We start from the raw sequence: 72,089 nt of genomic DNA, 5'->3' as shown, positions 1-72,089 counted from the left end.
CGTGCCTCAACTAAGACCCAATGCAGTCAAAGAAATAAATATTTTTTAAACATTCCTCCTTTTTGCCTTCTATTTCCCTTAAGCCATCATGTATTGTGTTTATTTGCTTTGTGCTCCTTATAGTTTAATCTTCTATTCTGAAATTACTTATTCTTTTTTCCCCAATATTTCCCAACATACACGTTATTGCTGAATTTTTCTATTACTTGTTTGTGTTATTTTTTTATTGCCTTGTACCATTTTCTTAATGTCTTTTAGCTTGTTCTAAATAGCTGCCTCAGTAATTTTTTGGTGGTCCAGTGGTTAGGACTCCATGCTCTCACTGCCGAGGGCCTTGGGGTTCAATCTCTGATTGGAGCTCAGAAGTGGTGCAGGCAAAAAAAACCAAAACAAAGCCAAAGCTGGCTATAACTTTGATGTGTTCTATAAGCATGAGTTTCAATCATGCTTTCATTGTCTCTAAGGTTGATATTCTGCCTTCTTATTCTTTTATTTTACAGCACATTGTATGAGACTTGCTTTCTGTACTTTTTTTTTTTTGGCCTTCTTTCCTTTTTTTTTTTTTTTTTCTCTTCTTTGTATGAAATTAGCTTTCCTTAACTTTTGGAAGGAGGCAGAGGTTCAGAGTAGCTTCTCAAATGTCAGAGCTCCCTCTTCTGTTTTTGCATAGTGCTAGATTATGGCAAGTTATTTCTGAGATTTCTTAACTCTATTCCCCTACTTTTACCTGGACATTCTCTTTTCTTACTGATGTAGACCAAATAATGGCTCCCTAAAAAAAGCAATGTCTGAATCCCTGAAACCTAGGAATGTTACCATATGGCAAAAAAAAGGACTTTGCAGAGGTGATTAAGGATTTTGAGATGAGATTATCCAGAGTTCTCCAGGTGGGCCCTTTGACAAGTATCTTCATAAGAGAGAGGCAAAGGAAGATCACACAAATTGAAGAGCAAAAGGATATATGACTACAGAGGCAGAGTTTGGAGTGATGTGGCCACAAGCCAAGGAATGCCAGTAGCCACCAGGAGCTGGAAAAAGCAAGGAACAAATTCTCCCTTAAAGCTTCCAGAGGGAGCATGACTCTGCCAACACCTTGGTCTTGGCCAAGAGATACTGATTTGGAACTTTTGGCTTCCAAAACTGTGAGAGAATAAATTTATGTTGTTTTAAGCCACTGTTTGTGGCGATTTGTTCCAGCAGCAATAGGAAACTAATGCAGAGTTTGGTACTTGAAGTGGGGTGTTGCTATAACAAATATCTAAAAAATGTGGAAGTGGCTTTGGAATAGGGTAGTCGGGTAATATGCAGAGGCTGGAAGAATCTTAAAGAACATGACAGAAAAGCCTAGATTGCCTAAAATACACTTCTGATAAAAACAGAGATGCTGAAAGCACTGCTGGTGAGGGCTCAGAAGTGAGGAATGCTGGCAACCTGGTTGGAGCTGGACGCTGCTGAGACCTTGATTCTGGCCCAGTGATACTGATTTCAGACTACTTGCCTCTAGAACTGTGAGAGAATAAATTACTGTTGCTTTAACCACCAAGTTTGAGGTAATTTGCTTCAGCAGCCTTAGGAAGTGAATACACTTACTCTCCATTGTCCTAACCTGCTCAATTTTTATTTTACCCCCAGAACTTTCTCCTCAGTGTAGAACTTTGTTCTGGAAGAGAGCCCTAGTGGACCGGTGTACAATGAAGGATTAACGCAGCAGGTCTGTGTTGTCCAAACCTTGCACATTCCAAAGAAAGATTTGGCCCTTGCCTAGCTCCTGGTAGACAACCTTAAAGCCATTGGAATAGCCTGTCTGTTAAGAGTATTTTTGTTTGCCTGAATCCATAAGCCATGCCATATAGTTTATTTTAAAGCTGTAATTTATGGTGGAGGTCTTGGGCCATCCAGAATCAGCTTGAACTTTGGAGGGACTTAGTAACTAAGGTCAGCTCTGCCCACATAACCAACTCCAAATAAAAATTCTGACCAAAGTTCAAATGAGCTTTCTTGGTTGGCAGTATGAGCTTCTGTGTGTTACCCCATATCTTGTTGGGAGAATTAAGCACTGGGCTAGATGACTCTGCTGGGAGAAGAGAACTGGAAGCTTGCTCCTGGTCTCTCTGCCCCATGTGATCTTTTCTATTGCTGATTTAAATCTCTATCTTTTTGTTGTAATAAACCTTAACAATGAGTATAACTGCTTTGCTAAATTCTCTGAGTTCTTCTGGCGAATCATTGAATTGGAGGGTAGTCTTGGGGACTCCCAAGCACAGTCAGAGTTCACAGCCCCCTCAGATCTTACTGCAGACCCCTTACATTCACTTGTTACTAGATGAAGTAAAACATCTCTCAGTTTCAGCTGCTGAATTCAAGTTGGCATTCTACCCCTGTTGACTGTTTTGGCATTCTCCTATTCTCAAGTCTGTCAAATGCTCCTATTTCTCCCTGCTTTTTCCTACAAGGATAACTATACTATACAATTCTTGTGGCTATTGATGAGCTGTCTTCACCTTCACATATTTTGAGATTCATGGGTATTTTGACTATTTATTGCTGTGGAAATAAACTGCACCAAAACTTAGTGGCTTAAAATGATAACCATTTTATTGTTCACAATTCTATGGATCAAAAATTTGGGCAGGGCTCAGTGGAGATGGCTCCATTTCTTCCCCATATGGTGTCTGAGGCAACTGGAATGGGGTTGGAGGATCCAAGGTGCTTTCATTACAATTGGGACCTTGGTGCTAGTTGTCAGTTGGACCTCCGTTGTCATGCACATGGACTCATTTTAAAAATGGTATCTCAGAGCTTTGGTCTTCAGAAAGATAGAAAGACTTTTTTTACAGGGTGTCTAGGTTCCCTTCACATTAAAGCAGAAGTTCAAGTCCTCTTAACACTTAGGTTCAGAAGCCCCAGAATGTCACTTCTACTTCATTTTATTGATGAAACAGAAAATAATCCCAGCCCAGACACAAAGAGTGAAAAAATATGCTCCACATGTGAATGGAAGGAGTGGCAAGCCCTAACGGAGATAAAAATATTGTTGGCAGTCATATCTGCAGGAAATCTACCATGCTGGAGATATTGTGTCCCCTAGTTTCATTGAAAATATTGTCTATGGGTTTTGGTGTTGCTATGTGGTTGCTCTGTCTGTTTGCATGTTGGCATGAAGAGAGATTTAAAAACTGCTCTGCTGCCACCATGTTCCCAGCTTCCATTCTCATTTTTTAAAATTATCTCAGGAAAGAATAGAAATTTGGGTGAGGGTCAAATGAAGAAGTAAAAATTTCTAAATGATAACCTTCTCCTGAGAAATGAGGAATAAATGAAAGTGTGTGTGTGTGTGTGTTTTATGGACCAATAGAGAAAATTTGAATCATGTTTATAAGTAATGGAAGGATACTCACCAGCAGAACTGATAAGCAAAATCAAATTTCCAAATTACTAAGAGAGGGAGAAGGAGAATGAATAGACGCTTGACACAGAGACAGCAGATGAAATTGAAAAAGAGTGTCACTAAGAAAGCAGAAAAAGGGAAGCAGTCTGATGGAAGACAAAATCGGCATATTTTCATATGTTCTCCTATACAAAACTGTGAAATGGGTTTAAAAAACAAAAGCTACCCACTGTTTCCTAAACGCACGTTTCACACAGAGGCAAAACTAAACACTAGTAAAGATACATCAGGTAAATGCAAGCATAATAAAGGAGGCCTGATGATACAATTATCAGGTTAAACTCAAAAGCCAAAAGCATTCAACAGATTTATAGAAAGAGACATTGTGTAATAATAAAGCATACATTAGATGAAGATATATTTAATAATGTATATAAATATTTACACTAACACCAATAACACCAGCAAAAATTCATAGAAAAGGCACAAAATTCTAAATTCATAATTTATAGTGGAGGTGATACCTCTTTCGTAATATGATAAATCAAGCTAACAAAAATAATTAAAAGTAGAAAAGATATGAAAATTGTAATCAATAAGCCACATTTAAAAGACATAAAAGAATTTTGAATCTTACAAGCAGACTATATAATCTCTACTCTTATGTCCTTACAACATTAAAAAACATTCAATTGTCTAATTTTGCCTCAGAGAAATGATTGATACATTTTTTTTCAAGTGGGACTTTGGCAGATCACATTCTCTGATAAAAGCCAACAAAAACAGAAATAAATTCAAATGTTACCAAAACATCTTTAATCAGTTGAAAATTAAGAAACACTATCTAAAATAAATTGGGACTAAATGGGTCTATAGAGTCCAGTTCATAGAGAAAGATGGAAGTTTCCCAGTTTATTTTATAAAAGGAGAATAATTTTAATACCAAAGCTGAAATATATTGCTTGAAAAAGAAGATAACTAGAGACAATATTTCATGAATATGGTTAATTTTTCTAAATAAAATATCAACATATCAGATAAATCCAGATATGTCTTGAGAAAATAACACACCATAACCATTAAGATGATTCCAGGAAGGCTAGTATGGTTTAATATTTGTAAATCAATTGACATACTTCATTACACCAACACTTTAGAGAAGCCATGTAACACTATTAATATCAAAAGGTATACGATGCAATTCATGAGTTATTATGTTAATAATAAAACTAAAAAAACAGTAATAGAAGGAAACTACTTAAAATCGACAAATCCAATTTTCCAAAAATTGCCAGAAAACTTTATACTAAATGGTAAAATGGTTAAAATAATTTCCATTAAAAGTGACAACAGGATAAGAATGCTCTCTATCATATCTATTACTCAACATTATTTTGAAGGTTCTATCTCAGCATTGTCTAAAACAACTTTCCACAATGATGAAGTGTTCTATATATAGAGCTGCCTAATACAGTAGCCACAAGCCATGTGCTGCCATTGAGCACTTAAAATGTGGCTAGGTGACTAAGAAACTGAGTTTTATTAATAAATTTTATATAGCTTCAATAAATTTAAATAGTCACATAAACTTAGAGGCTACCATATTGGACAGTTAGTTCAGTGAAAAAAAAAAAAAGAACTAATCACGTCAATTAGCAGATACAAGAGAGACTATTATCTAAATTTGATATGATTATACAATTAGAAACCTAAAAGACTATACTACCAAAAGCTACCAGAATTGGTAGGGAGTTTTGGTGAGGAGCTGAATATAAGATAAAATCATAAAAATAGGTCTTTTCTTACTATACTAGCAGTTAGCAGATAGGATTAGCAAAAACTAGTCTTAACAATGACAATACGAATATTATAAATATCTAAGAATCAATTTGGGCTTCCCAGGTGGTTCAGTGGGTAAAGAATCCACCTGCAACACAGGAGATGTGGGTTTGATCCCTGGGTTGGGACGATCCACTGGAGGAGGGTATTGAAACCCACTCTAGTATTCCTGCCCGGAGAATCCCATGAACAGAGGAGCCAGGCAGGCTAGAGTGCATGGGATTGCAAAGAGTTGGACACAACTGAAGTGACTGACATGTGCACACGCATGTACAAGATCAATTTACCTAAAAAGGTAATGGACTTATAAGAAGAAAACCATAAAACATCATTGCAGCACATAATACAAGACATAATCAAATAAAGACACATCAAATCCTTAGATATAAAGCCTTATTACACTCAGTTCAGTTCAGTCACTCAGTCTTGTGCGCCTCTTTGCGACCCCATGGACCATAGCACGCCAGGCCTCTCTGTCCATCACCAACTCCCGGAGTTGACTCAGACTCACGTCCATTGAGTCAGTGATGCCATCCAACCATCTCATCCTCTGTTGTCTCCTTCTCCTCCTGCCCCCAATCTTTCCCAGCATTAGCATCTTTTCAAATGAGTCAAACTATTGGAGTTTCAGCTTTAGCATCAGCCCTTCCAGTGAATATTCAGGACTGATTTCCTTTAGGATGGACTGGTTGGATCTCCTGGCTGTCCAAGGGACTCTCAAGAGTCTTCTCCAACAACACAGTTCAAAAGCATCAATTCTTTGGCTCTCAGCTTTCTTTATAGTCCAACTCTCACATCCATACATGACGACTGGAAAAACAATAGCTTTGACTAGATGGACCTTTGTTGGCAAAGTAATGTCTCTGCTTTTGAATATGCTGTCTAGGTTGGTCATAACTTTTCTTCCAAGGAGTAAGCGTCTTTTAATTTCGTGGCTGCAGTCACCATCTGCAGTGATTTTGGAGCCCCCCAAAATAAAGTCTGTCACTGTTTCCCCATCTATTTGCCATGAAGTGATGGGACCCGATGCCATGATCTTCGTTTTCTGAATGTTGAATTTTAAGCCAACTTTTTCACTCTCCTCTTTCACTTTCATCAAGAGGCTCTTTAGTTTTTCTTCACTTTCTGCCATAAGGGTGGTGTCATCTGCATATCTGAGATTATTGATATTTCTCCCAGAAGTCTTTATTCCAGCTTGTGCTTCTTCCAGCCCAGCATTTCTCATGATGTACTCCGCCTATAAGTTAAATAAGCAGGGTGACAATATACAGCCCTGACACACTCCTTTCTCAATTTGGAACCAGTCTATTGTTCCATGTCCAGTTCTTACTGTTGCTTCCTGACCTGCATACAGATTTCTCAAGAGGCAGGTCAGGTGGTCTGGTTTTCCCATCTCTTGAAGAATTTTCCACAGTTTGTGGTGATTCACACAGTCAAAGGCTTTGGCATAGTCAAAGCAGAAGTAGATGTTTTTCTGGAACTCTTTTGCTTTTTTGATGATCCAACAGATGTTGGCAATTTGATCTCTGGTTCCTCTGTCTTTCCTAAATCCAGCTTGAACATCTGGAAGTTCATGGTTCACATACTGTTGAAGCCTGACTTGGAGAATTTTGAGCATTTCTTTACTAGCATGTGAGATGAGTGCAATCGTGCGGTAGTTTGAGCATTCTTTGACATTGCCATTCTTTGGGACTGGAATGAAAACTGACCTTTTCCAGTCCTGTGGCCACTCCTGTTTTCCAAATTTGCTGGCATGTTGAATGCAGCACTTTCACAGCATCATCTTTTAGGATTTGAAATAGCTCCACTGGAATTCCATCACCTCCACTAGCTTTGTTCATAGTGATGCTTCCTAAGGCCCAGTTGACTTTGCATTCCAGGATGTCTGGCTCTAGGTGAGTGATCATACTATCGTGATTATCTGGGTCGTGAAGATCTTTTTTGTGCAGTTTTTCTGTGTATTCTTGCCACCTCTTCTTAATATCTTCTACTTCTGTTAGGTCCATACAATTTTTGTCCTTTATTGAGCCCATCTTTGCATGAAGTGTTCCCTTGGTATCTCTAATTTTCTTGAAGATCTCTAATCTTTCCCATTCTATTGTTTTGCTCTATTTCTTTGCACTCACTGATCACTGAGGAAGGCTTTCTTATCTCTCCTTGCTATTCTTTGGAACTCTGCATTCAAATGGGTATATCTTTCCTTTTCTCCTTTTTTTTTTGCTTCTCTTCTTTTCACAGCTATTTGTAAGGCCTCCATAGACAGCCATTTTGCTTTTTTGTATTTCTTTTTCTTGGGGATAGTCTTGATCCCTGCCTCCTGTACAATGTCATGAACTTCTGTCCATAGTTCTTCAGGCACTATGTCTATCAGATCTAATCCCTTGAATTTATTTGTCACTTCCATTGTATAATCATTGGGGATTTGATTTAGGTCGTATCTGAATGGTCTAGTGGTTTTCCCTACTTTCTTCAGTTTAAGTCTGAATTTGGTGATAAGGAGTTCATGATCTGAGCCACAGTCAGCTCCCAGTCTTTCTTTTTGTTGTTGACTGTATAGAGTTTCTTCATCTTTGGCTGCAAAGAATATAATCAATCTGATTTCAGTGTTGGCCATCTGGTGATGTCCATGTGTACAGTCTTCTCTTGTGTTGTTGGAAGAGGGTGTTTGCTATGACCAGTGCATTCTCTTGGCAAAACTCTGTTAGCCTTTGCCCTGCTTCATTTTGTACTCCAAGGCCAAATTTGCCTGTTAACTCTGGGTGTTTCTGGACTTCCTACTTTTGCATTCCAGTCCCTTATAATGAAAGGACATCTTTTTTGGGTGTTAGTTCTAGAAGGTCTTGTAGGTCTTCATAGAACCATTCAACTTCAGCTTCTTCAGCATTACTGGTTGGGGCATAGACTTGGATTACTGTGATAGTGAATGGTTTGCCTTGGAGACGAACAGAGATCATTCTGTCATTTTTGAGATTGCATCCAAGTACTGTATTTTGGACTCTTTTGTTGACTATGATGGCTACTTCATTTCTTCTAAGGGATTCCTGCCCACAGTAGTAGATATAATGGTCATCTGAGTTGAATTCACCCATTCTAGTCCATTTTAGTTTGCTGATTCCTAAAATGTCGACGTTCACTCTTGCTATATCTCCTGTTAACCACTTCCAATTTGCCTTGATTCATGGACCTAACAGTCCAGGTTCCTATGCAGTATTGCTCTTTACAGCATCTGACTTTGCGTCTATCACCAGTCACATCCACAACTCCTTTTTGTTTTTTCTTTGGCTCCATCTCTTCATTCTTTCTGGAGTTATTTCTCCACTGATCTCCAGTAACATATTGGGCACCTACCGACCTGGGGAGTTCATCTTTTGGTGTCCTATCTCTTTGCCTTTTCATATTGTTCATGAGGTTCTCAAGGTAAGAATACTGAAGTGGTTTGCCATTCCCTTCTCCAGTGGACCACATTTTGTCAGAACTCTCCACCATGACCCGTCTGTCTTGGGTGGCCCTACATGGCATGGCTCATAGTTTCATTGAGTTAGACAAGGCTGTGGTCCATGTGATCAGATTGGCTAGTTTTCTGTGATTGTGGTTTCAGTCTGTCTGCCCTCTGATGGAGAAGGATAAGAGGCTTATGGATGCTTCCTGATGGGAGAGACTGACTGAGGGGGAAACTGGGTCTTGTCTGATTGGTGGAGCCATGCTCAGTAAATCTTTAATCCAATTTTCTGTTGATGGATGGAGCTGTGTTCCCTCCTTGTTATTTACCTGGGGCCAAACTGTGGTGGCCCCTAAGACTTCCCTGGTGGCTCTGATGGTAAAGTGTCTGCCTATAATTTGGGAGACCCAGGTTTCATCCCTGGGTTGGGAAGATCCTCTGGAGAAGGAAATGGCAACCCATTCCAGTACTCTTGCCTGGAAAATCCCGTGGATAGAGTATCCTGGTGAGCTACAGTCCATGGAGGTCACACACAACTGAGCAACTTCACTTTCACTTTTTCATTTTCATTGCAAACTGTGGTGGAGGTAATGAAGATAATGGTGACCTCCTTCAAAAGGCCCCATGCACGCACTGCTACACTCAGTGCCCCCAACCCTGCAGCAGGCCACCACTGACCCATGCCTTAGCTGGAGACTCCTGGACACTCCTGGGCAAGTCTGGGTCAGTCTCTTGTGAGGTCGCTGCTCCTTTCTCCTAGATCTTGGTGTGCACAAGTTTCTGTTTGTGCTCTTCAAAAGTCTATTTCCCAGTCCTGTGTAAGTTCTGGCAGCTCTATGGTGGGGTTAATGGTGACCTCCTCCGAGAGGGCATATATCATATCCAAGTCTGCTGCACCCAGAGCCCCTGCCCCTGCAGCGGTCAACTGCTGAGCTGTACCTCCACAGGAGATGCTCAAACACAGTTCTGTCAGTCTCTGTGGGGTCTCTGGGTCCTGGTGCAGACAAGGTTTGTTTGAGCCCTCTGAGCGTCTCTGGCTGGAATGGGGTTTGATTCTAAATGCAAATTCGCCCCTCCTACCATCTTGCTGGGGTGTCTCCTTTGCCTTTGGATGTGGGGTATCTCCTCAAAGTCATAATAAAAAGCATTAACTCTTTCCGAAGTATAATATTGATATAATATAATTCCAATCAGAATTACAATAGTTTTGTTTTGTGGAGGGTCTTTTTTTTGAGGAGGGATAGTATTCAATTTTAAACTTTATAAAATGATTTTAAACTTCAAAGTTTCTAGAAAAAGTAAACCTGTGAGAACAAAAATCTTTTGAAATCATATAGATTACAGAGACACGATAGAGTTCAGATTAAGCTAAATATATTTGTGAACTTATATGACAGAAATGACATTTAATTCAGGGGCTTGTGAGTAATGTGTTCCATAAATGGTGCCAGCTGATAATGTTGAATTTTACCTGAGCCCCGTGATCCTGGTAAATAGTGAAGGTTAAGAAGTTCCCTTACTCTTTTGTGTTCTGTTACTCTTTGCTTACAGCAAAGATCCCCCCTTCCCTGTATGACTTTGGACTCACAGATACCACTTGTTTGTTGATAACATGGCCAGACACAGACCCTCCACATTCTCATTCTTTTCCCCCATAAACATTGATTAACCACAACAAAATGCTTATTAGTCGAACTTTAGCCAAGCTTCTCTCTTTCCTACAGGTTCCTGAACTCTGCTTGCCCTCAAGACTGAGGAAGCTCAGAAGAAGTGTGGAACATGCCCTTTTCTCAGCATCTCCTGAGAACTGGCTGACCACAGTGGACACTCTCCTGTCAGATCCCATTGGTCATTTCCCTGATTGTGCAGGTTCTCTTCCACGGAGTCTGCTTATCTTGGCTTGCCTCCTCCTTATCCTATCTATAAAAGAAAAGCCTTCTTCTGTTTGGTTTTGAGATGCTTGCAGATTTCTGAGATGGGGATTCTTCCCCTATTTGCAATAGCCTTTCTTTCTAGTCTCTCCCTATCCAAGGCTGGATTTGTTTCTATTTGATGCAGCAACAATGAAGCTTGATCTTAATCTCATACCATACATCAGAATCAATTTCAACTAGATTAAAGGTATAAGTAGAACATTTTAAAACACAAGTGAAATAAATGTTAAGACTATCTTTTTAGGAGTACTTGGGATGGAGAAGGGGTCTGTGCAAGGCAGGAAACACAGAAGCCAGAAAAGAAAGCTTTTTTAAAAAAATGTTTATTTTTGGCTGCACTGGGTCTTTGCTGCTGTGCTTTCTGTAGTTGTGGTGAGTGGAGACCACTCCTATTGCAGTGTGTGGGCTTCTCATTGCAGTGGCTTCTCTTCTTGTGAAGCATGGGCTCTGGGTGCATGGGCTCAGTAGTTGTGGTGCATGAGCTTAGTTGCTCCATAGCATGTGGAATCTTCCTGAACCAGGGATCAAACCCATGTCTCCTGCAGGCAGATTCTTAACCACTGGACCACCAGGGAAGTCCAAGAAAGCTTATTTTTGATGAAAGAATACATTTTTCTAATTATAGATAAAAGGACACCTACAAAATGCAAAGGACAAAATGAGTTGGGGGAAAATATTGCAATGTAACAAATATCTCTAGTTTACAAAGAGCTCTTACAAATTGATAAGAAAAAGACAAATCACTGCAAAGAAAACTTAACAAAGGCTAGGAAGATTTGTAAAGAGAAAAAGCTAAATTGTCAACAAACAGAAAAAGAGCCTCAGTTTCACAAGTGGTTAGGGTAGTGCAAGTTAAAGCAGTTAAATTACCCCTCAGATTGGCAAAAATTAGAGCATCAACATTCAGTGCTAAAGATTTGCGTTGGTGGACTCATACTGTGCTGGTGGGAGTAGGAAATGCTAAAATATTTTGGGGAAGTGATTTGGCTGTATCTATTCAACAACACAATACCCTTGGATTTAATAGTAAAACTTCAAAATACAGGAAGCAAAAATTGACTGGTGCAATGAAAATCTGACTTACCAGTACAGTGGGAGATCTCTCTCACTAACTCAGAGAGCAAGCAGAAGAAAATCATCAGGAAGAACATACACATTTTAAATAGCTCAAGGGCTTCCCTGGTGGTGCTAGTGGTAAAGAATCTGCCTGCCAATGCAGGAGACACAGGAGACACCGGTTCAATCCCTGTGTCAAGAAGATCCCCTGGAGAAGGAAATGGCTACTCCAGTATCCATTTGGCAATTCCAGTATCCTTGCCTGGAGAATTCCATTGACAGAGGAGCCTGGCAGGCTGCACAGTCCATGAGGTCGTATAGAGTTGGACACGACTGAGCAACTAACCATGCCGACTAAAAAAGTATAGTCACAATCTGAAAGTAGAGGGTTATTTTGTTTGGTGGGAATGTTTAGGACTCTGAGCCAGGGAGACAGCATCTCAGTAGCTCCGAGAAAACTGCTCCAAGGAGGCAAGAAAGGAAGTCAGGCTATATGCAAGTTTGCAACAAAGGGAGCAGAGAGTCTGAACACCACATATCAGGTATCAAGTTAAGGAATTTAGCCTTCTATGTATGGGAAGATGCAAGCTTCTGGGCTCACCGAATTCATTCCTTTCATGTGCACCTCAGCTATTTGGGGCCAATCTGTTTCCTTGTTCACCTTGCCTCTTGTATTTCTCCAGCTCCTCAGCAATCACTATGGGGGGTGGCAACGCCCACTGGATGGCAGTTTTGGGAACGATCATTCACATTTGGAGGCCAGAAATAGCTGATGGCTCTGACATTGTAGAAGGCAGTGGCAACCCACTCCAGTACTCTTGCCTGGAAAATCCCATGGATGGAGGAGCCTGGTAGGCTGCAGTCCATGGGGTCGCTAAGAGTCGGACACGACTGAGTGACTTCACTTTCACTTTTCACTTTCATGCATTGGAGAAGGAAATGGCAACCCACTCCAGTGTTCTTGCCTGGAGAATCCCGAGGATGTCAGAGCCTGGTGGGATGCCATCTATGGGGTCGCACAGAGTCGGACACGACTGAAGCAACTTAGCAGCAGCAGCAGCAGTGACATTGTTGTAGCCTCGAATTCCTGGAAACAAACTCACTCAGAAGGACAATGCAGATAGTGGAGTGCAATTTATTACACTGGCGGGCCCAAGGCTGAGTCTCCTCTTAGCCAAGGACCCCGACTAGTTTTTGTGAAAACCTTATACACCCTAAGTGTACATGTTCAAACCCACCTCCTCAAATTCTCTGAAACTAGTCTGAACAAATGAAAAGAAAGATACAAAGTTAACCAGTGATTCGTATGCCTTAAGCATAGGTAGTTAACAGTGGACAGTTATCAATAGGCCTGTGGTCATACCCCAACAAGCATAATAGAATTTATGATTCTATTTGGTTACACAAATAATTAGGGTATTCTTTTAGCTGACAGAGAGTCTAGGTAGGAGCCCTGGGGCTCTTCCACCCCCGGGGTCTGGTTTTCTAGTTGTATGTTATTTCCATAGATACTGGGCATATAACTCAAAGTCCACAGTCCGGCCCAAGATGGAGCCTGTTCTCTTTCCTCCTTCAAAATTTCTTGTTTATTAATATGGCAGGAGATTTTTCATTTCACAACTAACACACACGCTAACAAGCTCAAACCAATAAACACATATGCTAAACCCAACAGCTGGAAAATACAGTCTTTTCCATCAAGTAATGAAACATTGCCAAAAACTGGGTCCCATGCTTGAGGCTCAAGGCAAGTTTGAGCCTTGGAGAAGTTTTGCAAGTTTGACACTGGATTTCTAAATAATCCTTGGGTCAAAAGGGGGAAACAGTTACAAATTAGCACTTGAAACTGAATACTAATGAAAATGCATCAAATCAAAACTTGGAACTTGGGGCTTTCCTGGTGGTCTAGTGGTTAATAATCTACCTGCCAATGCAGCGGAAACCGGCTCCAAGATCCTACATGCTGAGGAGCAACCAAGCCCCTGTGCCACTATTGAGCCAAAGCTCCATGACTACTGAAGCCTGGTGCCTAGAGCCCGGGCTCCCAGAGAAGCCACCGCAATAAGCCCACCGGCCACAACTAGAGAAAACCCGCAGCAGCAAGGAAGAAAACCAGCGCAGTCCAATATTTAATAAATAAATCTTAAAAAACAAAGAAAAAAACCTTGAAACCTTGGCTATTCAGAAGAGAGCTTTAGCCTTCATGCTTATATAAGGAAATAGGGAAGCCTGAGTACTCGAGTTTTTTCTTGTTTTAATGGATGAAATGTCCCATTACTGATGTCACAAGCCCCCCCGGCGCCCCCCCCCCAACACACACACCACTGCTGCGTGCACAGATACTTGGTTTCTGGCGCTCAACCACCTCAGCTCCCCGCGCCCACAGTGGTTAAACTCTCGCTGCGGGCGACTTCCGCTTCCTGGCCTAAATTTGACACGTACTATTCCCCCCGTGGCAAATACCCAGGGTCGGTGACAGCCAGAGCCGGGCGATGCCCCCAGCCGACGGGTGGACAGAGGCGCCGTCAGGTGGGCACCCAGCGGCGCCCGGGGCTCTGCCGCCGCGAGCCGCCTGCACGGATCAGGGGCCTTTCTGCACCTGGGGAAGTGGAGCGGGGGTGGGGGCTGGGGAGGGGGCGCCAGTGTCAGGCCGGTGGCTTGGAGGTGTCTTTCTAGCTAGGATAGGGGAGGAGGCAGGGGGAGTTACTACGTGTGAAGATGCCTCGGCCCCTGGGGATACGGCCGGAGGGCGGGGCCCCGGGACCCAGAGAAGGGAAGACACCAGGCCTACGCTTGGGGTAACGGCGGAGGATGCGGCGCAGGAGGGAAGAGTCTGGGAGCCGCAGCCCGACCTGCTGGGCCGGATCGGCTCCCAGGAAACCCCGCCGAGGCAGGTCTGACGAGGGACCGCTGGTTCCGCAGCCACAGAGATGCCCACCCTCCCAAGATGGCGACTCCCGGAGAGACACTCCCAAGAGGACAGCCATGTTAGTGGTCTGACAAAGTCACTAAAGAAAATTGGAAAGCCCGCCTCTCCTCTGACACACACAGACACGCGCACGCACTGACACCTCGTGAGTGCACCGGGTGTAATTGGGGTGGACGGCGGCTTCGGCGTCGACACTGAGCATGTGCAGTGTGAAATCCAGAAACGTCAGCGTCCTACAGAGGCAGTTTCAACACTTTGGGCTCTGGGGCTGAGTTTAATTGAGATGGCGATTTAGCAGCAGTAAAGCATTGACATAATTATGGGGGCGTTAGGACATGGCTTTCTTGCTCAGTGATGGTACTCTGTGGGGTGAGTAATGGGGTTTCTCTGGAGTCTGTGAGGTGGTGCATAGAGCGACACAGGGGTTTGTGGGTGAATGATGGAGGCAGTAGGGAAAGTAATAAGCAGTCTGTGTGCTGAATTTTGGGGAATCTGTGCGGTCAGTGATACAGAGTCTATAGGGTGAGCAGGGGGCATTGATGAGGTGAGCGATGAGGAGTCTGTAGGGTGAGTGATGAGCCTCCTTGGAGGCCACTGATGGAGTAAGTGACTGGGTCTGTGGGATAAGCAGTGGAAGTCTATGGAGTGAGTGATCAGGGGTAAGTGGAGTAAGGAATGGGGACTGTAGTGTGAGTGATCCGATATCAGAGATGTGATTCGAGCTCTGTGAGGTTAGTGCTTGGAGGTCCGGTGTAGCGAATCATGGGCGTTCTGTCAGGCGTCATGGGGATTACTGAGGTTATGTGATGGAGCTGTCTGTGAGGTAAATGATGAGGTTCAGTGATGTGAGTGGTGAGGATCTTTTGGAGAGTAATGGGTGGTCTGTAGAGTGAATGGTAGAGAGCCTGTGAGGTGAGGATTGGAGAATGAGCGAGTGAGAGAGAGTTTTTGAGGTGAGTGATGAGGGCCGTGGGATGAGTGTTGCAGGGTCTATAAGGTATATGGTTGGGTTTATTGGGTGGATGGTCAAGGTTTCTGTGGTGTGAGTGATGGGGCTCTGTGGGATGAATGATACATTTATTTGGGACTGTGGATAGTGATAGAGGGGCCTATTAACCCCATGCTGTGATCAGTGGTTTTAGAATTGAGATGTGATTGTTTCCAAAACCTACTTTTGACCTTCTTGGTCCTCCTGTATCTTTGTTTCCTGTGTCATTAGTTTCTGCCCTTGATTTCATTATCTCTTTTCTTTAGATTTTTTTCTTTTATTCCTATTTTTTAATTCCTAAATTGAATCCTTATCGCAATTAATATTCCATAATTTTTAGTATAGGCATTAAGTCCATGCATTTTTCTCTAAGAACACTTTAGTTTCATGTCACAAGTTTTTATATGTAACACTTCCACCATAGTTTATTAATAATGTTTTCTAATTTCTGTTGTGGTTTTCTCTCTGATCCCTTAGTTATTTAGGTATGAGATTTTGATTTCCCCCGAAGTTGAAATTTTTGTTATTGATTTCTAAATTATAGCCAGAGACTGTCGTCTGAGTGATCATTAGGTGCAGGAATGGATGTTCCTTAAAGTGGATGGTATGTATTGAAATTTCAGTTAAATTATTTTCCAAAACTTTTGTAAAAGTACATCTCCCACTAGCAGCATATAAAAGGGCTCACTCCAAAATCATCTCCCGCACTGATTGTTGCTGCTTTTTTAATTTCTGCTCTGAGGGCCAAACAAAACAGTATGTAGTTTACTTTGATGTGCATCTTCCTGACAACTGGTGGCCGAACATCTCCTATTTATTGACCATTGAAATGTATTTAAAAATTTTTTATATCCTCTGCTCTTTTTTTCCTTTATGTAGTTTGTCTTTCTCACTAATTTATAGATATTAACGTTCTGTCATTCATTGTAATTTTCCCCTTTATCTCTCTTTATATCTTGATTTTTGAAAATGTCTTCATATATAATTAGAAAAATAGTCACCCGATTAATTTTTCTTTACAAGTTCTAAATATCGTGTCTTGCCTAGTGAGTTCTCCCTGATTTGGTGCTTAAGTAAATATATGACTTAAATTTAAATTTTCATTGTTTAAGGGTTAAATTTTAATCCAACTGGAAAATTCTGGTGTGTGGTATGAGATGAGATTAAAGTTTGTATTTTCCATTTGGTTAGAAAATTGGAAAGCACCAATCATTAAATGAATACCCTTTTCAAACTCAGTTAAATGCCACTTTTGTCACATAAATTCCCAAATGTTCTATTTCTGAACTCAATTTTTTCTTCTGTATGTGTATCTACTCCCTTTCAAAAAACTGTTGTGACTTTAGGAATACTTTTAATATTTCATAGTGCTAATCCCCTCACTCTTCCTTTTTTTGGTTGTTTTCTTTAATATTTTTTAGCATGCATTCTTTCATATGAATGTTAAAAACCACTTTATTTTACTTCAAAAGCAACCATTAAAACTATATTTTATAGTTTTCTTCTTATAGATTTAAGACCTTTTTTTAAAGTTCATTCTTAGATATTTTACACTTGATTTCACCATCACAATAAATAGCACATTTCTCTATTTCCATGGGGGAAAAATATTGATTTAAATTTTTTTCTTTTTTGTATGGTATTTCTTATCCAATCCAGTTATCACATTCTCATGTGAATTATAGTTGCCTTTTATGGTCTCTTAGTTTTTCTAGATATAATATCATGTCACGTTCAATTAACAATGATTCTCTCTCTCTTCCTTTCAAATATTTTTTTCTGATTACTTCATTTTCTATTGCATTAGCTAGAGCTTTCAGAACAATGTTGAATGATACTTGATAGAGAGAGAACCTCTATCTTGTTGCTAATTTGGAAGTGAAGGATATTCATTCATTCATTCATTCAACAAATGTTTGTTAAATACCTTCCCCTTTCCAGATACTGGATTTGAAATCCTGCATGGCCACTTACTAACTACATGATCTTTTCTTTTTCTAACAGCTTTATTGATATAATTCACCTTCCACAAACTTCAACATTTAAAGTTTACAATTCAGTGGTTGTTAGTATGTTCAAGTTGTGCAAATCACCCTCATAATCCAATTTTAGAACATTTCATCACCCCCAAAAGGAAACATTGTACTGATTCCACATTCCCACCCCATACCTCCAGCTGCAAGCAGCCACTGATTTATTTTCTGTCTCTATAAATTTGCCTATTCTAGACCTTTCATATATATGGAATCAAACAATATATGCTCTTCAGTGGCTATCTTTTTTCACTTAGAGTGTTTTCAAGATTCATCCATGCTGTACCATGTATCAGTACTTCATTCTTTATTACTGAATAATATTCCTTTGTGTCGATATACCTCATTTTGTTTATCCATTCATCAATTGATAGACACTTGTGTTGTTTTTGCTTTTTGACTACTATGAATAATGCTGCCATGAACATTTGTGTACAAAAACTTGTACACAAGTTTGTATATTTTCATTTCTCATGGAAGTGGAATTGCTAGGTCATATGGTACCTTTAAAGAACTGCCAAACTGTTTTTCAAAATAGTTGCACCATTTTACATGCTACCAGCGATATATGAAGGTTTTAATGTGTCATTTTTAACCCTTTGTTATTGTCTGTTTTTTTTTTAATTCTAGCCATCTTAATGATTGTGAAGTGGTGTCTCATTGTGGTTTTTATTTCTATTTCCCTAATGAACATTGAGAATCTTTTGATGTGTGCAATGGACTGCATGTTTATGTGCCCCCTCCCACCCAAATTCACACCTTGAACCCCTAAATCCCAGTGTGATAGTATTAAGAGGTAAGGCCTTTGGGAGGTGATTAGGTCATGAGGGTAGAGCCCTCATGAATGGGATTAGTGTCCTTATAAAAGAAACCTCAGAGAGCTCCTTTCCACCTTTTGCCATGTGAAGACACAAGAAGATGGCTGTCTATGAATCAGGAAGCAGGTTCTCACCAGACACCAAATCTGCTGACATTTGAGCTTGGATTTCCCAGCCTCCAGAATTGTAAGAAATAAATATTTGTTGTTTAAGCCAATATTCTCTAAGTAAAGTGATGGTGAGTGGGATTGCTGGGTCATATGGTAGTTCTATTTTTAGCTTTTTGAGAAACCTCTATACTGTTTTCCACAGTGGCTGTACCAATTTGCATTCCCATCACAGTGCACAAGGGTTCCCTTTTCTCCACATCCTTGCCAACATTTGTTATTTGTAGGCTTTTTGATAATAGCCATTCTGACAGGTGTGTGGTGATATCTCATTGTGGTTTTGATTTGAATTTCCCTGATGACTAATGATGCTGAGCATCTTTTCATGTACCTGTTGACCATCTTCATTTCTTCTTTGGAAAAATGTCTATTTAGTTCTGCCCATTTTTTCTGTGTGTTTTTAATTGGAAGGTAATTACTTAACAGTGTTGTGTTGGTTTCTGCTGTACAACAATGTGAATTGGCCATAATCATGCATATATATTACCCCCTCCCTCTTGAGCCTCCCCCACCGGATCCCAACCCTCTAGATCTTCACAGAGCACCCAGCTGGGCTCCCTGTGTTATAAAGCAGCTTCCACTAGCTAGCTATATACACGTGGTAGTGTACATACCTCAGTGCTACTCTCTCGATTCGTCCTATCCTCTCCTCCCCGCACTGTGTCCACAGGTCTGTTCTTTATATCTGCGTTTCCATTCAGTAAGATATATTAAGAGAGAGAGGCCACATTTACCTAACTTTTGTCCCAGTATATTGTTATAGTTGTTCTATTTTATTATTAGTTGTTGTTAATCTCTTATTGTACCCAAATCGTAAATTAATTTTATCATAGGTATGCATGTGTATAAGAGATACAGCATATATAGGGTTTGGTACTATACACAGTATCATTTCTGCCCATTTTTAAATTGGGTTGTTTGTTTTTTGATATTGAGTTGTATGAACTGTTTATATATAATATGTTGGATATTTCTTATCAGTCATATCATTTGCAAATGTTTTCTCCCATTCAGTAGGTTGTCTTTTCATTTTGTCAATGGTTTCCTTTGCTTACAAAAGCTTTGAACAATTTTTTGAACAGTGACATTGAACATCATTTAAACATTTTTTAATTGAAATATATTTTGAGATAACTGTGGATTCACATGCAGTTGTAAAAAAAATAATGCAAAGTGATCCCTTGTGCACTTTGCTCAGTTTCCTCCAGTTGTGACATTTTACAAAATTAAAGTATAATATACCAACCAGAATTGTGATCCTAATACAATTCAACCATCTTCGTCAGATTTCCTCAGTCTTCTCATACATATATGTGTGTACTAAGTTTCATACAATTTTATCACCTGTGAAGCTTTGTGTATCCATCACCATAGTCAAAATACTGAATGGTTCCAATATCACAGTGATCCCTAGCCTTGCACTTTTATAACCACACTGTTCACCTCTTGTCTCTACTAACCCTTGGAAACCACTGATCTGTTCTCCATGTCTAAAATTTTGTCACTTCAAAATTGTTATATTGATCAAATCACATAGTATAGAAACTTTAGACATTTTTTCAGCTAGGTAGGAGAGATCCAGTTATTCTGCATCCTCACCAGCATTTTGCATTGTCAGTATTTATTTTAGCTATTCTGATATATGTGTAGTGATATCTCATTGTAGTTTTCATTTGTATTTCTCTGGTAGATAATAGGGGAACTATTTCATATGCTTATTTGCCACCTCTGTATCCTCTTTGGTGAAATGTCTGTTAGTATTTTCTAATTGAATTGTTTGGATGATTTTACTGTTGAGTTTTGAGAGTGTTTTATATATTCTACATACCAGTCTTTTGTCAGATATGTTATCTTCACGTATTGTTCACGGTCAGTAGCTTGTCTTTTCATTCTCTTCATCTTTCCCATCCTCTGGTCTTTTTCAGAGCAAAGGTATTTAAATTTTTGACAAGACCCAGTTTATCAGTGTTTCCTTTTATGGATTATGCTTTTGGTGTCCAATCTAAAAACTTTGCCATTCTCTGATTCTCTGACACCAACTGAATGTCCAACAACTCAATTTTTTAGACTTATTTATTTTAATTGGAAGCTTATTACTTTACAATATTGTAGTGGTTTTGCCATACATTAACATGAGTCAGCCATGGATATACATGTGTTCCCCATCCTGAGCCCCCACCTCCACGCCCCTCCCCATCCTATCCCTCTGGCTCATCCCAGTGCACCAGCCCTGAGCACCCTGTCTCATGCATTGAACCTGGACTGGCGATCTGTTTCACATATGATAATATACGTGTTTCAATGCTATTCTCTCAAATCATCCCACCCTCGCCTTCTCCCACAGAGTCCAAAAGACTGTTCTATACATCTATGTCTCTTTTGCTGTCTCGCATATAGGGTTATCATTACCATCTTTCTATTTTGACACTGCCTACCAGTATTCTTGCCAGGGAAATCCCATGGGCAGAGAAGCCTGGTGGGCTACAGTCCATGGGGTCTCAGAGTCAAACATGACTTAGCAACTAAACAACAACCATCTGGAGTTAGCATCAGATCCCATAAATTAAAGGGCTCAATCCCACTGCCCCTACTTCATATGCCAGTCACTGCAAGTCCCAGGCCACCCATTACTTCTGATTTACTGGCTATAAATTGGGAGTTCCCAGGACCTCTTCCTCAGGTTTAGTAATTGCTAGAATAGCTCAGATATCAAGAAAACACTGTTTACCAGTTTATTATAAAGATACAACTCAGAAACAGCCAGATGGAAGGGATCCACAGGGCAACTTATCGGAGGAGAGGTACAGAGCTTCCATGCCCTCTCTGGACATGCCTTCCTCACAGAACATCTATATTCAACCTGGAAGGTTGCTCTGGATGTACAATTGTTCTAGCACCATTGAGTTGTTTTACATGTTTGTAAAAAAAAAATCAGTTGGTCATACTTATGTGGGGCTATTTCTGAATCCTCTGTTCTGTTCCATTGATATGTGTCTGTCCCTCTGCCCAAATCAGTTTTGATTAATATATCCATGTAGTAAACTTTTAATATTTATTAGGATGATTCTCCCACTTTATTCTTCTTAGTTAAGACTGGTTTAGCTCTGGGTCCACTGGACTCTGAAGTCTACTGCAGAAGGTGTGGGTTCAATTCCTGGTTGGGGAACTAAGATCCTGCTTGCCACATGGCATGGCCAAAAAAACAGAGACTGGTTTAGCTATTCTAGGGGTCTTGTCTTTCCATATAAATGTTAGGATATGCTTGTCTGTGGATGTTGAACATATTCTCATGTGCTTATTTGCCCACCACATAGTCTCTTTGGTGAAATGTCTCTTCATGTCTTTTGTCCATTTAGTTCTTTATATGTTATAAATATTAGTCTTTTGTCAAATAAGGGGTTTGTGAATATTTTCTCTCAGTATGCAGCTTGTCATTTCATCCTCTTAAGAGTGTCTTTTGCAGAGCTACAATTTTTAATTTTGATAAACTTATCTATTTTTTTCTTTTTAAAAAATCATGTTTTTGGTGTCATACTAAGAACTCTTCACTAAGCCCTGAGTCCTGACAATTTTCTCTTCTGTTTCTTTCCAACAGTTTTACATTTTACACAGAAATCTATGATCCATTTTGAGTTAATTTTTTATGCATTCTCATGCTCAATTGCTTCAGTCATATCTGACCAACTCTTTGCAACCCTATGGACTGTAGCCCACCAGGCTCCTCTGTCCATGGGATTCTCCAGGCAAGAATACTGGAGTGGATTGCCATGCCATCCTTCAAGGGATCTTCCCTACCCAGGGATCGAACCAGCATCTCCTGCATTGCAGGCAGATTCTTCACTGCTGAGCCACTATGGAAACCCCAGTGTAACAATTAGAATGAGATTAATTTGGGTTTATTTTGTTTGTTATGTTTATGTCTTGTTGTTGTTTGTTTTTTGCTTGTGAATATCCAATTACTCTAGCACCATTTGTTGAAAAGATATTGAATTGTTTTTGTATCTTTGTAAAAAAATTTACATGACTGTATTTGTAGGAGGCGATATATGTGTCCCCTATTCTGTTCCATGTGCTTCGCTCAAGCGGCTATGAGGAGATATCCTATGCCCAAGATCAGAGAAACCTCAGCAAGATGGTAGGCCCTGGAGCAGCAGGAAAATGGCTGTCTGAGAAGGCCTTACAAATAACTGTGAAAAGAAGAGAAGCAAAAAGCAAAGGAGAAAAGGAAAGATATACCCATTTGAATGCAGAGTTCCAAAGAATAGCAAGGAGACATAAGAAAGCCTTCCTCGGTGATCAGTGCAAAGAAATAGAGGAAAACAATAGAATGGGAAAGACTAGAGATCTCTTCAAGAAAATTAGAGATACCAAGGGAATATTTCATGCAGAAATGGGCACAATAAAAGACAGAAATGGTATGGACCTAACAGAAGCAGAAGAAATTAAGAAGAGGTGGCAAGAATACACAGAAGAACTGAACAAAAAAGATCTTCACGACCCAGATAACCACCATGGTGTGATCACTCACCTAGAGCCAGACATCCTGGAATGCAAAGTCAACTGGGCCTTAGGAAGCATCACTATGAAGAAAGCTAGTGGAGGTGATGGAATTCCAGTTGAGCTGTTTCAAATCCTAAAAGATGATGCTGTGAAAGTGCTGCACTCAATATGCCAGCAAATTTGGTAAACTCATCTGTGGCCACAGGACTGGAAAAGGTCAGTTTTCATTCCAGTCCCAAAGAAAGGCAATGCCAAATAATCCTCAAACTACTGCACAATTGCACTCATCTCACTCACTTGTAAAGTAATGCTCAAAATTCTCCAAGCCAAGCTTCAACAGTATGTGAACCGAGAACTTCCAGATTTTCAAGCTGGATTTAGAAAAGGCAGAGGAACCAGAGATCAAATTGCCAACATCCGCTGGATCATCAAAAAAGCAAGAGAGTTCCAGAAAAACATCTGCTTCATGGACTACGCCAAAGCCTTTGACTGTGTGGATAATTACAAACTGTAGAAAATTATTAAAGAGATGGGAATACCAGACTACCTGACCTGCCTCTTGAGAAATCTGTATGCAGGGCAGGAAGCAACAGGTAGAACTGGACATGGAACAACAGACTGGTACCAAATAGGGAAAGGAGTACATCAGGGCTGTATACTGTCACCCTGCTTATTTAACTTATATGCAGAGTACATCATGAGAAACGCTGGGCTGGAAGAAGCACAAGCTGGAATCAAGATTGCTGGGAGAAATATCAATAACCTCAGATATGCAGATGACACCACCCTTATGGCAGAAAGTGAAGAAAAATAAAGAGCCTCTTGATGAAAGTGAAAGAGGAGAGTAAAAAAGTTGGCTTAAAACTCAACATTCAGAAAACTAAGATCATGGCATCAGGTCCCATCACTTCATGGCAAATAGATGGGGAGACAGTGACAGGCTTTATTTTGGGGGGCTCCAAAATCACTGCATATGGTGACTGAAACCATGAAATTAAAAGACGCTTACTCCTTGGAAGAAAAGTTATGACCAACATAGACAACATATCAAAAAGCAGAGACATTACTTTGCCAACAAAGGTCCGTCTAGTCAAAGCTATTGTTTTTCCAGTCGTCATGTATGGATGTGAGAGTTGGACTATAAAGAAAGCTTAGTGCTGAAGATTTGATACTTTTGAACTGTGGTGTTAGAGAAAACTCTTGAGGCCCCTTGGACTCCAACCAGTCCATCCTAAAGGAAATCAGTCCTGAATATTCATTGGAAGGACTGATGCTAATGCTGAAACTCCAACACTTTGGCCACCTGATGGGAAGAACTGACTCACTGGAAAAGACCCTGATCCTGGGAAAGATTGAAGGTGGGAGGAGAAGGGGACAACAGAGAATGAGATGGTTGGATGGCATCACTGACTCAATGGACATGAGTTTGAGTAAACTCTGGGAGTTGGTGATGGACAGGGAGGCCTGGTGTGCTGCAGTCCATGAGGTTGCAAACCGTCAGACACGATGGAGCAACTGAACTGAACTGAACTGAATTGAACTGATTCTGTTCCATTGGTCTGTGTGCCTATCCATTCATCTATACCTCATTGTCTTGATTCCTATGTGTGGGTCCTATGTTGCTTCAGTCGTATCCGTCTCTTTGCCACCCTATGGAATGTAGCCGGCCAGGCTCCTCTGTCCATAGGATTTTCCATGCAAGAATACTATAGTGGGTTGCTGTGTCCTCCTCCAGGGAATCTTCCCAACCCAGAGATCAAACCCACGTCTATTAAGTCTTCTGTATTGGCAGTTGGACACTTTACCACTAGTGCCACCTGGGGTAAATAAAAAGTATGAAATCAGGTATGTTGATTTTTCCCACTTGATTCTTTGTCACAATTGCTTTAACTATTCTCTATTGTATATCCTTTGTCTTTTCACACAGATTTTAGAATAATTTTGCCTATATCTACAAAAAATTCTTGCTGAGAGTTTGGTAGAAATTGTATTAAATCTGGAGAATTGGTATTTTTACCATGCCACAGACACAGTATCTATACATTTATTTAGATCTTTGTTGATTTGCCTCATCAGCGTTTTATAGTTTCAGCATTTGTTGTTGTTTTTGTTCGGTCACTAATTTGTGTCCGACTGTTTGTGATCCCATGGACTGTAGCACCAGGCTCCTCTGTTCTGCATTATCTCCCGGAGTTTGCTCAAGTTCATGTCCATTGAGTCGGTGATGCTATCTAACCATCTTATCCTCTGCCAACCCATTCTCCTTTTGCTTTTAGTCTTTCCAAACATCAGGGTCTTTTCCAATGAGTCGGCTGTTTGCATCAGGTGACCAAAGTATTGGAGCTTCTGCTTCAGCATCAATCCTTCCAGTGAATATTTCAGGATTGATTTCCTTTAGGATTTACTGGTTTGATCTCCTTGCTGTCCAAGGGACTCTCAAGAGTCTTTTCCGTCACCACAGTTTGAAAGCATCAATGCTTTAGCACTCAGCCTTCTTTATGGTCCAACTCTCACATCTGTTGGAGAAGGAAATAGCAACCCACTCCAGTACTCTTGCCTGGAAAATCTCATGGATGGAAGAGCCTGGTAGGCTACAGTCCATGGGGTTGCAAAGAGTCGGACACAACTGAGCGACTTCACTTTTGCTTTCTCACATCCATACAGATGGATGTCATCATAACATAATGATTAAGAGAACAGGCTCTTGAGTAAGACTTAGAATCTGTGTGACCTTGGATAGGTTATTTAAATTTTTTTCCACTTAATAATAATGAAGTGAAAGTCATTCAGTTGTGTCTGACTTTTTGTGACTCCATGGACTATACAGTCCATGGAATTCTCCAGGCCAAGGTACTGGAGTGGGTAGCCTTTCCCTTCTCCAGGGGATCTTTCCAACCCAGGGATCAAACCCAGGTCTCCTGCATTGCAGGCAGATTCTTTACCAGCTGAGCCACAAAGTAACAGTGTTATGTGTTCCAAATGCCCAATTACATTATTTTTCTTTACTCAGTTATAAGTATATATCAATTGCAATAATCATTTCTCAAAAGTGCATTCCTCCAATTTTGAGTTTTCTATTACTATTTACTTTGTAATTGTTTATACTATTCCCTTGAGCATTCTCCTAAGATGCTAATATTGCCATATAATACTGTAAATGTTTGTATGTCTAAAATTGTGTTTTGCTCTGACAGAAGAATGGTATTGAGTATGAGTGGGTTTTAAATTCTTAAATCTCAGTCCCTTTCTCTCAGTAATTTTTAGATGTTTTTTGTCTAATATGTTTTTAATTGTTGCAAATAAGTCTAGTGCCATTGTGATCCCTTTCCATTGTAAATAGCATGTTGTTTCTGCTTGGGAGCATTTTTTTTACAACTATTCTTTTAATGGGAGCTTTTTATGTGATATTATTTTTATGTATTTATTTATTTTTAAAATTTATTTGGTTGCACTGGGGCTTAGTTGTGGCACCTGATGTCTTCAGTATTAGTTGTAGCATTCAGGATCTTTAGTTGCAGCATGTAAACTCTTAGTTCCAGCATGTGGGATCTAGTTCTCTGACCAGGGATCGAACCCAGGCTCCATGCATTGGGAGCATGGAGTCTTAGTCAATAGACCACCAGGAAAGTCGCCCCGGCAGCATTTTAAAGTTTCTTTTTACCCTTTAAATTCAGTGCCAAACCAGATTTGGGGTTGATTTGGTTCCTCTGGGAGTGAAGGATTGCAAGGATTTTTGTGGGGGAGGGTCATGGAGTTAAAGTCCAATAAGATTATCTGGAAAAGGTCAGTTTTCATTCCAATCCCAAAGAAAGGCAATGCCAAAGAATCCTCAAACTACTGCACAATTACATTCATCTCATACGTTAGCAAAGTAATACTCAAAATCCTCCAAGCCAGGTTTCAACAGTACGTGAACCGAGAACTTCCAGTTGTTTGAGCTGGATTTAGAAAAGGCAGAGGAACCAGAGATCAAATTGCCAACATCCGTTTGATCATCAAAAAAGCAAGAGAGTTCCAGAAAAACATCTGCTTCATTGACTACGCCAAAGCCTTTGATTGTGTGGATCACAACAAACTGCGGAAAATTCCTAAAGAGATGGGAATACCAGACCACCTGATCTGCCTCCTGAGAAATCTGTATGCAGGTCAAGAAGCAACAGTTAGAACTGGACATGGAACAGCAGACTGGTTCCAAATCAGGAAAGGAGTACGTCAAGGCTGTATATTGTCACCCTGCTTATTTAACTTAAATGCAGAGTACATCATGCAAAATGCTGGGGAGGGGGGGGATGAAGCACAAGCTGGAATCAAGATTGCCAGGAGAAATATTGATAACCTCAGATATGCAAATGATGCCACCCTTATGGCAGAAAGTGAAGAAGAACTAAAGAGCCTCTTGATGAAAGTGAAAGAGGAGAGTGAAAAAGTTGGCTTAAAATTCAACATTCAGAAAACGAAGATCATGGCATCTGGTCCCATCACTGCATGGCAAATAGATAGGGAAACAATGGAAACGGTGACAGGCTTTATTTTTGGGGGCTCCAAAATCACTGCAGATGGTGATTGCAGCCATGAAATTAAAAGACACTTGCTCCTTGTGATAGCTTATGGTAAATGATGTCCAATTCGTGATCTCCGAAGAAGATTTAGCTTTGGGATGAGGGACCAGGCTTGATCACTTAAGAGCTTTTGTGTAGCAGAGTTTTATTAAAGTAAGAAAAGGGACAGAGAAAGCTTCTGACATAAATATCAGAAGGGGGATGGAGAATGCCACCCCTTGCAAGTGTTAACAAGGGAATTATATACTTTTAAATTAATTATTACAATAAATCAAAAGAATGTCTCAAGTCTTTGAAAATTTTACCAGACCCAGTCCCATAATTTACACTGTAAGATATCAGGATTAGTCAGAAGGTTTTCAGGAAGGAGAAACTGTCCTCAGTCAGGATACACTGCTGTTGTATCCTGACTGAGGACAGTTTCTCAGAGTTTATACTGAGCTGTTTGTGGTGTAATCATCAGCTTCATACTTTAAAAAAAATGTATTATGTGACTAAGACTAAGGAATGTAGAGAAAAAAAGATGTTTGTCCTTTCCTCCTCCTTGAGAATTTCAGAGCCCTATCTCCGCTTTGAGAGCCCCAGGCCCCTTTCTCCTCCTTGGGGACCCCTAGGAGATCTTATCAATCTGCCTAGGAATTGACTCTCTCACTCGAAAAAAAAGCTATGACCAACCTAGACAGCATGTTAAAAAGCAGAGACATTACTTTGCCAACGAAGGTCCATCTAGTCAAGGCTATGGTTTTTCCACTAGTCATGTATGGATGTGAGAGTTGGACTATAAAGTAAGCTAAGCACCAAAGAATTGATGCTTTTGAACTGTGGTGTTGGAGAAGACTCTGGAGAGTCCCTTGGACTGCAAGGAGATCCAACCAGTCCATCCTAAAGGGATCAGTCCTGGGTGTTGATTGGAAGGACTGATGCTGAAGCTGAAACTCCAATAACTTTGGCCACCTGATGCGAAGAGCTGACTCATTTGAAAAGACCCTGATGCTGGGAGGGATTGAGGGCAGAGGAGAAGGGGACGACAGAGGATGAGATGGTTGGATGGCATCACCAACTCAATGGACATGGGTTTGGGTGGACTCTGGGAGTTGGTGATGGACAGGGAGGCCTGGCATGCTGCAGTGCATGGGGTTGCGAAGAGTCGGACACGACTTAGTGACTGAACTGAACTGAACTGAACTGAACTGAAGATTATATAATTTGGGGCCTATAGACTGCATTTATGTTGAATCAGTGAGTGATAATCTTGGGAAATCCTTGAAGAAACATAATTAGACATATGTGGGTAAGTAATTGGGACCTCTGTAGAAATTCTTGAGGATTTATAAGAGTTGGAGATTTGAAGTCATTGATCAGTCCATGAGAGTTATTGATTGGGACACTGAGGTGGTAAAAGATTCATTGCAAGCCTTGGATTTCAGGTCTTTGGGGGTCAGTTTTAGCAACCCTATAGGAGTCATTGATTGGGACCTATGAACACTGGTAATTGCCCGACCTTTGATTTAGTATGTGATGGTCTATTTTGGGGTTTATGAGTGTCACTGACTCTATATATGGGCTGTGAGTTATAGAGTCCTACAGGAAGTCAGGTTGGACCCATTGAACAGATTAATAGTTGATTTTCTATTGAGGTTGTGTTGCCTGTGTTGTTGATTATTTCAAGAGCCTCAGGAAACCAGTTGATGGCACCATTTGGGACACAGTTTTTGTCAAGCAGTGTAGGTTACCAATTTAGGAGCCTGTGCAGACATGTTGACTTTCAGGGCCAGATGGGAATTGGGAGAGAGGGTACAAAGAGTTTATGTTTCCATCTTTGGCAAAAGAGAGTGGGCTCTATAAATTTCCCAGAATGTACACTGAATTATACAAAATACTGGTTTATACATTTGTGATATGGTCACCCTTCAGCCAGAGCACTTTAAAGGCAGCAAGAAACAGAAATAATGTTTGTTGTGATTCTTCCACATATAGAATACCATATGGCCCAGTAGTTAAAGAAAATGTACTTTAGAGTTAGGCAGACCTGGGTTTGAATCCCTGTCCTTCCCCTAATCTAAGTAACCTTGGGGTAATTTTTATATATATATATATAGCTGCACCATGTGGCTTGTGGAATCTTAGTTCCCTGACCAGGGGCAAATTTCTTAATAGCTACGAACAGCTCTATCTGATGGTAAAGAGAATAATAAGAAAAAGTAATACCTAGTTCATATGATGAGTTTGAAAATTAAATGAAGTACTAACAAAACATTCCTTGCACCTTATAATAACAGCAATATTTAATATCAATGGGATGTGTTTTCCCAGTGCCAAATAAGAGTGAGTACTTTTGAAGTATCATGTCATTTAACTCTAATAGCCCTGTGAGATGGGTGTTTTCATTCTCAGTTTTAAAGTAAAAAAACTCAGACTAAAGTGACTTCCCTAGATTCTAGCTAGAATGCAGAAGAGCTGGAATTAAAACTCTCATTCATTTTACATGAGTTTTGTCCATATCCTACACAGGTGTTGGTTACTGAACTTTCCCACACTATCCAGTGTTAACTACTCTTTGGTGCCCCCAGGAAGCGCTTGTGGGTTGAATGCTGAATGCTGAATGATTGACAACATGGACACTGCCTTTCCAGGTTTTTTGAAATCTCTGCAGAGCCCTTGGGCCAGACCCCATAGTGAAGGCTGCAGGATCTTCCTTCCAGCTCCACAAGCTCACACTGAGTCCACCGACCAGCCTGGCCTCAGGGTCTCAAGAAGAGCAGCGTTGTGAGCAAGAGAGCCCAAGGGTTGAAGAAGATGCCAGCCAACCAGAGCTATCGCCAGTGGTCCCCAGACCTGGCTGCAGAGGGACAAGGCAGCATGTGTGAGGTGAGGAGGGAGAGGGCTTCAGGGGCAGGAGTTCATTCAGTGAGGAGATGGTTCTGACCTGTTGCTAGGGACTTAGGGTGGGGACAGGAGGGGCAAATTGCAGACTTGCTGCCCCTGAAATGAATCACCATCCCCCTGCTGAGGGTGAGCACCACATGGCTGGTGTCCTGCATCCAGATCCCTTCCTGTTTCAGTGGAAAATATGATGCAGCTGATGGAGGAAAGGTGGGATGGAAGGTCAGCCGCACAGCCTGGGGGAAGGGGAAGCAGCTCCCTGCAGAGTGTCTGTGGGTAAGATCCAGCTAGAAGTGACCACTGGCCCCAGCCATGGAGACACTATCCCTGATGCCCAGCATAGACCCTCCACTACCCATTGGCTCTGTGCATACACTCAGCTGATCCTCGGGGATTTGCTGATTCCGCCTCTATCCTGATCTAGGGAGAAAAGTCCCCTTTTTTGGAGCTTAGAGGATGGCAGGGTAGTAGGGTGAGCACAGTCTCTAGGGCCCTTCTGGTTCTTCCTACTCCTCTCAAAGATCAATAAAGTGGCCTGGGAAGGTACATGACTTGCCCAGGCCCCTGGGGTTTTGAGTGACAGCAGTGGACTGGTACCAGGTCTCCTGACTGTGTCCTCCACCCTCACCACACTCCAGCCAAGACCAGCTTTCCCACTAAAAGTTCCCTGGAAATTGTGTAAACAGAGGAATACAAGGGAGCCAGACCCTGCCCCACAGCTTCCAACTATCCTGAGTCTACTGTCAACTCTGGGGACAGGCTGGTTGTCACAGGAGCTCAGGATCATGTGGTCATTAGAATAACATTAAGCTTTTAAAACTTATTTTGATATTTATTATTTAATAATTTCATTATTTAGAATATGCAGGTAAGTAAATAGAAGAAAATAAAACATTGCTTGTAATTTCAGCATTAGTCAAAGTTAACCATTGTTAGCATTTAGCTTATTTCCATAGTTTTTTCCCTTTATATGTGCATGTATGTGGGTATGTGGATATACACATGTGGGGCTGAGAGTGTACATACATACCACACACATATACACAATACAGTTCAAGTTTAAAAATGAAATTGTAGTATTTGGTTGTTTCCTTTTTTTAAGTTGGCACTTCAGTATAATTTTCTAGACAGTAAATATTTTTCTTCACTTGATACATAACATAAGAGCTTTTTATCCTTTGGATAAACTATCATTTAACCAGTCCATTGTATGTGAACTTAGGGCATTCGAGGTTTTCTATTGTGATGAAAACTGCTATGGTGAAATTCTTACATTTAAATCTTTTTGCCCAAATCACTGAAGTTATATTTTGAGTAAAATGTATAGGGACATTGAATGATAAACAAACTGCTGCCTAACAGTAGGGCACTTCCACTCTGGAAAACTGTCCTTGTCTGGTTTCTGCTCCATCAGATCAGTCACAGACCCACGAGTTGGGGGTCACAGCAATGTGGTCCTCCCCAGTCCTTCTGCACATGGCCCCTTGCCCAGCCAATGTGTGGAAATTTCTGGATGAATGATTCTGGTCTCTGCAAGGCACAAGACTCGTGTCTTCCTTCCCAACCATAGACTTATTTTTAAATTTGATTTATATTTTTAACACCAAAAACATTTTTGCATTGGGGTATAGCCAATTAACAATGTTGTGATAGTTTCAAGTGAGCAGTGAAGGGACTCAGCCATACATATACATGTATCCATTCTCTCCCAAACCACCCTCCCATCCAGGCTGCCACATAACATTGAGCAGAGTTGCCTGTGATATATAGTAGGTTTTTGTTGCCAACCATAGATTTATGCCCCCTGTTCAAGAAGAAATGGAAATGACAAAGACCCTGGTGAATGTTATTTATTCACGTATTTATTTGTTAAGTTCTTAGTTTTTTTCATTAGATGTCAAGAAGCAGGAAATGGGCAGAGATACCACGAAATCAATAAAAATGTCCCCGGGGGTAAGGAACAGCCAGTTGGGCTAAGAAATAGTGACTGAAGCTGAAAAACATGAAGAGGAGTCAGTAAAAGAAAGAGAGATAGGGAATAGCCCAGGGAACATCTAGAGGGACCATGGTGCACATACTTCAGATGGCAGATAGCCAAGGGGCACAGGAGACAGGTGGGAGTGCAGTGGAACAAACAGAGGCAATGGAAAAACAAGAGCCAGAGGCCAGAGAGCAGCAAAGAGACCAAGAAACAGTAGTCTAAGCTGGAGAAGTTTTAATAGTGGGGAGCACGCAAGAGCCGGAAGGTATGAGAACAATCAGAAAGATTTCAAAATAGGAGGAGAGACCAGGAGATAGAGGAATCAGATAGCAGCCAGAGGGAACAGCGACCAGGCAGAGGGATGAGGAAACAGAAAACTCAGCTAGATGGAAAAAACAAAAATGTTTGGTGTGTTGGGTAACAGCCTGCCAGATAAGCCACTTCAAAGATACCAGGGGTCAGACGGAAAATCTGAGGGGGTGGGGAAAGGCACAGGTATCGGGGGACAGGAAATGGGGAGAAATGGGAAAGACGAGCCTGGGAGTAGGCAGCAGCCAGAGGAAGCTGGTACCAGCTGCTGAAGCTGCGGAACAGGTTGGAGGAGCAGGGAAGTGACAAACCCATGGGACAGTTGGAGAGACAGAAAGGGGCCTCCAAAGCTGAGGAGTAGCCAAGGGCACCAGGGGCAATAAGGAACAGTCACTGAGGCTGGGGAACATCAAAGCTGTGCTGGGTGTGCTCTAGAAGTTCTGGGGCCTGACCAGAGGACTAGGGAACAGCACAGTGGGCATCAAAAGTGTACCTGGATAGTAGCCCGACTTACTAGCAAACAACTAGAGAGACTAGAGAAGAGCTGAAAGGCATAGTATCCATTCCCAAAGCCAGAGGCCCCATGTAGTGGGTACTGGGGTTAATAGAGAGTTGCAGGAGCCAGGGAACATCCAGAGTTCCAGAGGGATAGGGCAACAGGGGCTTCCTGGGATGTGAGGCTTCAGTGCTAAAACAGGGAAAGTCCTGGGCATACTGGGACAGTTGTTCACCTTGCCCAAGAAACAGTCAAAGGACCCGAAGGTCAGACATAATGCAAATGATGGAGAAGATGAAAGTACAGTGTCACAGAGCACACAGAAGTAGTATACACTGATGATCAAGAGCCTAGACTAGGAGCCGGGTAGACCAGTGCTCCACAGAGTGTGGTCCATGGACCAGACACAGGAGCATCAGATGAGAGCATATTAGAAATGCATTCCAGGACAGCCTAAGGGACAGGAAAGAATTGAGTCTAGAGAGAAGTCAGAAAACTCAAAGGGCAGTCAGTCTGTGTCAAGTAGAAGGAATGAGAAAGCCTCATCAGGACCAGGGAGCAGTCAGATGGAATGGGCACAACCATAATGGTACCACAGACTAAGGATCAGCTAGAGGGACAGCTGCCAAAGGAACACAGGACAGTCAGGGGCACCAGGGATCAGTCGGAGGGAAGAAGAAATAGGAGGCATGGAACAATGAAACAAGGGACCATCAGAGGAAGCAATAAACAAGAGGCATCAGGAAAGAGACCAGAGGACACTCAGAAATAACAAGAAACATTTAGAGGGAACAGTAAACAGGGGCCAAGGAAGAGTCAGAATGGGGACCATGCAGAGGAAACAAGAGCCAGTAGAAGGAGCCGGAGAAGTCAGGGGACAGGAGTGGGCAGGGTAAGCAGGCAAAGACAGAGGGAGGAGTACACAGAGAACAACCTGATGAGAAGGGAAACAGCCAGAGAGAGCAGGAAAGACCAGGGCACCCCCAGCTAAGTAGGAACATGCAGAGAAGTTGGGTATCTAGCCCTGAGTAAGGGCAGAGTGAACTACATTGCACTTTTTCAGGCAGCCTAGTAAGTGCCCTGAGAATGCATCTGCTAGGCTGGGATAGGGTTTAGAAGGGCAGGATCATCTCACAGTAGGTGATGGAGAAGTGTGCTGGGGCAGGAGTGAGAGCAGCCCTGAAGCTGGAGGACTGAGCCCCAGCAGGCTGACTGCAGAGTGGGACAGAGCAGATGGCCAGGGACAAAATGGGCAGTGAGTGACGGATCCTGGCAGCATAGCGTGCCCCAGGGCTGAGAGTGCAGAGCGTTCTGGGACACAGATGACCCTGAAGGGAGACACTGCTGTGTGGTTCACTGGTGAGCCATCAGGGGCTTAGCAGGGAACCTCACATAGGATGAGGAAGTCCTTGTAGGGGTTCTGGTGGTGGCAGAGACACAGGCCATCCTCCATGGTGGAAATGGGCCAGAAAACCATACCTTTTAATATGTGGCTGGTGAGGCTAGAATCTGGATGGGTCTGTATTAGCAACTTTGTATGCTAATTGCTAGCTCCAAAACCACCTGTCCATCACCTCACATAACCCCTCCCAGCCAGGGTAGAGTCCGAAAAAGTGTCTTATTTTGGTGGGGAAAGGGATGGAAGTGGGGCATCTGTGCCTGGCAAGATCTTTGTACACTTTCCCTGTGTGAATCCAAGGGAGGGAGAGACAGGTGAAGATGGGTCTTTTTGTCTGCCAGCTTGGGCTGTCAGAGTTGTTAAAATGTTTCACAATGTTTGAAAAGGAATACATATATGCATATATAATACATACATGTATATGAATATATATATATGTTTGCTGTATACCTGAAACTAACACAACATTGTAAATTAACTATCATTCAATAAAAAAGTTTTTTTTTTAATGTTTAACAATGCCAAATGGTAGAATATTTAAATTTTTCCACCCTAGTTGGCAAGTAGCCACCCCTCCCCCACATCTGAGGCTCCTCCCCTGTGTCCCCTACACACCTCCCAGTCTGTCCTGGCTCAGGTCACAGGCAAGAGAACAAGGATCAGGAGGGTGGGCAGGCAGAATGAGAGCTTCCCTCCAGCCTGACCCTGGGACTTGCCCTGGGTAAGTGCCCTTGGGCAGTGAGGGAGAGCAGGTCAGGTGTGTGGCTAGAGGCTCCGGTGGATTTCCTCCTCTTGGCAACCTTCGAGGCTGTGCCCGGGAGAACTGGTGGGTGGAGAAGTGCTGGGCATGGCCCAGTGCTTGTGGATCTCCCTCTGGAGCTGCTGGTGGTGGAGCAGGTACTCTGAGTTCTGTGCCTGCTCTGTGTCCCTGCGCACTTACTAATAAGGGCCCCCAAAGAACAAAGGATCTTTCAATGAATAAAGGCTCCTCATTTCCCCATAGCTGAATCACTAGATCTTGTCTTGATACTTAGTGCATTTTCTGTCCTGTTTAAGAAATCCTTGCCTTAAACGAATGTTCACCTATGTTTTCTCCTGAGTTTTAAAGCATTGATCATTTTGAAACTTGGTTCTTTTGCCTTTCACCCCAAATCACTGTTAACATTTTGTCACATTTGCTTTCTCTTCTCAATTTATGTATTTATGTGTATGATGTTGTTCAGTCACTAAGTTGTGTCTGACTCTTTGTGACCCCATGAACGCAAAGGCTCCTCTGTCCACTATCTCCTGTAGTTTGCTCAGATTCATGTCCATTGAGTCAGTGATGCTATCTAACCGTCTCATCCTCTGTAACCCCCTTCTACTTTTGCCTTCAATCTTTCCCAGCATCAGAGTCTTTTCCAGTGAGTCAGCTCTTCACATCAGGTGTCCAAAATATTGGAGCTTTAGCTTAGACGTCAGTCCTTCCAATGAATATTCAGGGTTGATTTCCTTTAGGATTGATTTATCTCCTTGTAGTCCAAGGGATCTCAAGAATCTTCTCCAGCACCACAGTTTGAAAGCATCAATTCTCTACTAACATACCATTTGTAAATAGTTTCCCCAATTGTCACAAAACATCCTTTTTGGCATTTCTGCCTGATTTAGGATCCAATCCAGGCACATGTATTGTGTTTAGTTCTCATGTCCCTTTAGCTTTTCTGAAAGAGTTCTAGCCCTTCCTTGACTTTCACGACACTGATCATTTGGAAGAATGTCCCTCATTTTGGGTTTGTTTCTTGCTTCCTCATAATTAGATTCAGTTTATTCATTTTTGTCAGGAATATCACAGAAATGATGCTATGTTCTCAGTGTGTCATATCAGCAAGCATTCAGTATTAATTTGTCCTTTATTGATAATGTTAACTTTGATCACCTGACTAAGATGTTGCCTGTCAGGTACTAAATAAGTTACTATCTTTCTCTTTGTAATTAATAACTATTGGGTTGGTCCAAAAGTTCATTCAAGTTTTTCTGCAACCTTTTGTGGAAAACCCTGAATGAACTTTTTGGCCAACCCAAAATTTTGTGGGAAAATACTCTGGGACTATGTGAATATCCTGTTTCTCATGCTTTTGTCCATTGATTATAGCATCAAGCAACGATTCTTGCCTGTAGCAATTAATAACTGTGCTATTTTCCTAATGGTGTTTTTCTGATTCCATCATTTCTTCTATATTGATTAGTTGGCAGTCTCATATAAGGAAAAACATTCCATGCTCTGAGTGCTGAAAGGACGATTATATGCCAGGCACAATGAGCACACCTTGATTTACCATTTGTCACTAATAGGAACTAAAACTTCTTGGAGAAATGACTTACTCCGGGGTTAGAACAGAGAAAAGTACAAAATGATTATAGAAGAACTCATTATGCTTGGAAGTAATGAAGCACTCAAATGATGGGAACATGTCAGAATGACACAGGAGCCACTTTTAAGGAGCTCCCTCTGGTCAAATCTGGGACAATTTGAGTAGCAAAAGAAATCATAATAGTAATAGATTATTATCTACTGAATAAAGTAGAAAGTGACCAGTCCCTGTGGAGAACAGTGTGGAAATTCCTTAAAAAACTGGGAATAGAACTGCCTTATGACCCAGCAATCCCACTGCTGGGCATACACACCGAGGAAACCAGAATTGAAAGAGACACGTGTACCCCAATGTTCATTGCAGCACTGTTTATAATAGCCAGGACATGGAAGCAACCTAGATGTCCATCAGCAGATGAATGGATAAGAAAGCTGTGGTACATATACACAATGGAGTATTACTCAGCCATTAAAAATAATACATTTGAATCAGTTCTAATGAGGTGGATGAAACTGGAGCCTATTATACAGAGTGAAGTAAGCCAGAAAAAAAAAAAAAACACCAATACAGTATACTAAGGCATATATATGGAATTTAGAAAGATGGTAATGATAACCCTGTATGCGAGACAGCAAAAGAGACACAGATGTATAGAACAGTCTTTTGGACTCTGTGGGAGAGGGAGAGGGTGGGATGATTTGGGAGAATGGCATTGAAACATGTATAATATCATATAAGAAACAAATCGCCAGTCCAGGTTTGATGCATGATACTGGATGCTTGGGGCTGGTGCACTGAGACGACCCAGAGGGATGGTACAGGGAGGGAGGAGGGAGGGGGGTTCAGGATGGGGAACATGTGTATACCTGTGGCAGATTCATGTTGATGTATGGCAAAACCAATACAATATTGTAAAGTAATTAACCTCCAATTAAAATAAACAAATTTATATTAAAAAAAAAAAGTGACCAGTCCCTATAATAGGTAGGTACACAGGTAGGCAGATAAACAGGAAAGAAGTGAATGCTCCTTTTGTTTTTTGTTTGTTTGTTTGTTTTTGTTTTTGGCTGTGCTGCACAACCTGCAGGATCTCAGTTCTCTGACCAGGGACTGAACCCAGGCCACAGCAGTGAAAGCCTGGAATCCTAACCATTAGACCACCAGGGAACCCCTGTGAAGGCTCCTTTTTAATAACATCTTGATTTTTTTTTGCTGTGCCCCTATTGCAGTCTTTCTGAGGATAATTTAGTAGTTTGTTAAAACTTTCTATTTGGAAATAATTATACATTTACAGGAAGTTGTGAAGATGGTACAGAGAGGTCTCATGTAACCCTTTACCCAGTTTCCCCCAATGCTTACATCCTGTGTTACTAGAGTACAATTATCACAAGCAAGAAATTGACATTTCTGCAGTGTGCTTGTTATTCTCTGCCATTTTACACATGTGTAGATTCCTGTATAATAATTACAGAATTATTCCATCACTGTATAGGCCTCTACTGGTGTTTACATTTTATCAGTTAGAGTGAAGTGTAGAAAACTTAGTTCCCTTTTAAGTCCCTTTACCCTCACCTGTTACTAATATCTTAAATATTTCCTCTATATACATGGAGATCCACATCATAAAAATGTTATACTTTTTGCTTTGACCTTCAAATGTAATTTAGAAAACCCAACAGGAAAAGGAAAGTCTATTGTATTTATTCATATTTTTTCTTTTTCCATTTTTCTTCTTTCCTGATGTTGCAGGACTTCTTTTATCATCTCCTTCTTATTTAAAAAGCTTCCTTTAAGGGTACATCTGCTGCCAACAGATTTTCTTAGTTTTCCTTCATCTGAGAATATCTTGATTTCCCCCTTTGTGTCTTCTTTCTTAGTGACAGCTTTATTGAGATATAATTCACCTACCATACAATTTACTCATTTAAAGTGTCCAATTCAGTGTTTTTTATATGTTTATGGGTATGTGCAACCATCACTAAAATCAATTTTAGAACATTTTCATCACCTCAGATAGAAACCTCATACCCTTTAGCCATCACTCTCTTCCACCTCACCTCCCTGCCTCCTCCAACACTAAGCAATCACTAATATGCTTTCTGTCTCTATAGACTTCACTATGCTGGACATTTCACATTAATTGAATCATATAACATGTGATTTTTGTGTCTGACATCTTTCACTCAGCATAAATAAATCATGATAATAATAGGTTATAACCCACTGAATAAAGTAGAAAGTCACCAGTCCATATGATAGCTCATTAGGTATATATGTAAGTAGGCAGATAGGGAAGAAGTGTAGCATGGACATATTGTAACATGTATCAGTATTCATTCCTTTTCATGGCTGAATAGTATTCCATTGTTCAAGTGTACCACATTTTGTTTATTCCTTTATCAGCCAATGTATATTTGGATTGTTTCCACCCTTTGGCTATTATAAGTAATACTGCCTGTAAACATTTTTATGTGGACATATATTTTCGTTTATCTCAAGTATACATACACCTAGGAGTAGAATTTCTGTTTAATCATTTGAAGAACTGCCAGACTGTTTTCTAAAGCAGCCACATTAGTTTACATTCCCACCAGCAGTGTGTGAAGTTTTCAATTTCTCCACATCCTTACCAGCACTTGTTATTATCTGAGTTTTTGGATCTAGCCATCCTAGTGAATATGAGGTAGTATCTCACTGTAGTTTTGATTTGTGTTTCCTTGATAATTAATGATGCTAAGCATCTTTTTATGTATTTATTTGCCATGATATTTCACTTCTTAAGGATAATTTTGCCAGGTATGAAACTCAGAGTGGACAGTTCTTTTCTTTCAGCACTTGAAAAATGTTGTGCCACCTCTCTCTACCATGGTTTCAGATGCTGTCAGTGTATTTTTCCCCTATAGGTAAGGTATCATTTCTCTCTTGCTGACTTCAAGATTCTTTCTATGTCTTTAAGTTTTCGGAAGTTTGACTATAATGTGTCTTGGTATAATTTCTTTGGCTTATGCTTTTGGGGTTTGCTCAGCATCTTGAAACTCTGTTTATATCTTTTACAAAATTTGAGAAATTTTCAGCTGTAATTTTTTCAAACATTTTTCAGCCCCATACTTTCTCCTCTTCCCGGGACTCTGATGACATGAATGCCAGATCTTTTTTTATAGTCTCAGATTTCCCTGAGGCGCTGCTCAATTTTTCCCATCAATTTTCTTTTTGTTCTTCAGATTGGATCATTTCTATTGTTTTATCAAGTTCTCTAATTCTTTCCTCTGTCCTCTCTGTTCTGCTGTTGAGCTCATCCATTGAGTATTAAAATTTTAGTTATATTTTTCAGTTCTAAAATTTTCATTCTGTTCTTCTTTATATCCTTTTTTATTATGAGACTATTTTTGCATTTAAATACATTGAAGCATTTTTATGGTGGCTACTTTACAATTGTTGATAACTCTAACATCTGTGTCATCTCAGCCTTTTCTCATTCCAGTTGAGATTTTCCTGCTTCTTCACATGATGCCTGATTTTCAGTTATGTCCTGGATATTTTGGGAACTCTGAGATTCTGGATACTATTTAAATCCTATTTTTTTACCAAGCTCCCTCCAATACTGTTCTGCAAAAAAATTTAAAAAAGGAGAATCTCCTTTTTACTGCCAGGTGGAGGTGGAAGTTCAGGTCCCTACTTGGCCTCCTTTGACACCCCAGAGGGGACAAGCATCTTGCTGCTGCTGGGTGGATGTGGAATTTCATGCTCCGCACCAGACTATCTCTTTCACCATCCGGGTGGGGAGACAAAAAAGGCACCTCATTACTGGGTTGGGGATAGAAGTTCAGGACCCCCCCAAATTTACAGTGGCCTAAATTTACACTGTCAGAGAGGGGCCTCATTATTCCCAGGCAGGGATGAAAACCAGGACTCCCTCCCTGTTTAGCCTTTACTGATGGGAATGGGGATGGGGCAGTAATTATCTAAATTTTTCTCCCTTGTTACATTGCCCCTTTCCTGGTACTTCGGCTAGAGAGAGCAGACTTTCTTGAGGCTGTTTTTTATCTGCACCATTTGGCATTCTGGATTGCCAAATTCTCCATCACCAAGTCCAAGATACATGGAACAAAAAGAAAACTCAGGGAAATCATCACTGTGTCACTCCTCAGGTTCCAAGGTCCCTAACCAAGTCTCTCCAACTGATAGTCTTCGTTTAACATGTAATGTCCAGAGATCATAGCTGTACTTAGTACCAGAAATAGGGAGAATTCTGTCTATTCCATTTTGGACCCATGGGTAATTTTTAACTTATTTTTTAAATAAGTAATACATTCACATGGTTCTCTCCCCCAGTCCTACAGATCTCCCTAACCAAAAAACCAGTCTTGATTAGTTGGTGGGTGTGTGGTATATGCTTAGAGATTATACAGGTAAAAGCAACTAAGAAAATATCCTTGATATTTTCCCACAAAGAAAATAGATACTATTATGTTACTGTTAACTTAAAACTTTTTATCATGAAATATTACATACATTTTGAATAATGCTGCTGTAAATACCCTTGGACATGCCTCTTGTTGCACATGAGCAAATATTCCAATTGAGCATATTTCCATGGATAGAATCACTGTGTCCTTTTGTATGCATGCTTCAACATTACCAGGTGAAGCCAAAATGCTTTCCAATGTGGTCATACCAATATACGCCTCCATCACTTTGCCCCTCCTCACTTCTCTCTCCCTACCAGTAACCACTTGTTCTCTATGTTTGTGAGTCTGTTTCTGTTTTTGTTATATTCACTAGTTTGTTTTTTTAGATTCCACATATAAGTGATATCATACAGTATTTGGCTTTCTCTGTCTGACTTACTTCACTTAGCCTAATACCCTCCAAGTCCATTCATGTTGTTGCAAATGGCAGAATTCCATTCTTTTTTATGGTTGAGTAGTATTCCATTATGTGTGTGTGTGTGTGTGTGTGTGTGTGTGTGTGTGTGTATACTATATCTTCTTTATCCATTCCTCTGCAGATGGACACTTGGGTTGCCTCTATGCCTTGGATATTGTAAATAGTGCTGCTATGAACATTGGAGCACACATATTTTTTCAAATTAGTGTTTTCATTTTCTTTGGATATATACCCAGGAGTGGAACTGCTGAATCATTTGGTAGTTCTGTTTTTAGTTTTTTCAGGAACTGTTTTCCACAGTGGCTGTACCAATTACTTTTTCTCCACATCCTTGATATTGCCAGTCTTCTTCATTGAAGACATTGTAGAAGTTGTGTAATGGTAACTCATTACTTGAATGTACATTCTCTGGTTACTGAGGAGGTTGAACTCTTTCTGTGTTTATTAATGCCTTGCATTTCTTTTTTCATAAAATCCTTGTTCAAATCTTTTGCCCACTTTTCTACTAGGTGGCCTCTTTTTTAAAAATTGGTTTCTAAGAGTTCTTTACATTTCTCTAGATAGGAGCCCTTTGTCAGTAATATTTACTGGAGATATCTTCTATTTGGTGGATTTTCTTTTTTTTCTCTTATAATATGGTCTTTTTTAAAAATAGAAATTTTAAACTTTATTGTAGACGGATATCAATCTTTTCTTTATGGTTAGTGTTTTTTGCATCCTGTTTGAGAATTATTTTCCACAATCCAAGATCATAAAGATATTCATCTATGTTTTTTTTCCTGTTACCTATTAAAGGTTTTATTGTTTTGCTTTTCCCCTCAATACATTGCTTTGAAATGCCTTTTAGACCCCTTTATATCTTCTTATGTTGGTTGTCCAAATTTTTTTTTCAAGTTGTTTTTTATTTTAGTCAATTCTATATTGCCATTGGCTGGCACATAATCAACCAGTAAATGTATTATGTATATAGTTCCTACATTAACTTGAGGACTTAAAGGGAGCCTATTTTAATCCTTATTTTTGAAGAAACAGGGACTGAATAAATAAATGAATGAATGTAATACATAGCAAATGTCTAGATACTTTAGTGTGTTTTTTTCTCACAAAATAAAATGCAAAACTGGGTGCTGAGTGAAAAGCCTACATGATACATTATGGTAAATATCATTAAAAACAACTAACTTCCTAGTCCTCTTCCTCCATCGCCCAGTGACCATGTCATCTTGAAAGGGACTGTATTTTTACAGGTGTCATTCGAGGATGTCACTGTGGACTTCAGCCAGGAGGAGTGGCAGCACTTGGACCCTGTTCAGCGGCGCCTGTACTGGGATGTGACACTGGAGACCTACAGCCACCTGTGTGCAGTGGGTAAGCACAGCTGCCCTATGCACTTTCTGGGGGCCTCAGAGAGGCTGCTTCCATTCTCTGCTTTCAGCTCTGGGGCATCTGAAGTGTGTAACGGTGTCATCTTTGATTTGCCTGAGATTCTTCAGTCCTTTTACACTTCTGTGATTATTACTCTATTCCCAGGGAATGGGATTACTTTCCTGAAGAACAAATAGAAACATGGTTAAAAGGCCTAGAAACCCAATTAATGGGAACCAATCCTGTATCATATCCTGTTCACAGGTTACCAAGTTCCCAAACCAGAGGTCATCTTCAGACTGGAGCAAGGAGAGGGGTCATGGACATTGGAGAAAGAAACTCCACATCACAGCTGCTCAGGTGAGTGAGTGTGATCTGAGAAAATGGGGGATGCGGAGTGGATCTGTTTTTCTAGGAGAGGCTGATCAACCTTTGAAAGGCTCTGAAGATAACCTGTCTTGAAGGCTCTAAACTTTTGCGGTCACTTGGAGAGAGTTGACAGAAGCCCCTTTAATACCCGAGGGCCAACTCCCAAGTATGACTCTCACCAGTATCCACTGTCTTCTTTGCTTTTTGATAAAAGAGCTGTCTCTAACCTCTGTACCCTCTGTACCAGCACATATATAGTACCCTATCTTACTGGAGTGGGTAGCCATTTCCTTCTCTGGGGGACCTTCCCGACCCAGGGATTGAACCCGTGTCTCTTATGTCTCCTGCATTGCAGGTGGATTCTTTATCACTAGTGCCACCTGGGAAACTATTTTACCTGGGATCTTTTATTCTTCCTACTCCACTCCCACCCTCTTAGGTTCTTTCCTTGTACATTCAGGTATTTTAATTTTTTTCCCTTTTATTCTAATTCCTTATATCCATTCCTTATGCCTCCTCCCACTGGTAACAGATCTAATGTATTTGATCTTTGAATTCATGTGGTATTCTCTTAAATCCTAAAGTATGAGTTTACTTGTGGTTGTTGCTCAGCCGCTAAGTCGTGTCCAACTCTTTGTGACCCCATAGACTGCATCATGCCAGGCTCTCCTGTCCTTTACTATCTCCTGGAGTTTGCTCAGATTCATGTCCATTGAGTTGGTGATGCTATCTAACCATCTCATCCTCTGCCAACCCCTTTTTCCTTTTGCCCTCAATCTTTTCCAGCATCTGGGTCTTTTACAGTAGAATACTATGCTGCATAGTATTCCACAGTGTGCCAGTACCACATCTTACTGAACCATTCGTCCAGTGGTGGAACCTAGGTTTTCATTAACACCCATCTAAGACAAACAATTCTACAATACATTTCTACACAAATTTTCCTTTATAGAGTGTGAGATTTTCTCAGGGATGTATAGAAAAGAGGGGTTGCCTGAGATCATTGTATATTCTCATCCTGAATGTTTCTCATTTTTTGGCCAACAATGGGTATAAAGTGGAATCTCATTTTTTATTTCTCATTTCTCCAGTACTTAGTTTGAGCATTTAATCACTGACCTGTTGTGGTCTCTTGAGTTTCGCTCCTTTGAGTGACCTTGCTCATCTTCCCCTTGTTTTGATTAAATTTACTCTGGTTCACACTGATTTGCATCCAGTTTTTTTTTATTTTCCCACTTTTCCAGGCATCTCCTCATTATCCTCATAAATGAGATTTCCCTATGAAGACTGTCTACTGTTCACCAGTCTTATATATATGCAAGGATTCATCCATCCTGAAATTCTGATGATTCTGTTTTTGACATCTCAAGTCTTTTTTTCCCTAGTACTTTTTAGCACTATATTTAGCTACTCAGAAAGTTCCCTTGAGATGTTTCTCTTACTACTCAATATATTAGAAATTGAAATCATTACCTCATATATCAGAAGCCCTTCTCACTTTCCAACTTTTGTCACATTCTGTCAATGTTTCTTAAATCTTTCAGTCATTTTAAATTAATCACTCTACAGTTCCTATTGCTTTTTCATTTTTGCAAATATTTTTAGTTCTCAATCCATCTTCTTAGTTCTGAAAGGTTGTTGCTGAGCCGTTAAAGATGCCAGGATTTTTGGCCTCCAGAGGAGAGAAATTCAATCCAGGGCCTGTGATGAGGCTTGATCGCTCAGAGCTTTTGTGTGATAAAGTTTTATTAAAGTATAAAAGAGATAGAGAAAGCTTCTAGTCTTTAGCCAGAAGTTATATAGCTACTAGCAAAAAGTCGGACATGACTGAGAGACTAAGCTAAACTGAGCAGGCTGCTAATTAGAGAAAGGAAAAGTCTCAAAACTCAGAGACTGGCACCAGGCCCCTCACCCACAACATGCATTTTGAGATAATATTGGCACAAGGTGAGTTGTCCTGGGCCATAAAACAACTGACATGAATCTTGAAGAAAGGCAGGTTTCCAAGCAAAGACGTAGTCTCATTAACATAGCTTAACAGAACATTTGCATGAGTAAAACATATTGGTTTGTCAAGTCGGTTCTGAGTCTTAGGTGGAACTGACTTGAAGAAAGACAGAGTCTAGGGTAAATACATTCATTAACATAGCTAAAGAAAAATATTTCCATAAGCTCAACGTTTGAGCAAAGTTAAGTTCAGGTGGAACCAGGTGTTGTCATGGCAGCACAGAATTTTAAAAGACAGCCACTTTTAAATTTGTCTGTGTGTCAGTCACTCAGTCATGCCCAACTCTTTGCAACCCCATGAACTGCAGCCCACCAGGCTCCTCTGTCCATGAGATTTTCCAGGCAAGGATACTAGAGTGGGTTGCCATTTCCTTCTCCAGGGGATCTTCCCAACCCAGGGATCAAACCCGGGTCTCCTGCACTGCAGGCAGATTTAAATTTGTATAGAAAGGGGAAAAAAACCTGACATTTGTAGTTTGTTTCCTCTTGCAGCTTAAGACAGAGATTAAAAAATGTCTGACACTTGCAGCCTATTTCCTCCATTTGGAGACCCCTAGCCTTCCTGCCTGTTACCCTTTGAGTTCCATCCAAAACCAGCTCCATATTTTCTTATGCCTGGATTATAATTTTTCTATTACTGATTATAGTTGCTGATTCCATTCTTTTTATTAGTTCACTTCAAATACTAATGACAGATTTCATTGCCTTAAATGTTTTTATTTTGACATTAGCTTTATGAAAAAAAAACCTAATATTATTCACATATAACTGTTCATTCAAAAAGACAAAAAACATGGCCATGTATTTCCAATTCAAATGTGTGTCTGAAATAACCTTTGCGCAACTCCACTTTTAACATATCTTATGATTCTATGAGGTCTATTTTTATTAATAATTCTATGGGTTTTGGGGAATTCCCTGACAGTTCAGTGGCTAGGACCCAATGCTTTCACTGCTGAAGGCCTGAGTTTGATTCCTGGTCAGGGAATAAAAATCCCACAAGCCTCAGAGTGTGGACAAAATAAAATAATAATAATAATAGTTATATGAGTTTTGACAAATGCATACAATCATGTAACCACCACGATAATCAAGATATAGAACAAAAATTACCTCAGGTCCTTTATTGTGTCACTCCTTCCCACTGCTTACAGACCTGGAAAATACTGATCTCTTTTCTGTTTCTGTAGTTTTGCCTTTTTCAGAATGTCATATAAATGGAATCATACCCCTGGCTTCTTTTACTTAGCATGATGCATTCAAAACTTACTCCTACTGTTGTGTTTTCCATAGCTTGATTCCTTTTTATTGCTGAGTAGTATTCCATAGCATGGATGTACCACAGTTCATCCATTTACCAACTGAAGGGTATTTGTCAGTTTGATTAGTATGTGTCTTGGTGTGTTCCTCCTTGGGTTTATCCTGCTTGGGATTCTCTGTGCTTGCTGGACTTGGTTGACTATTTCCTTTCCCATGTTAGGGAAGTTTTCAGTTATTATCTCTTCAAATATTTTTGTGGGTTCTTTCTCTCTCTCCTCTTTCTGGGACTCTGTATTGTGAATGTTGGTGTGTTTAATGTTGTCCCAGAGGTCTCTTAGGCTGTCTTCATTTCTTTTCATTCTTTTTCTGTATTCTTTTTCTGTATTTCTATATTTGTGGCAGTGATTTCTACCATTCTGTCTTCCAGGTCACTTATCCATTCTTCTGTCCCAGTTATTCTATATTGATTCCTTCTAGTGTGTTGTTCATCTCTGTTTGTTCTTTAGTTCTTCTAGGTCTTTGGTAAACATTTCTTGCATCTTCTCCATTCTTTTTCCAAAATCCTGGATGATCCTGGATCATCTTTACTATCATTATTCTGAATTCGTTTTCTGGAAGGTTGCCTATCTCCACTTTGTTTAGTTGTTTTTCTGGGGTTTTATCTTGTTCCTTCATCTGGGAGATAATCCTCTGCCTTTTCATTTTTGATTAACTTTCTGTGAGTGTGGTTTTCATTCTGGAGGCTTCAGTACTGTAGTTCTGTTTCTTCTGTCTGCCTTCCAGTGGATGAGGCTAAAAGGCTTGTGCAAGCTTCCTGATGGGAAGGACTGGTGGTGGGGAAAACTGGGTCTTGCTCTGGTGGGCAGGCTGTGCTCAGTAAAACTTTAATCCAGGTGCCTGCTGATGGGTGGGGGCTGTGCTCCCCTCCTAGTAGTTGTTTGGCCTGTGGTGACCCAGCCCTAGAGTCTACAGGCTCTATGGTAGGGCGAATGCCAAACTCCCAAGAGGGTTCACACCAAGGGGCACCTCCCAGGACTGCTACTTCCAGTGCCCCCATCCCTGTAGAAAGCCACTGCCGACCCACACCTCCAGAGGAGATCCCCCAACACTAGCAGGTACGTCTGGTTCAGTCTCCTGTGGGGTCACTGCTCCTTTCCCCTGAGTCCTGCTGTGTACAGGATTTTGTGTGTGCCTTCCAAGAGTGGAATCTGTTTCCCCCAGTCCTGTGGAAGTCCTGTAATCAAATCCCACTGCCCTTCAATGTGAGATTCTCTGGGGATTCCTAGTCCCTTTGCCAGATCCCAGGCTGGAAAGCCTGACATGGGGCTCAGAACCTTCACAACAGTGGGAGAGCTTCTTTGGATTATTGTTCTCCAGTTTGTGGGTTGCTCACCTGGTGGGTATAAGATTTGATTTTTATCATGATTGCAATCCCTCTACCATCTTGTTGTGGCTTCTTTGTTTTTGGACATGGAGTATCTTTTTTGGTGGGTTCCAGTGTCCTCCTGTCGATGATTGTTTAACAGCTAGTGCCGTGGCCAGCACAAGCAAGAGTTGCACCTGCACAGGGAGAGAACGGAGCGTCCCCGCTAAGAAAAATAAGAGAGAGACAAAAGATGGGGTTGAGAGGATCAGACCACAAATGGCTGATGCCTTTCTTTATTAGGCTATAGTATTTATAGGATAATGTACGTGACTTAAGACATGTACAGGATTATTTTTTAACTTCAGGATACAATCACTAGACCCCTAGACCCTTACCATTGTGTACAGAGTATAATAAGTAATCTATCTTCTATGACATGTTGCAGGACACCCTGACCTTAAGGGCTGTAAAAACTCTTCAAGGGTGGCGGGACAGGGAGCTTAGGAACAATGCCTAAGGCTCTGCATACCTGCCGAGCAGCTCCCAAGACTTAACCCTTCACGGGCAGTCCCCCGCAAGCTAGTTGTGATTTCAGTGCTCTCACAGGAGGAGATGAGCATACACCCTTCTACTCTGCCATTTTCAATGATCTGAAGGATATTTGGATAGTTTCCAGTTTGGGTGATAATGAATAAAAGTGCTATAAATATGTTTACATATTTTATGTGATGATGAGATTTCATTCACTTGAGTAAATATCTGTGAGTCAGACTGCTGAGTTGTATAGTAAGTATATGTTAACTTTATTAAAACTGCCAAATTGTTTTCCAAAGTGACTATACAATTTTAAATTCTAACCAGCTATATATGAGAGTTTCAGTTGATCTGTTTCTTACCAGCACTTGAAATTGTCCATTTAAAAAATTTTAGCCATTCTAACAGTAAGATAGTTGTATCTTACTGAGGTTTTAATTAGCATTTCCATAATATCTAATATTTGACATCTATATATCTTCTTTGGTGAAGTGTTTTTATAAATCTTTTGCTTAGTTTCTATAGGAAACATTGTTTTCTTATTGTTGAGTTTTAAAGTTCATTATATATTCAGGATAAAAGTTATTTATCAGATATGTGTTTTGCAAATTTTTTTCTTTTTATTTGCTTATCAATATCTTTCATGGGGCATTTAAAATTTTAACAAAGTCTAATTTATCTTTTTTCTTGTTTTATGGGTTGTGCTTTTGGTATTGCATCTAAGAAATCTTCACCTAATCCAAGGTCACAGAAAAATTAGGTTTTATATTTAGTTCTATGATTCATTTTGCATTAGTTTTTGTATGTGATTTAAAGTATGGATCAAAGTTTTGTGTTTGTTTTTTGTTTTTACACATAGCTATTCAATCATTTCAGCATCATTTACTTAAAAACCATCCTTTCAACTGAAATGCCTTTGTACTTTTATTGATAATCAGTTGTCATATGTGTGTGGGTCTCTTGCTAGACTCATTTTGTTCCACTGAAGTATTCATCTGTATTTACACCATTCCCACACAGTCTTGATTACTGTAGCTATATAATAAATTTTAAATCATGTAGTATTAGTCCTCCAAGTTTGTTCTTCTCTTTCAAATTCGTTTGGCTACTGTAAGTACTTTGTGTATCCATTTGAATTTTATAGTCATTTTTTGTTGCTATGAAAGTGAGTTTTGATTGTGATTAAATTTAATCAGTTTAGAGGTAATTAGCATCTTGATATTATCAACTTTTTCAATTCAGATATATAAATGATTTATTTATATATTGCAAATTGATTACTGCCATAAGGTTAGCTGCCACTTCCATCTTATTGCAGTTACTATTTCTTTTTTGTGATAAAAACATTTAAGATCTACTCTCTAGGCAACATGCAAGTTTATGATGCAATATCATTATCTATACTCCCTATGCTGCACAATAGGTTCCCAGAACTTGTTTATCTCGTAACTGGAAGTTGGTGCTCTTTGACCAGTATCTCCCCATTCTCTCCACCCTCCAGTCCTCAGGAACCACTACTCTACTCTGTTTCTCTGAGTCTGGCTTTTATAGATTCTATATACAAGTGATAATACCATGCAATATTTGTCTTTGTCTGACTTATTTCACTTAGCATGATGCCCTCAATGTTCAGCCAAGTTGTAGCAAATGGCACAATGTCCTTCATTTTCATGTATGATATTAGTGATATTCCATTGTATATGTACACCAAATCTTTATCCATTCAGTGTTGACAGACACTTGGGTAGTTTTCATATCTTGCTGTTGTGAATAATGCTGCAATGAACATGGGAGAGCAGATATCTCTAAAGGATCCTGATTTCAATTCCTTTGAATATATGCCCAGAAGTGGAATTGTGGGTTTTCTCTGAATTTTTTGAGGAACCTCCATACTGTTTTTCACAGTGGCTGCACCAATTTATACTCCCACCAACAGTGCACAAGGGTTCCCTTTTCTCCACCTCTTTGCCAACACTTGCTATTGCTTATCTTTTTGATAATGGCCATTCTAATAGATGTGAAGTGATACCCATTGCGGTTTTGACTTTTCATTTCCCTGAGGATTACTGATATTGAGCACCTTTTCATGTAGCTATTGGTCATTTGCACAGATTCTTTGGAAAAATGTCTATTCAGTTTCTCTGCCCATTTTAATTGTTTTGTTTGGTTTTTTGTTTTTGCTGTTTTGCTGTTGAGCTGTGTGTGTTCTTTATATATTTTGCCTATTAACTCTTTATCAGATATATGATTTGTAAATATCTTCTACCATTCCAGAGGTTGTCTCTTCATTTTGTTAATTCTTTTGCTGTACATTTTTAATGTTTTCTTGATGTCTGCCATATTTGATAGTGTTTCCCTAATCTGATCCTACTCTGTGCTCTCTCTATCCAGATGATACATTTTCACCTTGTGATCAGATTTCACTATTTCATGAAATGGCTCTTAAGTACTCCAGAATGTATGTCTCTTTCTTTTTTCTCATCCTCCATCCCACAGGAACTCAGGGAAAACATAGGATTTTAGGCTGTGTAATAACTGAGGCTTTTGTGTGAAGTGTTAGTTGCTCAATCATGTCTGACTCTTTGCAAACCCATGAACTGTAGCCCGCCAATCTCCTCTGTCTATGGAGTTCTTTAGGTAAGAATACTGGAGTGGGTAGCCATTCCCTTCTCCAGGGCATCTTCCCAACTCAAGGATCAAACCTGTGTCTCCTGCATTGCAGGTGGATTCTTTACATCTGAGCCATCAGGTAGGCCCCTAAGGCTTTTACTTGTATGTTTTTAGAAAGCTCCCAGAATTAAGAGCCTACTTCTCAGATTCACAGACATAAAGAACATACTTGTGGTTGCCAGGTGGAGAAGGGGTGGACTGGGAGTTTGGGATTACCAGATCAAACTATTATATATAGGATGGAAAAACAGCAAGGTCTTACTGTATAACACATGGAACTATATTCAATATCCTATGATAAACCATAGTGAAAAAAGAATTTTTTAAAAATCCATTCTTACACTGAAGAAAGAAAGCCAGTTTCTTATTGCATAACTTAGGGCCTAATCGGGGAAAGAAACTACATACTAATTTGAACAGGAAAAGTTTAACATTAATTATTGACTATTGTGGGATTGAAGTAATAAAGGATTAGCCAGTAAGAGTAAAGAGAACTCTAATGAATAAAGAAATAGCAGATTAGTGTGTGAGAGTACCTCGAGGGCTGTGAAGGAACACCCAAAGAAGAGCCTCCTCTGCTTCCTACAGATGAATACAGACCTTATAGGGAGGGCATATCCACGGCTCATGGCATGGCAGAAGAGTTGCTGTTGTGCTGCACTGGTGAAACTTGCTGGAAATCTGTCCTCCGGTTCCAGAAAAAGCTGATCATGGGGCAGTGTTTCATTGGAAATATTCCACTGCAAATCATCTGAGAGGAGTGCCAGAAGTGCTGGGTGCTTCTGGCTGCAAAGAATTGCAGAAGCTGGGTTCTTGGGAAGCCATAGGAGCGGCAGGAGTTGGGTGCTAAAGAAGTCAAGATCTGGGTGCCTGGGAAACTGCATGTGTATCAGGAGCCAGATGCTGCTGAAGCTGCCACACTTCGGGAGCCTGGTGCTAAACAAGCTGCCCTTGCTGGAGGAGCATGCTGAGTGAGCTCACTAGAACCAGGAAGCAAAACCCCTTCTTCCAGTGTTTCTCCATCACCCCATGTTGATAAGGTTCAACATCATGCCAGCTACCAAAGGAAAAGAGACTCAGATCCATTTTTGTAGAGTGGGCAAGGAAGTGTGATTCGGGGTTAAAAGGCAATAAATTGATAACTGGAGCACTTATTCTTCAATTTTTCTGAAGCAAAGCATGGAGAATATTTATTAAACTTATTGAATTTGGGGAGATAGTCAGAGGAAGGTACTTTGTTCTCTTTCAGAAGGATTCTTCAAGTGTATGCTCAGAGGAATTCAAAAGACCATAGATTATATTTAGAAAGGGAAGATAACTGCATGAAATGTTAATAATGTCAGCCTTTGTGTGTTAATTCTTTATGTTGTAACAGAATTGTGCCAAATTGAGTATCAGTATGAGTGGTACCATATCTGCTTTATACATTCATAACAGACATTCATTTATATACCTAGAGGTGTACTGAAATTACAGCTGATAATCAAGGGCAATAAATTTTGAATATGCACAGAGGAGCAAAGCAACAAGCTTAATATAGCTATATCCTCTCTTACATAAGCATTCTCATGTGAATGGATCCATTCAACAAATCAACTCCAATCCTGTTGGGTTATTCAGGAACCATGTTCCAAGTTATTGCTCTGCCATCTCCTAGGCCATTGTTGTCAGCTGGGTTGGTTGATGTTGGATCATTGTTGAGTCCTCTGGGCTGGGGAAGGGAGAAATGGAGATTTGCCCACTGTCTTAAGGCCTGGCCTAGGTGCAGCAAATGTCACTTCTGCTCACACTCTACTGGTAAGAAGGAAGTGAGACTGATAAAGGTAAAGTCCAGCTATGTTCTATTTCTATAAAAGAAGAGGTGAATAGATACTGCTTACAGTTTCTACCATAGATGGATGGCTTACCTTATTTGACACTTGTTGAAAGCATATATTTTTCCTATAGACATAGAGGAATTGGTATTTGAGGACTATAAATTTAATGGAGATGCTCATAATAGTTCAGAGGGAAAAACAAAAGGAAGCAGAGAGATTATTAAGTTTTTAGAGCTAATATATAATAAGGACATGCATTCTGAAATATTTCTTCCTTTCATTCTTCACCCATAACAGACTTCAGTTTCGTCTTCTGATTACCCTACTCACTGTCCTGACTTCCTACATAGTGGATATGGATTCCCAAGGTTCAAACCCCATCTCTTATTTAGCTATTTAATCTTCAGCAAGTTACATAACTTCTCTGTGCTTCTGTTCTCTCATCTGTAAAACATGATTGATAATGATAGCTACCCATTAGGGTTTAGTGAAGATTAAATGAGCTATTTTGTGTAAAACACTTGGAAATAGTACCTGGTACATCATAAATGGTATATAATTGTTTTGCATATATTAAGTATTCTAGAAGAATTTTCATGATTGTTATATGGACTCTTCTATTTTTTTTGTTCATCCTGTCCAAACTTCATGATAACTGTTCTGAAGTCATTTTCATTTTTTTCTTTCTTTTTAGATGAGGATTTTGGGCAAACTCAACAACAGAGACTTTCTGGAGAAGTTTCATTCCACTGTGAGAAAATTGGTCAATCCATAGGAAAAGATTCATTGTGTTCCATTATAGAAGAACTGTGGCAAGGTAATGACCAGCTAGAAAGAAATCAAGAAAACCAAAATAACCCTTTAAGTCATGTGAAAATATTGACTAAGGAGAGGGGCTATGAATATAAAAATATTGAAAAAATAATTCATGTGAGTACCAGGCTTGTTCCTTCAATTAAAAGACTCCATAACTTTGATACATTTGGAAAAAGCTTGATGCATACTTTAAATTTACATAACCACAATAAAAGCAATGCAACAAAGAACTTTGATAAGATTTTTGGAAATGGTAACAATTTTGCACATAGCTCTTCCTTTACTAAGAATGAGAATGCTAATAGAGGAGCAAACTCCTATGAACTTAATCAATGTGAAAAACATCTTGAGCACAAACAAGTTCTCAGCCACCATCAGAAAATTCATACTGGAGAGAAACTTTATGTATATGAATATGTGAATACCTTTACCCAGGAGTCACATCTTTTTGAGCATCAGAGAATTCATGCTGGAGAAAAATCTCATGAATGCAATAAGGATGAGAATATCTTCATTCAGAAGCCACAAATTGAGGTACCTCAAAGTGTTTACACAAGAGAGAAACCTTTTATATGTATTCAATGTGGGAAGGCTTTTACCCTCAGGTCAAACCTCATTACACATCAGAAAATTCATACTGGGCAGAAACCCTATAAATGCAGTGAATGTGGAAAAGCCTTTTTCCATAGATCATATCTCTTTAGACATATGAGAATTCATACAGGAGAAAAACCTTATGAATGCAATGAATGTGGAAGAGGATTTTCTCAGAACTCTGACCTCAGTATACATCAGAAAACTCATACTGGAGAGAAACACTATGCATGCAGTGAATGCGGGAAAGCCTTCACAAGAAAATCAGCACTCAGGATGCATCAGAGAATTCACACAGGAGAAAAACCCTATATATGCACTGAATGTGGAAAGGCCTTCATCCAGAAATCCCATTTCAATACACATCAGAGAATTCATACTGGAGAAAAACCTTATGAATGCAGTGACTGTGGAAAATCATTCATTAAGAAATCACAGCTGCATGTGCATCAAAGAATTCATACAGGAGAAAAACCTTATATATGCACAGAATGTGGAAAGGTCTTTACTCATAGGACAAATCTCACTACACATCAGAAAACTCATACTGGAGAGAAGCCATATATGTGTGCCGAATGTGGGAAGGCTTTCAGTGATCAGTCAAATCTCATTAAACACCAGAAAACTCATACTGGAGAGAAACCCTATAAATGCAATGGCTGTGGAAAGGCCTTCATATGGAAGTCACGCCTCAAAATACATCAGAAATCTCATATTGGAGAGAGACACTATGAATGCAATGAATGTGGAAAAGCTTTTATCCAGAAATCAACACTCAGTGTACATCAGAGAATCCATACAGGAGAAAAACCCTATGCTTGTCCTGAATGTGGGAAGGCCTTCATCCAAAAATCACACTTTATTGCACACCATAGAATTCATACTGGAGAGAAGCCTTACGCATGCAGTGACTGTGGGAAATGCTTCACAAAGAAGTCACAACTCCGAGTGCATCAAAAAATTCACACAGGAGAGAAACCCAACATATGTGCTGAATGTGGAAAGGCTTTCACTGACAGGTCGAATCTCATAACACACCAGAAAATCCATACTAGAGAGAAACCCTATAAATGTAGTGATTGTGGAAAATCCTTCACCTGGAAGTCACGCCTCTCTATCCATCAGAAATCTCATACTGGAGAGAGACACTATGAATGCAGTAAATGTGGGAAAGCTTTCATCCAGAAAGCAACACTAAGTATGCATCAGATAATTCACACAAGAAAGAAAGCTTATGCTTGCACACAATGTCAGAAGGCCTTCACAGACAGATCAAATCTTATTAAACATCAGAAAACTCATAGTGCAGAAAAACTATAAATCCAGTGACGGAAAATACCTTCAGCTGGAAATCATAATGGGATGTGCATCAGCTGTCTCACAGAGGTGACAAGGAGTGCCTGATGCTGCAATCATTGCGCAGGGGGAGTAGATATGACAGACTATAAATAGCTTAAATGAACAGAAGGTCAACAAAGCCAAGTATTCTTCAGTCAGGTGGAATACAAGTTGATATGCGATTATATGTGTAGGGAGCCACTTTGGTAAAGCATTTGAGCAATAGCCCTGATTGGTTTCATGATTCACACAGACACTCTCATTCTCCTGCAGATGGTAGAGATAGAGACCCCAGGAGATGACTTGTAATCTCTTGTGCTTCACTTTTTGAATAAAGGGCTTTATAAATGCAGCACTGATTTGTTCTTCACACCCTGAAATGTAAAACTACTCAATACTGACCCAATTTTTTTCAAATTTCTAAGGTGGGGAGAAGAGCATTCATTGTCCAAACACTTCTAGGGCATTGAAGTCAAGGCAAAAACCAATTTAGGAATATATTAATAGATCTATGAGTAGAAGCCGGAAGTTTTTATGATAATTGACATTTAAGACACAGAAAAGATTGCCCTGAGGAAGCGCTCTTTTTCTTACCTTTGAGACATCACCATGGTATATTTTTAAAATATGAAATACAATTTTTAAATTTAATTTCTGACTTTATGCATTGGCAAATTAAGCATAGCTCTAGCCTATGTTACAGGAATGTAACATATTAAATGTTACATATGCCTAAAGGTGGCAGTTGTTCCCTTATCAATTCCATGCTGTGGCAGCAGGTGATTCACACTTGAAAATAGTGAACACACCTTCTAATCTGTACTCCCAAAGCTATCATTTAGGTAAGCCGCAGACCATAAACTTCTTATCCCCTTAGTAACTGAACCTAAGACAATGAAACTGAGCTACAGCCCTCTGGACTTCCACTGAAGCTTCTGCTTTCTTGGGGATTCCTGTTTGAAAAACAATAGTTGAGAAATTGGGTTTCAATACATAAAATGGTGAGTTTTCTTCCAAGTTAGTTAATTTTACATATTCATGTTTATGTGCACATTAAGAGTAATTTTGTGTGGATTGCTATGGGATAAAGAGTCATGTTGCATTAGTTATTTAGCCTAAGATATGATTATAAATTATAGTTGAATAACCAGAAGACTTCTCTAAAAAGAGCACTGCTTTTTTTAAGCACTGATATGTAAACACTTTCTTGTTTTTAATTAAAAATTTTTTACAATACTCATAAGAAAAGGGGCTTTCTTTCTAGCATGTAGTTTTATTTTGTTTTTAAACTTTTTAATTAAAGTATAATGCATACTGAAAATGCATATATCATAAGCATATAGTTCAGTGAATTCTAACAAACTGAACACACTCAGATCAAGAAACAGAACATGACTAGCACCCCAGAAAAACTCCCTGTGCTCCCTTCCAGGTCTTACTGTCCACCTCCCCCACTAGGTAAACACTATCTTGACTTAAATAGTTTTGTCTACTTGGTATTTTATATAAATTAACTCAGTAGTTATATTTCATATTTTGGTAATATACTGTTAAGTATCTGTCTTCTTTCATTCACATTATAAATGTGAGATTTGTCCATATTGTTAAATGTAGTTGTAGGTAATTCATTCTTATTGTCATGTTAAATTACACTCTGTGAAATTTCAACAGTATATTTATCCATTCTCTTGTTAATGGACATTTGTGTTGTTTGCAGCTTAGAGCTATTGGAAATAGTGCTAATATAAATATTTTAGTACCTATCTATTGGTGAACATATTTATGAACTCTGTTAGGCATATATCTAGGAGTTGAACTGCCAGATTATATTGTATCCATATGCTCAGCTAGTTTATGAAACTAGTTTTCCAAAGTGATTGCACCAGTGTATACTCCCACCAGCACAGTATATGAGTTCTAGTTGCTCCTTGTCAATACTTGGTATTTTCCATCTTTTTTTTTTTAAAAAAAAACTATAGCCATTATGCTGGATGTATAGTGATATCTCACTGTGATTTAATTTTTATTTTCTTATCCTCCAACCCCACCATAGTATCTTCCCAAGACAGTTGCCTGATATCTCAGATCTGAAACTTAGCATGGTTCTCACGTGACTGTACCATTTTACATCTCACCAACAATAGTAAGCAATTAGTAACTTTAAATATTCCCATACAAAAATGCCCAAAGCTTGATGGTTTGATTGGTTGAGTGCATTAAACATTTGAGTAGAAATCTTTCAGAAAATAGAGGAGGAAGGAACACTCCCCAACTCTGTGAGGCCAGGATTACCCTGATACTTAAGCCATACAAACATATCACAAGAAAACTACAAGCAACATTCCTCGTGAATATAGATGTAAAAATCTGCAACAAAATATTAGAAATTGAATCCAGCAACATATAAAAGGATTATACATCATGACCAAGTGGGATTTATTCCAGTGATGCAAGACTGCTTGCTTCAACATTCAAAAATCAGTCAATGCAATCTACTGTATTATATATACAGAGTAAAAAAAAGGAAAATCACATAAAGCACATAGTCTACATATTGAATACAACTTTATCAAATCTCCAGCAGGCTTTCTTCCCCAGAAATTGATTAGCTAATCCTAAAATTTATATAGAAAAAGAAAAGACCAAAAATAGCAAATAAGAATCTGCCGAAAAGCAAAATAGAAGGACAGTAGCTTCCCAATTTCTTGATTACAGTAATCAAGACAGTATGGTACCAGTGTGGGGAGAGAGACAGAGATCAATGGAATAGAAAATAATCCAGGAATAAACCCTGATACCTATGGTAAACATAGTTTTTTACAAAAATGTGAAGGCAATTCATTGGGAAAAGAAAAATCTTTTCAACATTTGGTGCAGGAATGATTACATATCCATATGCAAAAAGATGAATTTAAATCTTACTTCACACCATACTAAAAATTAACTAAAAATGGATCAGAGATGTAAATATAAAAGCTAAAACTATAAAAGGTTCAGCAGAAAACATAGGAGAAAAATCTCTGTGATCTTGTATTAGGCAAGGAATTCTTAAATACAACACCAAGAGCATGATTCATAAAGAAAAAATGATAAATTAGACTTCATCAAAACTCAAAAGGTTCAAACTTCAAAAGATACCATTAAGAAAATGAAAAGACAAAGCACAGACAGGAGCAAACATTTATCTGATAAAGAACTTGTACATGGAATATATAAAGAACTCTTACAACCCAATAAAAAGAAGACACACAACCCAGTTTACAATTAGGCAGAAGATTTGAAGAGATAGTTTACCAAATACATTATATATATATAGGCTTCCCTGGTAGCTCATTTAGTAAAGAATCCATCTGCAATGCTGGAGACCCTGGTTCAATTCTTGGGTCAGGAAGATCCCCTGGAGAAGGGATAGACTAGCCAGCCACTCCAGTATTCTTGGGCTTTCCTGGTGGCTCAGACGGTAAAGAATCAGCCTGCAAGGCAGGAGATCTGGGTTCAGTCCCTGGGTTGGGAAGATCCCCTGGAGGAGGGCATAGCAACCCACTCCAGTATTCTTGCCTGGAGAATCCCCATGGACAGAGGAGCCTGGCGAGCTACAGTCCATAGGGTCACAAAGAGTCAGACAAGACTGAGCAACTAAGCACAGCACAGCATATATATATATATACACACACACACACACACACACACATACATGAATAAACATGTGAAGAGATGCCCAACATCATTAGGCATTAGAGAAATTCTAACTAAAACTACAAGCTTCCCTAGTGGCTTCAGTGGTAAAGAATCTGCCTGCCAATATAAGAGATGTGAGTTCAATCCCTGGATCAGGAAGATCCCCTGAAGAAGGAAATGGCAACCCATTCCAGTATTCTTGCCTGGAAAATCCCATGGACAGAGGAGCCTGGTGGGCTAGTCCATGGGGTCACAGAAAGAATCAGACATGACTTAGTGACTAAACAACAGCAACTAAAACCACAATGAAATACCACTTTATATGTACTAAAATGGCTATAAAGAAAAGACAATTATAACAAATGGTGGCACAGATAGGGAAAATCAGGAACTTTCCTACATTTCTGGTGTGACTGTATTAAAATGACATAGCCATTTTGGAAATTTTGGCAGTTTCTTAAAACGTTGATCATAAATTTACCAGAGGACCCAGTACTGCCACTTCTATAATCTACCCAAAAGATATACAACGTGTTCATACAAACACTTGCACTTGAATATTAATAATAACATTATTCATACAAGACAGAAAAGTAGAAACAATCTAAATATCCATCAACTTACAAATAGACAAAATATGGTATATTCAGCAATAAAAAAGAACAAATGCTACAATATGGATGAACTTCAAAAATATGCTAAGTGAAAGAAGTGAGATGCAAAACATCTAGTACTATATTTGAATATTGCATTTATGTGAAATGTCCACAAAAGTCAAATCTATAAAGCTCTCTAGATCAGTGGTTGTCTGGAAGATCCCCTGGAGAAGGAAATAGCAACCTACTCCAGTATTCTTGCCTAGAAAATTCCATAGACAGAGGAATCCATGTGGTCACAAATAGGATACAACTGAGCTACTGACCATAGGGGTAAGGATGGGAATCATCACTAACTGTTAATTAGTAAGAGGAATCTTACTGGGAAGATAAAAATGTTACAGAACTTGACTGTGGTGATGGTTGCACAGCTAGGTAAGTTTAATGAAGGTCATTGAAGTGATCCTCAATTCCATTCCTGTTTAAGCATCTGGGTTCCCTGCCATAACATCTATTGCCACCCATATCTAGAATGAAGTGTTGTCTTGGAGCCTGTTGTACATTTAAAAATAAACTTTTTTTAAAAGGTCATTGAACTGTACAACTTAAATATGGAACCTAAATTATACCTCAATAAAGTTGTTTCTTTTTCAGAGTTGTTTTGGCTCTCTAGGTCCTTAACATTTGCATATAAATGGTAGAATAAGTTGGTTCATTTCAACAACATAAGAAGCTGCTGTGATTTTTATTGAGATTGGTTTGAATCTATAGATCAATTTGGGGAGAATTGAAATGTTAACAATATTGAGTTTTCTGACCGATAAATAAGGCATATCTCTCCATTTAATTTCTCTCAACAGTATTTTATAGTTTTCAGTGTACAGGTCTTTCACATCTTCTGACAAATTGTTGCCTAAGTGTTTCATATTTTGATGCTATTTTACTTGATGTTTTATTTCCACTTTACTGTATAGTATTCATTTTTTTCAATTACTTATTGTTAATTACTAGTATATAGAAAAGCAATTGCCTGAAGAAGGGCATGGAAACCCACTCCAGTATTCTTGCCTGGAGAATCCCATGGACAGAGGAGCCTGGTGGGCTACAGTCCATAGGGTCGCAAAGAGTCAAACAAAACTGAAGCGACTTAGCACTCACACAGAAAAGCAACTGATGTTTGTATGCTTATCTTGGGCAGAAGTTAAAGGGAACAGTCCCTACATAAGACTGCCTTCACTTCCAACACCAACTGCAAGTTCAAGGGTCTCTAAGAACACCCTCAATTTTAATCATTACAATCCATCCTGTCAAGCCATTAAATACACGTTCATATTTTATACCACTTTGATTAGTCCTCCTCTCTGATCTGCCTCTATTTGTACCTTATGATAAACTTGTGTGGAACTATTTAGCTTATGATTAGCTAAATCCAGTTCTTCCTCAAGCTAGTCATTTGCCATCAATATTATATCCTGAAAAATCCTGTAACTCAATTTCCCCATATATTTGACCATCAATACAAATATAATCTTAGCAACAATGCCAGTGTTACACCATGATAGTAGTGTAACCTGCATACAACATTGATAATATGTGTAGCCTGCATACAACATTGTGCCTATAGTCAACATTATATACTCTACATTTTTTAATTTAAATTTATTTATTTTAATTGGAGGTTAATTACTTTACAGTATTGTATTGGTTTTGCCATACATCAACACGAATCCACCACAAATATACACGTGTTCCCCATCCTGAAACCCCCTCCCTCCTCCCTCCCCGTATATACTGTACATTTAAACTGTACAGTGTTTTTCCAAAATAAAAGATATCAAAAGATACTGGCACATTACTAGAGTCCCACTAGGTCATCAACAATTAATCCAGTTCATCTCCCAGAACAATATCGCTCAGGTTTGCAGACTTCCATTTGACCTTCTCAGGTTTCAAAAGTAAGAGGAGTCTTGGCAATAAGTGGCTTCATTCTCTCTGGCATCTGGTTTAATTAAGTTGATACAGTATTATCACTTATTCTGAGCCTCTCAGGGCACCAATGTAATGGATTTCCCTTGTTGCATAACTTACTTATTCATTCTTTTACTTTCAGCTATATTCCTCGTTCTCTCCATTTATCATTGAATTTGACCCCAATTTTTCCATCTTTGAAAGAGACAATAAGTTCAGCCACTGTGCTGGTCCAGATGGTCATCAGCAATATCAATCTAGCAAATGCTTCCCTTTCAACCCACTCCCATTTGTACAGAATATCATTGCACAAGTGTGGAACTTATGGTTTGTCTCAACCACTCGGTAATACAGCTGTATTCACCATCGACCCCAATTTTCCAAGTTGAGTGAAGGCACAGTCTATCACATTAGGCCATTACAAATTCTGACATTAAAGTTTGAAAGTACAATGAAAGTTTCTTGCTTAGGAATCATCCCTGCTTCTGGCCCCTGCAATTGTGGCCCTGGTCCTGGGACCACTGCATCAGGTAGGAATAAAACGACATTGAGCTGCTGTTGGGGAGGGAGGGAGAACTGTATGGTCACAGTGGAATCCTCCCCCTCCTCCTTTTCCCCAGATTCTTCCAAAAAGTGAAGGAATCTATCTATTGGAGAACTTCCCTTGGCCATCCTCATGTTGAGTGTGAGCACACACTTGTGAAGACGTGAAAGTCAGCCCTTCATGCTTTTATCTCTCCCAGTTTTATTTTCTAATATCTATCATTTTAATTTTTTTACTTGACTGCATCAGGTCTTAGTTGTAGCCTGCAAACTCTTCGCTGTGGCATGTGGGATCTAGTTCGCTGACCAGGGATTGAACCTGGGACCCCTGCATTGGGAGCATGGAGTCTTAAACACTGGACCACCAGGGAAGTCCCTCTCCCCCAGTTTTAGACAAGAAATGTTTCAATTGCCTGTTCTCTATCAAAGCACTGCTCTTAGAATATCTCTTTGTTCACTGTTGCACATTATGAATTATTATTGTAGACTGAATTGTGTCCCCACAAAATTTATATTTTGTGGTTACATTTGGAGATAGATACTTCAAGAAGGTAATTACAGTTTAAATGAGATCATAAGCGTTTGGTTCAGTTCAGTTCATTTCAGTCGCTCAGTCATGTCCGACTCTTTGCGACCCCATGCACTGCAGCACACCAGGCCTCCCCGTCCATCACCAACTCCGAGTTCACCCAAACTCGATGGACAAACCGTCTCATCCTCGGGCGCCCCCTTCTCCTCCCACCTTCAATCTTTCCCAGCATCAGTGTCTTTTCCGATGAGTCAGCTCGTCGCATGAGGTGGCCAAAGATTTGGAGTTTCAACTTCAACATCAGTCCTTCCAGTGAACACCCAGGACTGATTTCCTCTAAGATGGACTGGTTGGATCTCCTTGCAGTCCAAGGAACTCTCAAGAGTCTTCTCCAACACCACAGTTCAGAAGCATCAATTTTTCAGTGTTCAGCTTTCTTTATAGTCCAACTCTCACATCCATACATGACTACTGGAAAAACCACAGCCTTCACTAGATGGACCTTTGTTGGCAAAGTAATGTCTCTTATTTTTAATATGCTGTCTAGGTTGGTCATAACTTTCCTTCCAAGGAGTAAACATCTTTAATTTCATGGCTGCAGTCACCATATGCAGTGATTTTGGAGCCCCCCAAAATAAAGTCAGCCACTGTTTCCCCATCTATTTGCCATGAAGTGATGGGACCAGATGCCATGATCTTCGTTTTCTGAATGTTGAGCTTTAAGCCAACTTTTTCACTCTCCTCTTTCACTTTCATCAAGAGACTCTTTAGTTCTTCTTCACTTTCTGCTATAAGGATGGTGTCATCTGCATATCTGAGGTTATTGATATTTCTCCCGGCAATCTTGATTCCAGCTTGTGATTCATACAGCCCAGCATTTCTCATGATGTACTCTGCATAAAAGTTAAATAAGCAGGGAGACAATATACAGCCTTGACATACTCCTTTTCCTATTTGGAACCAGTCTGTTTTTGGATGTCCAGTTCTAACTGTTCCTTCCTGATGTGCATACAGATTTCTCAAGAGGCAGGTCAGGTAGTCTGGTATTCCCATCTCTTTCAGAATTTTCCACAGTTTATTGTGATCCACAGAGTCAAAGGCTTTGGCATAGTCAATACAGCAGCAATAGATGTTTTCCTGGAACTCTCTATGTGGATCACAGTCAGCATTTGACTGTGTGGATCACAAAAAACAGTGGGAAATTCTGAAAGAGATGGGAATACCAGACCACCTGACCTGCCTCTTGAGAAACCTATATGCAGGTCAGGAAACGACAGTTAGAACTGACATGGAACAAGAGAATAGTTCCAAAAAGGAAAAGGAGTACGTCAAGGCTGTATATTGTCACCCTGCTTATTTAACTTCTATGCAGAGCACATCATGAGAAACACTGGGTTTGAAGAAGCACAAGCGGGAATCAAGATTGATGGGAGAAATATCAATAACCTCAGATATGCAGATGACACAACCCTTACAGTAGAAACAGTGTCAGACTTTATTTTGGGGGGCTCAAAAACCACTGCAGATGGTGACTGCAGCCATGAAATTAAAAGACGCTTACTCCTTGGAAGAAAAGTTATGACCAACCTAGATAGTATATTCAAAACCAGAGACATTACTTTGCCGACTAAGGTCCGTCTAGTCAAGGCTATGGTTTTTCCTGTGGTCATGTATGGATGTGAGAGTTGGACTGTGAAGAAGGCTGAGCGCCGAAAAATTGATGCTTTTGAACTGTGGTATTGGAGAAGACTCTTGAGGGTCCCTTGGACTGCAAGGAGATCCAACCAGTCCATTCTGAAGGAGATCAGCCCTGGGATTTCTTTGGAAGGAATGATGCTAAAGCTGAAGCTCCAGTACTTTGGACACCTCATGCGAAGAGTTGACTCATTGGAAAAGACTTTGATGCTGGGAGAGATTGGAGGCAGGAGGAGAAGGGGACGACCCAGGATGAGATGGCTGGATGGCATCACGGACTCGATGGACGTTGAGTCTGAGTGAACTCTGGGAGATGGTGATGGACAGGGAGGCCTGGCGTGCTGCGATTCATGGGGTCGCAAAGAGTCGGACACGACTGAGCGACTGAAATGAACTGAACTGAACTGAACTGAACTGATGGCAGAAAGTGAAGAAGAACTAAAGAGTCTCGTGATGAAAGTGAAAGAGGAGAGTGAAAAAGTTGGCTTAAAGCTCAACATTCAGAAAACGAAGATCATGGCATCCGGTCCCATCACTTCGTGGCAAAGAGATGGGGAAATAGTGGCTGACTTTACTTTTCTGGGCTCCAAAATCACTGCAGATGGTGATTGCAGCCATGAAATTAAAAGACACTTACTCCTTGGAAGGAAAGTTATGACCAACCTAGACAGCATATTCAAAAGCAGAGACATTACTTCGCCAACAAAGGTCCGTCTAGTCAAGGCTATGGTTGTTCCAGTGGTCATGTCCATGTATGTATGCTTGTCATGTATGCTTGTGAGAGTTGGACTATAAAGTTGAGTGCAGAAGAATTGATCCTTTTGAACTGTGGTATTGGAGAAAACTCTTGAGAGTCCCTTGTACTGCAAGGAGATCCAACCAGTGCATCCTAAAGGAGATCAGTCCTGGGTGTTCATTGGAAGGACTGATGCTGAAGCTGAAACTCCAATAGTTTGGCCACCTGATGCAAAGAGCTGACTCACTTGAAAAGACCCTGATGCTGGGAAAGATTGAGGGCAGGAGAAGAAGGGGACGACAGAGGATGAGATGGTTGGATGGCATCACCAACTCGATGGACATGGGTTTGGGTGGACTCTGGGAGTTGGTGATGGTCAGGAAGGCCTGGCGTGCTGCAGTTCATGGGGTTGCAAAGAGTCGGGCACAACTGAGCAACTGAACTGAAGTTGCTTTTTCGATGATTCAATGGATGTTGGCAATTTGATCTCTGGTTCCTCTGCCTCTTCTAAATCCAGCTTGAACATCTGGAAGTTCACGGTTCATGTATTGCTGAAGCCTGGCTTGGAGAATTTTGAGCATTACTTTGCTAGCGTGTGAGATGAGTGCAATTATGCAGTATTTTGAGCATTCTTTGGCATGGCCTTTCTTTAGGATTGGAATGAAAACTGACCTTTTCCAGTCTTGTGGCCACTGCTGAGTTTACCAAATTTGCTGGCATACTGAGTGCAGCACTTTCACAGCATTATCTTTCAGAATTTGAAATAGCTCCACTGGAATTCCATCACCTCCACTAGCTTTGCTCATAGTGATGCTTCCTAAGGCCCACTCGACTTCACATTCCAGGATGTCTGGCTCTAGGTGAGTGATCACATCATCATGGTTATCTGGGTCATGAAGATCTTTTTTGTACAGTTCTTCTGTGTATTCTTGCCACCTCTTCTTAATATCTTCTGTTTCTGTTAAGTCCCTACCATTTCTGTCCTTTATTGAGCCCATTTCTGCATGAAATATTCCCTTGGTATCTCTAATTTTCTTGAAGAGATCTCTAGTCTTTCGCATTCTATTGTTTTCTCTATTTCTTTGCACTGATCACCAAGGAAGGCTTTCTTATCTCTTCTGGCTATTCTTTGGATCTCTGCATTCAAATGGGTATATCTTTCGTTTTCTCCTTTGCTTTTCACTTCTCTTCTTTTCACAGCTATTTGTAAGGCCTCCGTGGACAGCCATTTTGCTTTTTTGCATTTCTTTTTCCTGGGAATGGTCTTGCTCCCTGTCTCCTGTACAATGTCACAAACCTCTGTCCATAGTTCATCAGCACTCTGTCTATCAGATCTAGACCCTTAAATCTATTTCTCAGTTCCACTGTATAATCATAAGGGAGATCTTATCTTCCCCACTTTCTTCAATTTAAGTCTGAATTTGGCAATAAGGAGTTCATGATCTGAGCCACAGTCAGCTCCCAGTCTTGTTTTTGCTGACTGTATAGAGTTTCTCCATCTTTGGCTGCAAAGAATATCATCAATCTGATTTTAGTATTGACCATCTGGTGATGTCCAAGTGTAGAGTCGCCTCTTGTGTTATTGGAAGAGGGTGTTTGCTACGACCAGTGTGTTCTCTTGGCAAAACTCTGTTAGCCTTTGCCCTCCTTCATTCTGTACTCCAAGGCCAAATTTGCCTGTTAACTCTGGGTGTTTCTTGACTTCCTACTTTTGCATTCCAGTCCCCTATAATGAAAAGGACATCTTTTTTGGGTGTTATTTCTAAAAGGTCTTGTAGGTCTTCATAGAACCATTCAACTTCAGCTTCTTCAGTGTTACTGGTCAGGGCATACACTTGGATTACTGTGATATGGAATGGTTTGCCTTGGAAATGAACAGAGATCATTCTGTCGTTTTTGAGACTGCATCCAAGTACTGCATTTTGGACTCTTTTGTTGACTATGATGGCTATTCCATCTCTTCTAAGGGATTCCTGCCCACAGTGTAGATATAATGGTCATCTGAGTTAAATTCACCCATTCCAGTCCATTTTAGTTCACTGATTCCTAGAATTTCGACGTTCACTCTTGCCATCTCTTGTTTGACCACTTCCAACTTGCCTTGATTCATGGACCTAAGATTCCAGGTTCCTATGCAATATTGCTCTTTACAGCATCAGGCCTTGCGTCTATCACCAGTCACATCCACACCTGGGTGTTGTTTTTGCTTTGGCTCTGACTCTTCATTCTTTCTGGAGTTATTTCTCCACTGATCTCCAGTAGCATATTGGGCACCTACTGACCTGGGGAGTTCGTCTTTCAGTGTCTTATCTTTTTGCCTTTTCATACAGTTCATGGGGTTCTCAAGGCAAGAATACTGAAGTGGTTTGCCATTCCCTTCTCCAGTGGACCACATTTTGTCAGAACTCTCCACCATGACCCATCTGTCTTGGGTGTCCCTACATGGCATGACTTAGTTTCATTGAGTTAGACAAGGCTGTGGTCCATGTGATCAGATTGGCTAGCTTTCTGTGACTGTGGTTTCAGTCTGTCTGCCCTCTGATGCCCTCTCTCACTGCCTACTGTCTTACTGGGGTTTCTCTTACCTTGGACATGGGGTATTTCTTCATGGCTGCTCCAGCAAAGCACAGCCGCTGCTCCTTACCTTGGACGTGGGGTATCTCCTCATGGCCTTTGCTCCTGACCATGGACATCAGGTATCTCCTCTCAGCCACTTGCCACTCCAGCACTGCACAGCTGCCACTCGCCGCTCATAAGGGTAGAGCCCTAATCTAATAGGACTGATGTCCTTATAAAAAGGGGAAATGACACCAATGGTGTGCATGCACAGAGACAATGTCATGTGAGGACACAGTGAGAAGGTGGTCATCTATAAGCTGGAAACAGAGGCCTCAGAAACCAACCTTACTGGCAGTTTGATCTTGGACTCCCAGTCTCCAGAACTGTAAGGAAATAAATCTGTTGTTTGTCACCCAATCTGTGGTATTTTGTTATGGCAGTCCAAGCAGACTAATACAGTTTTAAAGTGTGTCCCTTGGTCTGAAGAATGTAACTCAGTGGTACAAATCAATACCAATGTGTTCTGTTCTGGTCCTTTTATAGTACTATGAACATTTGCATTTACCACCAGATATGCACAGCTCAGTTCAGAGTGTATTCCTGTCAGGACCCATTTGTAGCCTCTCAAATTGTTGAAAAGCATTAGTCTACATAACCAAGGGCTCAACAAACTCCAAGTAGGATAAATTTTAAAAGATCCAGGGCTTTCCTGGTGGTCCAGTGTTTAAGAATCTGCCTGCCAGTGATGGGGACAAGGGTTCAATCCCTGGTGCAGGAAGATTCCACATGCCATGGAGCAACTAAAAGCCCAAGTGCCACAACTACTAAGCCAGTGCTCTAGAGCCCACAAGCCACAACTACTGAGCCCATGTGCTGTAACTACTGAAGCCCACATGCCTAGAGCCCATGCTCTGCAACAAGAGAAGCTGCTGCAATGAGAAGCCACAGAGAAAGAGTAGCTCCCGCTCAAAGCAACTAGACAAAGCCACACACAGTAATAAAGACCCAGCACAGCCATATATAAATAAATCTTTTTTAAAAAGGATCCATGCCCAGATACTTCATAATAAAAAATGCAGAAGGGCAAATACAAAGAGAAAATCTTGAAAGTAGCAAGAGAAAAATGACTCATCATATAGAAGAAAACCCCAATAACATTCACAACTGACTTCTCTTCAAAAACAACAAAGGCTAGAAGGCAATGGGATGACATATCCAAAGTACCAAAAGAAAAGACCTACCAAGTAAGAATCTTATATCCAGCAAAAATTTCTTTTAAAAATGAAGGAAGAATAAACACACTCGCAGATTACTCAACTTCTTGAATCTGTAGGTTTGTCTTTTACTAAATTTAAGAAGTCTTCAGCAATTATTTCTTTAAGTAGTTCTTCAGGCATGCCCTATTTCTCCTCTCCTCCAGGACTGTTGAATATTTTATTGTAATCCCACAAGTCCCTGAAGATCCATTCATTTTCAAATTCTGTTTTCTCTCTATTTGAATTGAGTAACTTCTGTTATTATGTCTTCCAATTCACTGCTTCTTTCATCTGTTTCTCCACTGAGGTCATCTTTTGAGTTTTTTTATTATGGTCATTCTGTTTTTCAGCTCTAAATTTCCTTTTGGTTTTTATTTTATATCTTCTATATCTTTGCTGGGTCTTTCTGTTTCTTTTCTGTGATACTATTTTGTCATTTGTTTCAAGTGGAAGCATTTTTATTATGGCTACTTTAAAGTCTTTGTCAGATAACTCTAACAATTCTGTCACCTTGGTGTTCACATGTATTGATTGTCTTTTTCATTCAACTTGATACCTTCCTGGTTTGTGGTATAACAAGTGATTTTCAACTGAAAGATGAACATTTTCAGGGAATTCCCTGGCAGTCCATTGGTTAGGACTTTGTGTCCTCACTGCTGTGGCCCAGGTTCAGTCCCTGGCTGGGGAACTAAAATTCTACAAGCTACACAATCAAAAAAAAAAAAAAAAAAAGAAAGAAAGAAAGAAAGAAAGATGAACATTTTCGATATTATAAGATCCTGGTTTTCTTAAGCCTTCTTTCTTTTCTCATTTTTAAAGCTTCTTATTTTGCTTTTTTAAACTTTTTATTTTATATTGGAGAATACCCAACTAAAACTGTTGTGACAGTTTCAGGTGGAACGCAAAGGGACTCAGTCATACAGATACAATGTATCCATTCTCCCCCAAACTCCCCTCCCATCCAGGCTGCCACACAACACTGAGCAGAGTTCCCTGTGCTATAAGGGCTTCCCTGGTGGCTCAGTAGTAAAGAATCCACCTGCAATGCAGCAGTTGCAGGAGACGTGGGTTTAATCCTTGGGTTGGGGGGACCCTCTGGAGGAGGGCATGGCAACGCACTCAAGTATTCTTGCCTAGAGAATCCCCTGGACAGAGGAGCTTGGCAGTATCAGTCCATAGGGTTGCAAAGGGTCGGACATGACTGAAGTGACTTAACACACCCTGTGCTATACAGTAGGACTGAGTTTGTTACTCATTTTAAATATAGCCATGTGACTTGCAGGATCTTTGTTCCCTGACCAAGGATTGAACCTAGGCCACAGCAGTGAAAGCACCAACTCCTAACCACTGGACCACAAGGAAATTCCCTAAGCTTTCCTACTAAGGTGGCTTTTTCTGACACCACTCCAGATGGAAAAGGAGTGGAGGGTGCCAGTTTGCTAATGCCAACTATGAGGAGAAGTCTTGTTTCCCCACTCAGCTTCAGTTGATAACAGAAGATAGAGGCTCCTTGCTACTGCTGGGCAAGACTGGGAGTTCCACAAACAAGTAGAGCTTCACTGATACTTCCCTGGCTGGAAGAGGTAGCAGTGCCTACCTATATCTTTCCACATGGCCTCCGATGACACCATCCTGGGGAAAAAGGGAGGGGTGACTTCATGCTGACATGTGAAAGAAGTCTAGGCTCTCCATATGGTCTCCGCTGATACCATAGAGGGGAGGACTTGTTCCACCCAGTGGGGACAAGAGTCCTGGCTTCACAGTCAATTTTTTCTGACACCACCTCAAGAGTGGGTGGAATGACTCTTACAGTCTGTTGAGGGGAAAATATAAGCGCATCACTTGGCATTTGTTGGCATGGGTGGGAATTTGGCCACATTTTTTCTATACTGTTGGGGTGCAGTAAAGCAACTATTTTCTAAAAGTTTACCATATTGTTAAGCTACCCATTTCCTGGTTCCTTTACTAGAGAGAACAGGTTTCGTAGGGTCTTTTTTCTTGTCTGGGCCCACTGGTATTTCTAGGTTGCCAGGTTCTTCACCACTGTCAGATATATAAGGCAAAAAGAAAACCTATGGAACCAATGTTTTTTGTTTGTTGTTGTGGTGGGGGTGGGGTTCTGTTTTTTGTTTGTTTTTTGCCGCACCGTGCAGCTTGCAGTATCTCAGTTCCTCAACCAGGGGCTGAACTGAGGCCTCAGCAGTAAAAGTGTCGAGTCCTAACCATCAGGCAACCAGGAAACTCCCAATATGCTCTTTTCTTTGGGGTCCTGAGGTTCCTAGTCTACCTCCTTCACTCCACCTTTCTGAGTCAGCTTATATTTGTTTTATAAACATCATTTTCAAAGTTTTTCATTGTACTTAGCAGGAACAGGAAAAAAACACATCTGCTCCTTTTCCCCAGAAACGGAAGTCCTGTAATTGGATATTTTAAAATG

General features: G+C 40.2%; 1 protein-coding gene across 1 annotated transcript; it reads left to right on the top strand.

Annotated features, from left to right (window-relative positions):
• The first annotated feature begins 30,296 nt into the window (after positions 1-30,296).
• On the top strand, positions 30,297-56,431 carry ZNF41 (zinc finger protein 41). The gene is made up of 4 exons (XM_068962698.1): positions 30,297-30,518; positions 43,204-43,324; positions 43,586-43,681; positions 54,039-56,431. Exons 1-4 carry the CDS (start codon positions 30,447-30,449, stop codon positions 56,072-56,074), a joined length of 2,325 nt encoding a protein of 774 aa, XP_068818799.1. The 5' UTR covers positions 30,297-30,446; the 3' UTR covers positions 56,075-56,431.
• Positions 56,432-72,089: the final 15,658 nt, after the last annotated feature.

The sequence above is a fragment of the Capricornis sumatraensis genome, chromosome X (assembly GCF_032405125.1).
Source record: "Capricornis sumatraensis isolate serow.1 chromosome X, serow.2, whole genome shotgun sequence".
NCBI lineage: Eukaryota > Metazoa > Chordata > Mammalia > Artiodactyla > Bovidae > Capricornis > Capricornis sumatraensis.
Note: the sequence above shows the minus strand (reverse complement) of the source record. Positions and strands in the feature narration are given on the sequence as shown.

What these genes read in the sequence shown, in the direction of transcription:
- ZNF41 (XM_068962698.1), top strand. Translation starts at nt 30,447, where the DNA reads ATGCCAGCCAACCAGAGCTATCGCCAGTGGTCCCCAGACCTGGCTGCA. An exon ending in CAGCCACCTGTGTGCAGTGG is followed by an intron (nt 43,325 to 43,585) that starts GTAAGCACAGCT and finishes TCCTGTTCACAG; the next exon opens with GTTACCAAGTTCCCAAACCA. An exon ending in TCCACATCACAGCTGCTCAG is followed by an intron (nt 43,682 to 54,038) that starts GTGAGTGAGTGT and finishes CTTTCTTTTTAG; the next exon opens with ATGAGGATTTTGGGCAAACT.